The sequence below is a fragment of the Triticum dicoccoides genome, chromosome 1B (genome assembly GCF_002162155.2).
Source record: "Triticum dicoccoides isolate Atlit2015 ecotype Zavitan chromosome 1B, WEW_v2.0, whole genome shotgun sequence".
In the NCBI taxonomy this organism is placed as follows: Eukaryota; Viridiplantae; Streptophyta; class Magnoliopsida; order Poales; family Poaceae; genus Triticum; species Triticum dicoccoides.
The window spans coordinates 290,133,920-290,206,008 of NC_041381.1; positions in this window are offsets into that span (position 1 = coordinate 290,133,920).

The following is a 72,089-nucleotide window of genomic DNA, read 5'->3' on the forward strand; positions in this document are numbered from 1 at the left end:
TAAAAACAGCAAGGTAACTAATGATAAAAGTGAGCGTAAACGGTATTGCAATGATAGGAAACAAGGCCTAGGGTTCATACTTTCACTAGTGCAAGTTCTCTCAACAATAATAACATAGATAGATCATATAACAAGCCCTCAACATGCAACAAAGACTCACTCCAAAGCCACTAATAGCGGAGAACAAACGTATAGATTATGGTAGGGTACAAAACCACCTCAAAGTTATTCTTTCGGATCGATCTATAAAAGAGTTCGTACTAGAATAACACCTTAAGACACAAATCAACCAAAACCCTAATGTCACCTAGATACTCCATTGTCACCTCAAGTATCCGTGGGCATGATTATACGATATGCATCACACAATCTCAGATTCATCCAACCAACACAAAGTACTTCAAAGAGTGCCCCAAACTTTCTACCGGAGAGTCAAGAACGTGTGCCAACCCATATGCATAGGTTCATGGGCGGAACCCGCAAGTTGGTCACCAAAACATACATCAAGAGGCACATGATATCCCATTGTCACCATAGATAAACACGACAAGACATACATCAAGTGGTCTCATAAAAGACACAATCCGATAAGATAACTTCAAAGGGGAAACTCAATTCATCACAAGAGAGTAGAGGGGGAGAAACATCATAAGATCCAACTACAATAGCAAAGCTCGGGATACATCAAGATCGTGCCATAGAGGGAGCAAGAGAGAGAACACGAGAGAGAGAGAGAGATCAAACACATAGCTACTGGTACATACCCTCAGCCCCGAGGGTGAACTACTCCCTCCTCGTCATGGAGGGCGCCGGGATGATGAAGATGGCCACCGGTGATGGATTCCTCCTCCGGCAGGGTGCCGGAACGGGCTCCCAAGAGGGTTTTGGTGGCTACAAAGGCTTGCGGTGGCGGAACTCCCGATCTATCTTGATTTTTGATGTTTTAGGGTACGTAGGTGTATATAGGCGAAAGAAGTCGGTCGGGAGGTGCTCGAGGGGCCCACAAGACAGGGGGGCTTGCCCTACAGGGGGGGCGCGCCCTCCTATCTCGTGGCTGCCTTGAGTGTCTTCTGACGTGAACTCCAAGTCTCTAGGATCATATTCTTCCAAAAAATCTCGCTGCCAAAGGTTTCATTCCGTTTGGACTCTGTTTGATATTCCTTTTCTTCGAAATACTGAAACAGGCAATAAAACAGCAATATGGGCTGGGCCTCCGGTTAATAGGTTAGTCCCAAAAGTGATATAAAAGTGTATAATAAAGCCCGTAATCATTCAAAACACATAGTAATATAGCATGAATGCTTCATAAATTATAGATACATTGGAGACGTATCAATGAGCAAGAGAGAAAGGAAGTGGATGACTTGTGTGTGGTGAGAGTCCATCGACATAGCATCTAATAGCATTTAAGGAGGATGTACTTGAACCTTAACCGAGGCCCTCAAATTCTTTCTATATGTTCCACATACAACCTAAAAGAAGAAGAGATCATATCCAATCAGACCTTCATACTTAGTCCATTTGTGTTGGATGTATGAGACCCCTCAAACTCAGTCCACCTGGAGGAAATACGAGGGTGATTCGACATTAGGCCAACTCCAACACGGCGACCCATTTGGTCCGGCCGCGTCCCTTTGGATCGTAGCGAACAAAAAACACGACCCAATGTGCTGACACAAATGGACGGGTGTCCATTTTTCTGTCTGCCGTGGTCCATTTCCGGCCTAAATTTGGGGTGGTTTGGTGTTGGCGCGGATACGGTGCGGACGTGTGCGACACTCGCCATTGCCTCCCCTGGCCTGGCCGTTGGTGGCATAGTGGCCTTTCTTTCCCCCTCCCCTCCCCTCCACATTCCCTCCCCAACCTCGCCGCTGCCACCCATTCCCAGTCGCGATGACACCACCCAAGAACGGGCTCCACATCCAACAACTTCCCAACCATATCCACCAACTTCCCCATTTCATCCATCGAGGCCGGTGTCTATGGTCATTCAGCGCCTCTACTATAGCAGGAGAAGGGTTGCCTACCAAAGGTTGCTGGCACAGCCCTTGCCTCCCCAGTCACCACCGGAGGGAGTCACTACAAAAAAATACACTTCCGTGATGATATGTGTTTGTCACAGTAGGTCACGTTTTCTATCATGCATGTACATCCATGATGATTTTATGATAGAATCAAGATAGTCACACTTGTGCAGTCGTAGAAGTGTTCCATGACAATACCAAAATTATCATCATGGAAGTGTCCACTTCCATGATGATAAATGGCGCGTTATTGAAGTGCTTTCGTCAAGGGTAACTGACACGTGACATCCAATGTAACGGGTCGCCATTAAGCTATTGGGTTTCGGTTTGGATCCGATAACCCGTTAACAGCCTGGACCAATGGGGATTTTCCATGTGTAAAATCATCATTGGCCGGAGGTAACACGTATCGGCTCCTCGGTGGGCTGGATGTCGTCCCTTCAATGGAGGAGATGTGCCTATGCTACGTCAACACATGGCAGGGCCCAACATAGGCCCATATAGGTTAAAAAGGCCGGCCCAGTCAAAGGCCCATAGAATTTACTCAGGTACTAGTGGGTCAGCCCACTAACGGCCTGCTTAAACCTGGCCCATTAATTGTACGTCGAGTATTTGGGCCCAATTACGGCCCAGTGACATTTTGGCCTATTAGAGGCCCGATGTAGACATGGGCCTATTTCAGCTCGGTGTGCCTTTTGGCCTGGGAATGGCCCGTGCTGCCCATGGGCCATATATGGTACAACGTGACATACGGCCCACTAATGGGCCATGATCAAGGTGGCGACAGTTCAGCCCAACGTGACTTTGGGCCTGTTAAAGGCATGTTGAAAAATTCAGCCCATTGTTGCCTCTACTAAGCTTTCAGCCTGTTAAAGGGACATGATATCTGTGGGCCAACTAAGGCCCGAGATATGGTTCAGCTTGGTAATGGCCCGTCATATAACTGGGCCAATAATGGCCTGGTCTACATTTCATCCTGCTAAAGGCTCGTGAACGACTACTGAAAATTGAGGCCCAACATGCATTTATGATAGAGGCAGGGTGTCCCGATCTTTCAATGAGATGATAACTTTCGATTTGATGGAGTCGACTTTGACGATCCAACTAAAAACATGCACGACGTTGCGCCTTAGCAATTGCTAAACCAATGTCCTGAGGTTACCGACGATGTCGGAAGCACGATAAGCCTGACCACGAAGGTCTATTCCTGCATGCAATTGAAGAACAAGCAAGAATATGATAAAGCAATATGAATATTGAGAATATATATGAAGTGTTGCTAAAAGTGGGGTTTCATAAGCGGTCTTGGTCTGGTCATTGGACACAAATGAAGTACATGAAGTTGCAGCGATGGCTAACTTTTAACTAAATAAAACCCAAGTCTAAACGATGACTTAAGGGCTATATTTATAGGGAAAAGAGAGGGAATTTCGTCCACCCTAGGCAAGGTGGGACTAAAACACCTCCTAAGTCGTTTCCCCTACAATATGGACTCTAAAATAGATTAAATGGGCTGGCCCAAAATAAGGGGGTGCAACACCAATAATAAGCTATGTACGAAATTTATGGAAGGCCATCATGTATATTTCGTCCATCGTCTTGTATGTCATCATGGTGGCTTCAAAGTCCAGAAATCACCACTTGAACCTCGGTTCTTGTTCTCTTCGCATGCACCTTCATCTCTGTGCTTGATGATGCTCCAATGTTTATCCTTCTTGTCCGTGCTAGGCCCTTCAATTGCAAGCAACACAAATGTATCTAAGTTAGGCAGCATCATATTCTCATGAACACTAGAAACATTACCAAGAAACGAAAGTACCTGATAATTTAATTGGCATATGCGAGCTCTAGCAATTGTTCCAAGATGTAAAATAGCAGGGGATATGGGTGTAACTATGGTAGCCATGTCCTCATCAATTTCGGCCTGGTAAAGGCCCATGGTATGTTCTGGGCCGTAATAGGCCCCCAGAATATTCATCTTGTTAATGGCCCGAAGCTACATAGGGCCAACTAAGCACTAGGTACACTAAATGCCCAACTAAACTTTGGGCCAAATGTAGGCCCGTGTAAGTTGTGGGCCTCATGCAAAGTGTGAAAGCCCCAATGGCCTTTCAGGCCCATGATAGTTGCGGGCCAGCCCAACTATGACCCACTAAAATGCAGGCCCGATAGAGGGAATTGTTTCGGCCCGGTCGACTACATCAAATTTCCCCCCTTTTCAGATAGTGAATAATGGTATATACGGTAACTAGTAGGAATTAAGAACAAACCTACACTATACAATAAATAAATTATGACATAGTAACTTAGAATAAACCTACACTATACAATAAAGGATTTATGGTATACTACATTCACTGGGCATGAAAGTTTGCCACCAGTGATCATAAAGCGCAACGAAGAAGTAGATTACAAAAACTGGGTGCCACTATAATGTAAAAAATAATACTGAAACAAGACCACTTCCAAGATAGTTCAAGAATGGTTAGCCTTCCACGGGAGCTACTGCGCAAGCTGCTGAGTAAGGCTGTGAGACCTACCTAGCAAGTCGGAAATAGCTTCCAGGTGTAGCTATTTAGCAATGAGGTTCTCATTGGTGTTCTCCGCGCTTAGAGATAGGACTTCAAGTCAAAGTTGAGTTGCAGAATGCCTTTGGGATTGAAGAAGTCGAACTGATCCAGACAGCGAATTCCGTGAGCTTGTCTGGCTGCTAGTCTCAAGTAACTTGAACACTGCATGAAGACATGACTTAAGGGTTGTCTCGCTATCTTCAAGATGTTTTGCCTTCTTTGCGGCAATATGTGTTGGGTTTGTCTCACAGCCTTCAGCAGACTTGTGCATGCCATCAGACATATCACCCTGAAACAAGCAAAGAGATGACAGGTTTTGCACGTGTAAAAACAAAGATTGTAACTGTGATGTCAATTCCATCCAATTTCATATTAGAAAATAAAGAGTCAGTTCAAAATATTTATAGCATAATTTGGAATTGTTCATAATGCGGGGAGCTTCACCACAATACTGGATTACCATGTCAACAAAACAAGAATAGATGAAGGGCAAAGACAATCATTATATCTATTTTGGTTAATGTGCATGGCATGTTGTTCATATCATCTGCCACATCAGTAAGATAAAACAGGAGAGGGCAAGGTGCAAATGTGGGATGCTTCACCACACACTGGATTATAGATCCACAAAAACAAGCATACATATAGGGAGTATTGAGTAATGTGCATGGTATGAATAAGGAATTTGGTTTTATAACTAAAACTTGGAACTTACAGTTGTTGTGAACATGCATTTTGATAGAAACAACAAACTACATTGGATTATAGATCCACAAAAACCAGCATACATATAGGGAGTATTGAGTAATGTGCATGGTATGAATAAGGAATTTGGTTTTACAACTAAAACTTGGAACTTACAGTTGTTGCAAACATGCATTTTGATAGAAATAGTAAACTAAATAACAGTTGACGATAGGGAGTATGAGAAAATTAAACAGCATTTGAGGATAAATGCTTTAGAAGGACTGACTTACATTAACAGTTAACACCGGCTTTGTAATGCCTTTATCCATGTCAAGGGAAGGATAACTCAAGAATTTCAGCACAGAATCTTCTTCATAAGCATTGTCTGTACTCTACATTTTGTAGAGAGTAATTATAGATATGATAATACTGGAAGGGATAGAGGATAATGAAGATAAGATGTAGATTAATGCTACATAATCAACTACCAATCCCTGTAAATACAATCGTTACAGGACAAAATGTACCGACAAGAGCAATGGGCTACACTTCTGCATTGGCATTGTTTGTGTATTCAAATTTTTTGGTAAGATTAAAATATAGATGTGATATTTTTTAGTAAATAGTGGCCGAGGGAGATAATATGCAGAATGCTACACAATGAACCAGTCCCTCCTTTGCATAATATAAGAGTGTTTTGTACACTGGTGTACTGTACAAAACGCTCTTATATTATGGGACGGAGGGAGTAGCTGTTAATGTAAGTACAGTGATAGATGATGTTCAGCCCTTACAAGAGGACTGCAGAGCTAAACCTCTTAAAAAGCATTGGGTTGATTCGAAAATTATGTAAGAGTTGATACAGATCTTATAATGTCCACCAAATGGAGGATAACGAGGCTAACACGTGCAGTGATGCTACATAATCAACCAGCTATGAAAGTAAGTATGGTCATACAGGGCAAGAGGTACTCACAAGAGCAATGCAGTGTGCAGTATAGTTGCGCTATAGTGTGGTCCGTTTAGAATGAATGTTCTTCTGCAAACAGTTTTCGTACAAGTGAGACGTTAAGGCACATGCATAAATGTAGTTCAAATTGTGATGTGATATCATAGGCAGTACCTTACGCTGCAGACGAGACAAATGTGTAACAAGATTATTCCAGTCACTATCAAATAAATGTAGCACCGGAGACTTTACAGAAATTTTGTTTAGAGGCTTGCCATCGAAGTGCGCTTGCCTCAGGTAGGAATGATACTTCATCAATGAGTGCTTGAAAAGTGCAACCAACCCTTACTCGTCTTGACTATCCAGTTTGGTCCTCACCTATTTAAAAGAACGAAATCTTATGTCTTCTATTAGCAGAAATATATGCAGTAATTACCATGAATAACATTAGTACAATACTTAAGTGTAAGTTGCGGAGGAAGATTGGAAATTGTTCTTTGTTTGTTGTATAATCTTTCCATGAAGGAAAGATGCGCACAAAGTTCCTGATAACAATATAAGCTTCGTCTTCTAGACTGGGAAGAAGTGGAACAGGGGTCCTATTTGCTGCAATTGGGGCTCTCTCTCGTTCAAAAGGGATTTGGCTACTGGATTTGGTGTACTCTTTGCTGGAATGGGGGTTTTGCATCATAGATCTGGTGTTAGGTTAACTGGCATCAACATACTGTTTGCTGCAGTTTGGGTCTGCTGAGTTGGGGCATCAGAGATGGCCAGTGTAGGAGGGCTAACTAGAGTCTGCTAGAGTTGTGGCCGTGTTTTCTGGATCTGGTGATATTGCAACTACACCTAATGGGCTATTTGATTTATTAGGTGCCACTACCTTCTCCAAATACTTTGTCCGTGCTCCTCCACAGTCAGCAATCGCCCTCTTCCTTTTGAACATCTGATACACAAGAACATCATCTGAATGGATAAATATGGTATGATGACATATGGAATATATACTAAAAATGGATAGGCAGGGCATATTCACATACACGCTGTGTAACCAAGCTAATGGCAGTGCAACAAAGTAGAAGCAATGTGAAGCACTAGTTGTAAGATATGAGCGACCAATATAACCTTGGAAAGTTAGAGCAAGCACCTTGATGGGTGAATAAGATAGTGCATCTGCCTCTGACTCCTCCACTAGGGAGCTACATTGACTTAGGTATCCCTCTAGCTCAGAATCATTGTTAGGATCATATTCTGAGCATGAATCTGTAGGTGGAGAGCGTTTGCATTGCATTGCATCCAGACTTGGTTTCAGTCCCTTAATGCCAAGTTTGACAGCCATGGCATTGTTCTGCTTTATTCTTTTCATGCACGCAAGCTCATAATCATTATGATGTTGTTCAGTATCTTAGATTCATGAAAACATAAAAAGTAGTCAGATTATCTATGGAATGCATTGTGGATTCAACTCGAAGAGTGTCTCCCTACAAACCCTTGTACAAAGTTCATCCCCCAATCGTGCTGACCAGACAACAAAGAGAAATACAAAACTCTTATGTCTATAACAGGTGGACACACATTTCAAAACTGAAGTAGGAACATTAGAATCATATCAAATTCGTATTTGAACAAATAAACTAAGGAATTATGAGTGGCATAATGTTTAGCTTCAAGGTTGGAGTGCTGGTAGTGCGATACAAAGCAAGTAGGAAGATTGTATTCCATTTAAAAGATCGTAGTTTATGTAAAAGGTGCATATGACACTTTCTTTCTGTAGAATGCAGTGTTTGTTGCCCATACATGATGGAAGAGATTAGGTAGAGAAATACTATTCACTCATGTCTGCGGTTCCAGTATTTTGAAACAGGGTGGTCCACCCTAAAAGAATATTGACAATAAATATGACAAGGCAAGCATAGAGGTAGTGAATCAATCATTTCTTTGAGCTTACTAGGAAAAGTATGCAGAACTGTAACTGCAGTAAGAGACCGTCCAAAATCTAAATCAAGAATTTGGCTAGCACTTATTGTTTGCAACTAATCAATATGAATAATTGGATATCATGTCGAATGAGTAAGAAAGACAAGTAAAATTGTCAAAAAACCTGGCCTGCAGTAGTAATGTGGGTCAATGTCCTATGACCAACAATCCAACATGATAAGTGTCTCTTCGTCGGGCCGCAATTTTGAAACCCTGTGAACATTACAGGTACTAAATATTATTGAAAATCTGAACCATTAAGTGTAGGTAGCACTCAGTACACTACAAATATTAATGACAGTCCTGCCTAATGAGTAATGAATCAATTAGAAAATGGGTGATGAGGAGTGGCTGCTGAGTGTTCAGGACCTATCTCAGGATAAATCGGGTTGGCTTAGTGGCTGCTACATGCCTATGCCCTGAACGGGCTGGGAAGGTAGTCACGGCGGCATGCCCAGGCAGTGGTGATGCTGTTGGGCGAACGGATCCTGACCTCCTGTTAGTTCGGCGTCTCCTCCTAGAATCATGACGTTCAGGTACGGCAAGTCACGAGTGAGGCAGGTGGCTGGCGGCGAGTAGAGATCGGAAGCGCAGCGGAACAAAGGAGAATCGGGGTCTGGGCCGACCCAAAATCTCAGGGTGGGCCACAACCCACTGTGGGCATCCTGTAGATCCACACCCCAGTGGCGTACATGCATTTTTGAAACTAAATTAGGAACATTTTGCTGACCAATTAAGTGACTCTATTTTAATAATATCATATTCGTATTTGAACAACTAAGCTTGTGTAGCTTGATGGGTGGAGCAATGCTATTATGATACGAAGCACGTATGCTAATCGTATAGTGATCAGAAAAGGGGGGAAACCCTAAGCATGATCAATTACACCCTATTATGACTGTGCCATGGCAAATTTGAAGCTACAAACCACAGAAATGCTATTTAGCAACCATTGTTTGCTTCAAACTAAGAATTAAATTCTAAGAGATGAAAAGAAAGTATAGTAACCAAGTTACGATCTATTTTCTAGTTGAGATCAAAACGTTGAGCAGATATGAAGTAGTACCACCTCTCTTGCGGCGCCATGTAGGCATCGGGGGTGTGATGGTTGTTGGTGGTGTTGAAGCAGATCTGCGACAATAGATGGGTGCATCGGGGGATAAGTCCAGTTGTGGTGGACGAGAAGGTCGTGGGAGCGGCCCCAACAAGAAGGACGATGGTGCCGATGAAGCGAGAGGACGCGATGTGTAACAGCCTGATTTTTGGCCTTTTGTTTTTCTGAAGTTTTTGCTTGAGTTTTCTTTTTCCATGGCTTTGTGGTCTGGAAACTGAAGAAGATGCCCTCTTCTTTGCTTCCAGAGTGGCTTGTCATACCCAAATCCAATCCTAGACCCTGTCATTTTCATCCTATCCCAAATCCCAATATTCTTTTTGTTGTGAATATTCCTTTTCTATTAAAGGAATAACTCAATTTGCCCTAGGTTGTGAAGCAACCTATATTTCCATCACTCCTAAAATTTCCAAATAATTCTCATAAATTATTTGGGTCATATCTTCCCCAAATATGGCAAAATATTTCATCTTCCATGTTTAGGATCATGCTCAAATAATTCATTTCCTATTCTGCCCTAATGGCACATTGTGAAGCAAGTGCTATTTTCCTTTTCCCAATTGACCTCAAACTCCTTGGACATCTTTTCTTGTCCATATCATTGCCACATGCCAAAATGCAACCTCATTTGCCTAGTAATTATTTAATTATGACTTTCCAAAGTTTCTGTCCAGCAAGAAGCTTTGTGAAGGAGGTACCAGCTAAGCATATCCAAATGAGTTGCACTTTCCATGGTCCTTCATATCATCATATCATAGACCTCCACCAAAGTAGATCTCATGTCATTCCTCCATGTGAGCTCATCTTCAATTCTTGTATTCTGTCCAAAATTTCAGTTAGTGAAGCAAGTATATTTTACCTTGCTCCATTGTGGCTGTAAATTTTCCTAGGTTTTCTCATATCCATATAACTTATCTCCACCCAATTTGGGCATATTTCATCGAGCCATTTTCCCTCTAGAAGTTTTGCAAGTTTCTGGTCAGTGGAAATGCTTGTGAAGCAAGTACCATTTTGGTTTATGAAATGGTATGAAACCTTTTTCAGCATCTTCATATGGTCAAATAACTGTGCCTTGCCCAAGTTGAGATCAAGTTGACACTCCTAGTGAGTGCTTCTTCCTCATTTCAAATGTGGCCAATATGGCAATTTCTACAACAAGTGCTATCTAAACTCCTCCTCTTGAGCTGAAACCTTGCCATCCTGATCACCTTAGTGAGTGATCGACCCCAGTCAAAGCTCAGTCTTAATCTCCACACGTGTGAGCCACATCAAACTCCAAACACCTTGTTGTTCCATTGTATCTTTGCTACTTGTGGTCACCTCAGTGAGCACTATGCTTGGCTCTCTCTTCCTTGGCATCTATCTCTGCATCCCTTGTCTCCTAGACATAACTTGGCCGACCATCGTGCACTGTGTGCACCAGTGCACGTGGTGACCACTGTTTTGGCATGTCAACCGCGCGCTCTAGTGCCTCTATCTTCTTCCCCCTTGCTGTGCATTTCTCCCATCGTCGCCTACCCTTGTCTAGCAGCTTCCTCAAGCCGTCGCCGTCCCTCTCTTGCCCCCTCCGTCTTCTTCTCCGGTGAGCCGTCCCCCTTGCCGCAGAGTGCGCGCCCGTGACCGTGTCGCCTTCCTCCTCTGTGTCTTCTTACTCTCTTGTCCCCGAGCTCCGCTCGTCTCCATGACCTCTGCGGCTCAACCGTTCCCTCCTTCGTCGCCAACCTCCAAGCCCATGCGTGCGCACACGCGTCTGCGGTGGCACTCGAGCTCGAACCGCCTTGCCACGGCTATATAAGCTCACCCCGAGCCCCTCCCGGGCATCCAGCAGCCTCCCCTCACTCTCAGCTCCCTCCCCGACCTCTCATTCGAGCCCTAGGAGCTCTTGTGTCCCGCCATGACCACCACGGCCATCACCGGCCACCGCCTAAATTGGCCCAACCTCGAGCCCTTCCCTCTGTTCCACCACCACCAGAGGAGTCCCCTCGACCCCCTGATCCTCCCACCTACTTGCCCCTCGCTGGAGTGCCCCGCAGCCCTGTAGCCCAACCCCACCCGAGCCACCGCCCGCCGGCATCGAAGCCCCCCTCGTATCGGCCCTCCCCAAGCTCCATGACCTAGCGGAATGGACGCATCGTTCCTCCCCGAGCACCCCGGTGGCCGGAGCGCCTCGAACGGCGTCCTGTGCCGACCGGGCTCCTCGCCGGAGCACACAGCCTCCTCTGTTCTGGAGTCGGCGTCGGGAGGAAGACGGGAAGGAGGGAGGAGGAGCGGGAGAAGGAGATGTCAGCCGCGGGCCCCACCCGTCAGCCTCAGGAGCCGGCCCCGCGTTGACCTCGCCCACGCAGACCTGGATAAGTGGAGACATACTCCTGGTGAGTACGCTTTCCCTTATCGAAAGCATATTTTCTCAAAACCGCTTTTGTCTTATCCACTCAGGGACCCGGTTGTGAATATTTTTTACAAAAAAGTCCCTGATCTCTTGCACCTCATAACTCCGCAACCATAGCTCCGATTGATGTGAATCCAAAGCCCACGTCTTCGTCTCTTCGAGACCGAACTTTTGGTACCATTTTCACTATGTTTCAACATTCTGGAAATGACCATTTTGCCCTTGCCCCTAATCAGCCCTTTTGAGAGAGAACCCTGTCCGGCGATTCTTTCCGCGGTCATTCCACACTTCTCCCCGGAGCCTTCTTCATCCCCAGGCAAGCCACAACCACCATTTACATGATAGCCATGCAGAAGCATTGGTTTCCAACTTGAATCTTTAATAACTATTTGATTGTTTTGCTTATGTTGTCGTTATTTCGGTTATGCTTATGGATCGATGTTTACCATCATGTTTTCTTGCACTCTGTTATTATGTTCTGGATGCTAGTATTACGTTAATATTGGCAATGCTTGGTAATAGTACATGTTGGTGATAGTCTTTGGTGCATGACTGTTGTCTGTCCCGAGTACCGTTGTTATGCATGTTCCTTTGCACCCAGTTGGTTAAATGCTTGCATGGTAGTTTATCATTATGTTATTACATGGTATTTATTGTTGATTCTAGTGGTCATGTTATGCTATGAGTAGTGTTCTAGTTGTGATATTCACGCTCGTCAGTATGCCATGCTCATCTGGATAAATGATTAAATGATGTTGTTATGCTCGTTGATCAAGTTGCACCTCCTTATTTTGATATCATGTTCATGCATCATGTTATTTTATCATGGCTCAGCATATTGCATTCAAGTTTAACCGGATTAAATTGAACTTGAACAATTGTTGGCTGAGTCATGGTGCCACCATATCGATCTGACCAGTGCAACCACGCTTACCCTATGGGGGTCCTAACTGGGTCTGTTGTCATGCCTCTCACCGGTGCCTCCCGCGAGGGAAGTTTATGCGCGGGCGCTACCCTGATCAGGTAGGACGGCATAAGCCTTGTGTGCCCGTTGTTAAGTATGGATCCTTGTCCCTGTTTGGGACCGTTTTGCCACGACGGTGGCCGTTGGTGCCTTTGGTAGGCACGGGGACACCCAGGACTTAGCCCAAAGGGGAGTTGGTCGGAGTGGCCGGGAGAGTGTCATGGCAGTAGGATGGTTTTGTCGGAACACTTTGGTCCACCCGAATGGGAGTGAGAGGCCAAGGTTCCATGGTGTGGGTACAGTGTGCTAACCTCTATAGAGTGTGTGTGTTAAATCTAACGATAGCCGCGCCTGCGGATATGGGCCCAGCTCGTAGTTGGTCACACTATGGGTCAACAGTAATAATAATGTGCTTAATAACAACGCCGGTTCGATGATGAAAGAAGTTGGTTGATATTTATGTGATCGTAAGAGGATCACGGTGGTATTGTGAATACCTACTCATTGGATATTTGTGGTGTTATGCGAGAGTCAAGGGTAAAAGTCAAGCTCCTTGTGGTCATAAATGATTACTACGGTATTGTTAATACCAAGCTTGATTGATCCTGAGATGATCGTGTGATGTCCGTGATGGTAAGTTTGTGCAGGTGATGGTTACGAGATAACCCGAGCAGAGTAAGTTGGTGCATGAAAGTTTCATCATGTTGCATGCTAGTCTCATCATGTTAATTTGTTTATGCCATGCTCGTATATTTCTAGCTTTATCATGTTGTTCATGCTATGTTGTTCTAATAGTATCGTGTTCAACATTGCTTAATAATCTGTAATTGCCATGATATTGTTTGTCTTGATTGCTTTGGTTGTTGTGAGCTTGCAAGTACATTCAATGTACTGACCTGGCGTGTCATGCCAGTTTGTAGGTCATGCCGGATTTGATTGCTTGTTTGCCATGAATCCCTTGTTTGCGAGATAGGATAAGCGTTCCAGCCAGAGTCCCTGCGGAGTGGAGTTCATCACCGTCGTCGCTGTTCCGCTGCCAGTAGTTATTCCGCTGCTTCGTGATGTTCTACTGCTTGCATGGAGCAACCGTGGCAGGTGTAGTGTCGCCGTGCCGATGTAATCCCCTTATACCCAATATAGCTTGCAATAAAGAGCTGGTTTGTTCTATGCTAAGCAGTGTCGTATTCCAGAAGACTTCTCCTTGTTCTCTGGGCTGGAATACGGGGCGTTCCGGTTTCTTAAGCCGGGGTGCCACACGATGCAAGGCTCCTGGTTCATTGTTCTCGATGAGAAACGTCCATTTCTAGCAGTGGACGACACGGTCTTGGTAGGCGCTCTGGCATGGTGGAGGATGGCGGCGATGGATGGGGTGGAGGATGACGGCGATGGATGGGGTGGTGATGAGGACATCAATACCATTGTTACACCCACAGCCCCTACTGCTACATATACTGGACCAATTACTAGAGCTCGCACACGCCAATTAAATTATCAGGTACTTTTGTTTCTTGGTAATGATTCTAATGTTCATGAGAATATGATGCTGCCTAAATTGGATAGATTTGTTTTGCTTAAAAATGAAGGGCCTGACATGGATAAGAGGGATGAACACTGGAGCAAGACCAAGCATGGAGACGATGGCATGCCCAAGGGGAACAAGAACGGAGTTACAAGTGATGATTTCAGGACTTTGAAGCCACCATAATGAGTGCATGAAGCCTTGGACAAAATATACAAGATGTCACTTCATAAGTTTCGTCCAAAGGCTATTCTAGGTGCTACGTCACCTTTTTATTGGGCCAGGCCCATGTAATTTCGAAATACATAAGTATAGGCTATTTTTAGAGTCCGTATGTGTGGTGAAACAAGAGATAGGGTTGGTTTTAGACCCCTCCACCAAGGGCCACGAAATTCCTCCCCTCTTCCTCCATATATAAAGCCCTTAGGGCACCGTTTAGACTTTGGTTTTGTTTAGATTAAAAGTTCGCCATAGCTGCAACTTGGCATACTTCGTTTGTGTTCAACGACCAGACCAAGACGTCACAGAACCCCATCTTCATCAATAAAGCTTTCATCTTATATTCGCAATATCCAGATTGCAATCTTACTTTCTTGCTTGTTCTTCGTTTGCTCGCGGGAAATAGACCCTCGTGGTCAGGTTGATCGTGCTCCGGCGTGGTCAATAACCTCTCGGAGTTGCTTTAGCAATTTCTAAGGCACGACGTCCTCGCACGTACGTATTCCGATCGTCAAAGTCTACTCCTCTGAAACGATAATCACCATCTCATCAAAAGACGGGACACCTTTGCCTCTATCAAGTGGTAATAGATTTCTAGGTTGCTCGATGAGATTTTACAGTTTTTCGTAGTTTAGATCGAGTTCGTTCTTCATACCTACAATCCACGAAAAAGCCAAACAAAATTTAGGGTTAGTTCATCATATCCGAACCAATCTAGGCCTTTGCATCATCTTTTTAGTGTTTTGCATTGTTAAATTTGCGGTTGCATCATCGTGTCCTGTTGCTGGTCTTAGTGTCTAGTCCTTTAGAGTTTCGAGTTCTGTTCACAAGTTGTCACGCCGCCGCCACATCACTGTCATCACCACTGCCATATACCACCATCATCGTCACCGCTGTCATATACCACCATCGTCATCACCGCTGCCATATACCACCATCGTCATCACCGCTGCCATATACCACCACCGTCATCACCACTGCCATATACCACATATTCACCGCCATCACAATAATCCAAGTACACCTCCATCAGAGATTCGCCACCAGTCCATGTTCCACCGCCCTACATATATTCGCCACAAGTCCGAGTTTCCACCAGATTCATCTCCGCCACCAGTCCTAGTTCGAGTCCAGTATTTGTTCCTTTATTATCTATTTCCAGACCATGCGATACTATGAGTTGTGACCAAGTTGGACTCCCCAACTTCCGTGCCACCCGCAGTAGAAAAATAGTTCCAAACTCAAAAAAAGAGGAACAAAAAAGTGCAAACAAATTCTGGCTAGGCAGTTCTTAGACCATTTGTAGATTTTTTCAAAAACAAATTGTTGCGGAGCAAAAAAAAGAGGAACAAAAAAGTGCAAAAGAAAAGTGAAAAAAAGATTCAGAATGTGCTCCTCCCTTGATTATATGCCGCGCCGTGATTTTGTTAGTGTTCTAGGCTCACGTCTCTAGCACGGTCTAGCCTAGGACCAGCAAAGTATCATCATTGAGCGTTTATTCAACTTTGCATCTCTGAATTGATTATTGCTGACCCTTTTTGCTACCATATTATAAGCCTTCCCGGCTCCACCTACATCTACGTCGTGCGTTTGACTCTCCCTGGTAATCGCTTTATCCAAACTTTGAGGGTTTTGACTACAACGGTTACCGATCACCACCTGCTGCTGGGTAAGAACTGGTAAGAATTTGAGATTCGCTTGAAGGATTTGTGGCATACCACCACCACCATCGCTTCCTAGTAGTCTGTAGGATCATATTCTTTTGTGTTTCTATTGCTACTAACCATGGCAGGATCACAAGCCGATGAACTGATTGGGAGAACATGACGAACAAACAACTACATGATAAATTTCAGCAAATGATGAGTGGACAGGTGCAATATGTGCTAAACAGATTTGAAGAGGCCATGGAGAAGATAGATGGCATTGAGAAGATGTTCGAAACAAAGATCGATAACAAGTTTAATGAATTGCTCGCGCGTCTTTAACAACCACCACCGGCTGCAACTATTGCACCTCTACAACAACAACACCAACATCAACTACAACGTCGCCTTCCAAATCAAGTGGGACGAGCACAACGCGTTCCCCTTGTGCTTGGTCAAAATTCTAGTGCCGCAGTACCTACTGTTGATGCTTTTGTAGCTCCTGCTACTGCTGTTGCTGGTGCCGAGGAGGATGACGATTATGCGGGCGATTATGAGGATGAGGTTGATCAAAATCAGAACTACGTGCAACCACCAGCACCAGCACTAGGTCGTCCACATGCAAATAATCACAATGGTAGGCCTGCACCACCACCTCAGGTACGAGATCATGACCATGTTCCTAAACTGAAATTGAATATTCCACCATTTGAGGGTAGATATGTTCCTGATATATCTCTTACTTGGCAGTTAGAAACTGATCAACATTTTACATGTTTACAATATACCGAGGAGAGACGGGTTGCTGCTGATGTTTGTGCTTCCACGAGCTTTGCATGTGTACGGTGGTCTGAACATTGATGATTATATCCTATTCCATCTACTTGGGCTGCTTTGAAAACTGCTATGCGTACTCGTTGGGTTCCACCATATTATCAACATGAATTGCTTAAAAAATTGCGGTGTTTAAGACAAGGAAAGAGTTTTGTAGAAGAATATTATCAAGAATTACAAACTGGCATGATTAGATGTGGTATTGTTGAGGAGAATGAAGCTATGCTTGCATGTTTTATGGGTGGATTAAATAGAGAGATTCACACCATTCTAGAGTATAAGGAGTATACTAATATCACTCGTTTATTCCATCTTGCTTGTAAAGCTGATCGTGAAGTGCAGGATCGACAAGCATTGGCGCGAACTAACTTTTCTGCAAGTCGACTTTCATCATGGACACTGCGTGCATATTCTACTTCCACTGCACCAACACCTCCATCAGGTGCCACCTCCAGCCGTGATACAAGAAAGCAGGCACAACCACCACTATCTGCCAAGAGCGCACCTGCTAGGCCTGCACAGAGCTCTTCTTCTTCCATGGCATCAACAGGGCACACAAGTGATATTATTTGTCGTCGTTGTAAGGGAAGAGGTCATTATGTGAGAGAATGCAAATCTCAGCGTGTGATGATTTCTACTAAGGATGTTGGGTATGAGTCCGCTAGTGACTATGATGAGGAGACTTTGGCTCTTATTACACGTGAAGAACATGGTGGAGATGATTCTGATCATGAGACGCAATACATGTTCCTGAAGACGTTGACAGGTATGAATGTTTAGTTGCTCAACATGTTTTGAGTGTGCAGGTCACACAAGCTGAGCAAAATCAGAGGCATAATTTGTTCCATGCAAAGGGATTTGGGAAGGAACATTTTCTGTGCACGTCATCATAGACAGAGGGAGCTGCAACAACTTGGCTAGCACGGAGATGGTGGAGAAGTTATCTCTCACCACAAGACCACATCCACATCCTTACTACATCCAATGGTTCAACAACAACAACAAGGTTAAGGTAACACGTATTGTTTGTGTGCATTTTAGTATCTCTACATATGTTGATTATGTTGATTGTGATGTGGTACCGATGCAAGCATGTTCCTTATTACTTGGTCGACCATGGCAATTTGATAAAAATTCTTTACACCATGGTAGAAACAATCAGTATACTCTTGTTCATAAGGATAAAAATATTACTTTGCTTCCTATGACTCCTGATTCAATTTTGAAAGATGATATTAATAGAGCTTATAAAGCAAAACAGGAGAAGAATAAGAGTGAAAATCAGATTGTGGCAAAAGAATTTGAGCAAAAAATGAAGCCTATAATAAACCATCTAGTGTTCCTTCTGAAATTAAATTGAAAAGTGCATGTCTATTTGCCATCAAATCTGATATTGATGAGCTAGATTTCAGCAAATCTGTTTGCTATGCTTTTGTGTGCAAAGAGGCATTATTTTCATTCGAGGACGTGCCTTCCTCTTTGCCTCCCGTTGTCACTAACATTTTGCAGGAGTTCTCTGACGTCTTTCCACATGACGTGCCACCGGGATTACCGCCTATTCGAAAATAATCAGATCATAAGCACGTTTCTGTGAATTAACAAAACTAATTTACTGGGTGCAAAAGTTTCTGATTTTCAGCAGGATCAACACAACTATCACCGTAAGCCATCCTAAAGGTCTTACTTGGCACTTTATTGAAACAAAAGATATAAAACATGATTACTACAGTAGCAAAATCATGTGGACACGCAAAAACAGTAAGGATAAATATTGGGTTGTCTCCCAATAAGCGCTTTTCTTTAACGCCTTTCTAGCTAGGCATGATGATGACAATGATGCTCACATAAAGGATAAGAATTGAAACAAAAGGGGAGCATCATGAAGCATATGACTAGCACATTTAAGTCTAACCCACTTCCTATGCATAGGGATTTTGTGAGCAAACAACTTATGGGAATAATAATCAACTAGCATAGGGAGGCAAAACAAGCATAAGTTCAAAACTTGAAGCACATAGAGAGGAAACTTGACATTATTGCAATTCCTACAAGCATATGTTCCTCCCTCATAATAATTTTCAGGCGCATCATGAATGAATTCAACAATATAACTAGCACCTAAAGCATTCTTTTCATGATCTACAAGCATAGAAAATTTACTACCCTCCACATAAGCAAAATTCTTCTCATCAATAGTAGTGGGAGCAAACTCAACAAAATAATTATCATGTGAGGCATAATCCAATTGAAATCTAAAATCATGATGACAAGTTTCATGGTTATCATTATTCATAATAGCATACAAGTCATCACAATAATCATCATAGACAGCAACTTTGTTCTCATAATCAATTGGAACCTCTTCCGAAATAGTGGAATCATCACTAAATAAAGTTGACACTCTTCCAAATCCACTTTCATGTTCATCACAATAAGATTCAACATCCTCCAAAATAGTGGGTTCACTACTTCCTAAAGTTGACACTCTTCCAAACCCACTTTCATCAATATAATCATCATAAATAGGAGGCATGCTTTCATCATAATAAATTTGCTCATTAAAACTTGGGGGACAAAAAATATCATCTTCATCAAACATAGCATCCCCAAGCTTGTGGCTTTGCATATCATTAGCATCATGGATATTCAAGGAATTCATACTAACAACATTGCAATCATGCTCATCATACAAAGATCTAGTACCAAACATTTTAATGCATTCTTCTTCTAGTAATTGAGCACAATTTTCCTTACCATCATTCTCACGAAAGATATTAAAAAGATGAAGCGTATGAGATAAACTTAACTCCATTTTTTGTAGTTTTCTTTTATAAACTAAACTAGTGATAAAACAAGAAACAAAAAGATTCGATTGCAAGATCTAAAGATATACCTTCAAGCACTCACCTCCCCGGCAACGGCGCCAGAAAAGAGCTTAGTTGACGAGGTGTGAGTGCCGCTTACCTAGCCTCCCCGGCATCGGCGCCAGAAAAGAGCTTGATGTCTACTACACAACCTTGTTCTTGTAGACGTTGTTGGGCCTGCAAGTGCACAGGTTTGTAGGAAAGTAGCAAATTTCCATCAAGTGGATGACCTAAGGTTTATCAATCCGTGGGAGGCGTAGGATGAAGATGGTCTCTCTCAAACAACCCTGCAACCAAATAACAAAGAGTCTCTTGTGTCCCCAACACACCCAATACAATGGTAAATTGTATAGGTGCACTAGTTCGGCGAAGAGATGGTGATACAAGTGCAATATGGATGGTAGATATAGGTTTTTGTAATCTGAAATAATAAAAACAGCAAGGTAACTAATGATAGAAGTGAGCGTAAACGATATTGCAATGATAGGAAACAAGGCCCAGGGTTCATACTTCCACTAGTGCAAGTTCTCTCAACGATAATAACATAGATAGATCATATAACAATCCCTCAACATGCCACAAAGAGTCACTCCAAAGCCACTAATAGCGGAGAACAAATGAAGAGATTATGGTAGGGTACGAAACCACCTCAAAGTTATCCTTTCTGTTCTATCCATTCAAGAGTTCGTAGTAAAATAACATGAAGCTATTCTTTCCGCTCAATCTATCATAGAGTTCATACTAGAATAACACCTTAAGACACAACTCAACCAAAATCCTAATGTCACCTAGATACTCCATTGTCACCTCAAGTATCCGTGGGCATGATTATACAATATGCATCACACAATCTCAGATTCATCCAACCAACACAAAGTACTTGAAAGAGTGCCCCAAAGTTTCTACCGGAGATTCAAGAAAACGTGTGTCAACCCCTATGCATAGGTTCATGGGCGGAACCCACAAGTTGGTCACCAAAACATACATCAAGTGGCACATGATATCCCATTGTCATCACAGATAAACACGGCAAGACATACATCAAGTGTTCTCAAATCAAAGACTCAATCCGATAAGATAACTTCAAGAGGGAAACTCAATTCATCACAAGAGAGTAGAGGGGGAGAAACATCATAAGATCCAACTATAATAGCAAAGCTCGCGATACATCAAGATCCTGCCATAGAGAGAACACGAGAGAGAGAGAGAGAGAGAGAGAGAGAGATAAAACACATAGCTACTGGTACATACCCTCAGCCCCGAGGGTGAACTACTCCCTCCTCGTCATGGATAGCACCGGGATGATGAACATGGCCACCGGTGATGGGTTCCCCCTCTGGTAGGGTGCCGGAACAGGCTCCCGGGAGGTTTTTGGTGGCTACAGAGGCTTGCGGCGGCGGAACTCCCGATCTATCTTCTCCATGGATGTTTTAGTGTACGTCGGACTACATAGGCGAAAGAAGTCGGTCGGGGGGGTGCTCGAGGGGCCCACGAGACAGGGGGCGCCCCCAGTAGGGGGCGTGCCCCCTATCTCCTGGCCTCCTCGAGGATCTTCTGACGTGAACTCCAAGTCTCCAGGATCATATTCTTCCAAAAATCACACTGCCGAAGGTTTCATTCCGTTTGGACTCCGTTTGATATTCCTTTTCTTCGGAATGCTAAAACAGGCAATAAAATAGCAATATGGGCTGGGCCTCCGGTTAATAGGTTAGTCCCAAAATTAATATAAAAGTGCATAATAAAGCCCGTAATCATTCAAAACAGATAATAAAATAGCATGAATGCTTCATAAATTATAGATACGTTGGAGACGTATCAGTCCCACACTGCTTTCCGCTGAGTGTTCGGCGTCTCATATATTGCACTATATGCATCAAGTTCCGAACTATGTGTTAGGTCAATAGTTGGCTTGCTCGGCACCTGTGCTTGCCCCTTATGTTCTGCATGTTCGGCTAAGAGGGCAAAGGGAGAACCCCTGTGATTGTACTTCTGGGTCACCCGATCAAGTACCTTAGGAGGAGAAAGCCGAAACTGACTGTCATAGTAAGCGCGAACTGATCAGTGATCCGATGACGATATTTGACTCCAAAAATCATTGGTGACTTTGCCGTGTTACACGAAGGGTTCGTCTTAACACAAACTACGTGATCAGAAATGGCAAGCATTTACCCCCAAGTACATTACAAAACATAGGGGGCTAGTCCTTAGCCCCCACCGTAAAGCTCCTAAGGCTAAGTGAAAGCAGTAAAACCGAATAGTCTGATTGCCTAGTTTGGATCATGCGCTACCGCCTTCGGGTTCCAAGGCGTTGGCTAAGGTTACAGCATGGATACAAAAGACCCCTTGAGGGAGTCCTGGATTAGGGGGTGTCCGGATGGCCGGACTATCACCGTTGGCCGGACTCCTACACTATGAAGATACAAGATTGAAGACTCCATCCCGTGTCCGGATGGGACTTTCCTTGGCGTGGAAGGCAAGCTTGGCGATACGAATATGTAGATCTCCTACCATTGTAACTGACTCTGTGTAACCCTAGCCCTCTCCGGTGTCTATATAAATCGGAGGGTTTTAGTCCGTAGGACGAACAACAATCATACCATAGGCTAGCTTCTAGGGTTTAGCCTCTTTGATCTCGTGGTAGATCTACTCTTGTACTACCCATATCATCAATATTAATCAAGCAGGAGTAGGGTTTTACCTCCATCGAGAGGGCCCGAACCTGGGTAAAAACATCGTGTCCCTTGTCTCCTGTTACCATCCGCCTAGACGCACAGTTCGGGACCCCCTAACCGAGATCCGCCGGTTTTGACACCGACATTGGTGCTTTCATTGAGAGTTCCTCTGTGTCGTCACCTTTAGGCCCGATGGCTCCTTCGATCATCAACAACGACGCGGTCCAGGGTGAGACTTTTCTCCCCGGACAGATCTTCGTATTCGGCTGCTTTGCACTGCGGGCCAATTCACTTGGCCATCTGGAGCAGATCGAAAGCTACGCCCCTGGCCATCAGGTAAGATTTGGGAGTTTGAACTACACGGCTGACATCCGCGGAGACTTGATCTTCGACGGATTCGAGCCACAGCCAAGCGCGTCGCACTGTCTCGAAGGGTATGATCTAGCTCTCCCGCCGGACAGTACCCTAGAGGCCGCACCAGATCTAGCTCTAGCTCGGAGCCGACTTCGCCGGTCGAGGACGAGTGGCTGGACACCGCCTCGGGGGCTATGATCTCTATGACGATTGAGCCGAACACCATCCCTGTCCTTCGCAAAGCCCGTAACTCCGTGGTGCCGGACTCCTCTTCGGACTACGAACCTCCCGCGCCCCTGCCAATCAAATCCGATTGGGCGCCGGTTATGGAGTTCACTGCCGCAGACATCTTTCAGCACTCGCCCTTTGACGACATCCTGAATTCACTAAAGTCTCTATCTTTATCAGGAGAGCCCTGGCCGGACTATGGTCAGGAAGGTTGGGATGCGGACGACGAAGAAATTCAATGCCCACCCACCACCCACTTTGTAGCCACTGTCGATGATTTAACCGATATGCTTGACTTTGACTCCGAAGACATCGACGGTATGGACGACGATGCAGGAGACAACCAAGAACCAGTGCCTACAGGGCACTAGAAGGCCACCTCGTCATACGACATATACATGGTGGACATCCCAAAAGATGGGAATGACAATGGAACAGCTGAGGATGACCCCTCCAAGAAACAGCCCAAGCGTCGGCGTCAGCGGCGCCGCTCTAAATCCCGCCACAGCAAAAACGGTGATTCCGGCACGGGAGATAATAACACCCCAGACAGTGCCGAAGACAACCCCCTCTAGCATAATTCAGCACAGGAGGAGGGAGAAGCCAGTCCTCATGATAGAGAGGCAGACAGAGAGGTAGAGTACAATAATTATATGCCTCCCTCCGAAGATGAAGCAAGCCTCGACGACGATGAATTTGCCATGCCCGAGGATCCCTTCTAACAAGAGTGTTTCAAGCGCAGGCTTATAGCCACGGCAAGCAGCCTCAAGAAAAAGCAGCAGCAGCTTAGAGCTGACCAAGACTTGCTAGCTGGCAGATGGACCGAAGTCCTTGCAGCCGAAGAGTACAAACTCGATCGCCCCTCCAAGAGCTACCCAAAACGCAGGCTGCTACCCCAATTAGAGGAGGAAGCACCCAAACCTACATCACCAGCGCATGAAGCGGCCGACCGGCCACCTCGTGGCCGCGACAGAGAGGCCTCTAGGCCCTCTGCTAAAGCTGCACCCCGGCATCGCTTGAAAAGCACGAAGCCACGGGGGAATGCGCTAGACTTGCGAGACATATTGGAGGACAAGGCAAGACAAATAAGATCGATCTATGGATCGCGTGGGCGCCCCACGATACGTGATGACAACCGTCACACCGGATACAGCAATTCCGGCCGGGTCGAACATAGTAGACAAAGCTCATTTGAGTTGCGTCGTGATATAGCCCAATACAGAGGCGCCGCACACCCACTATGCTTCACAGACGAAGTAGACAAAGCTCATTTGAGTTGCGTCGTGATATAGCCCAATACAGAGGCGCCGCACACCCACTATGCTTCACAGACGAAGTAATGGATCATAAAATCCCCGAGGGTTTCAAACCCGTAAACATTGAATCATACGACGGCACAACAGATCCTGCGGTTTGGATCAAGGACTATCTCCTTCACATCCACATGGCCTGCGGTGATGATCTACACGCCATCAAATACCTCCCACTCAAGCTTAAAGGACCAGCTCGGCATTGGCTCAATAGCTTGCCATCAGAATCAATTGGTTGTTGGGAAGACCTGGAAGCCGCATTCCTTGATAACTTCCACGGCACATATGTGCGACCACCAGACGCTGATGACCTAAGCCACATAATTCAGCAGCCAGATGAATCTGCTAGACAATTCCGGACACGGTTCTTAACCAAGAAAAATCAAATCGTCGACTGTCCAGATGCAGAGGCCCTTGCAGCCTTCAAACATAACATCCGCGACGAGTGGCTTGCCCGGCACCTAGGACAGGAAAAGCTGAAATCCATGGCAGCCCTCACATCTCTCATGACCCTCTTCTACGCGGGAGAGGACAGCTGGCTAGCTCGCAGTAACAACCTGCCCAAAAACCATGGTAGTTCGGATACCAAGGACAGCAACGGCAGGTCGCGTCGCAATAAGCACAAGCGCCGTACTAACGGTGATAATACTGAAGATACTGCAGTCAATGCCGGATTCAGAGGCTCTAAACCCGGTCAGCGGAAAAAGCCATTCAAAAGAAATACTCAGGGCCCGTCCAATTTGGACAGAATACACGATCGCTCGTGCCAGATACATGGCACCCCCGAAAAACCAGCCAACCACACCTACAGGGATTGTTGGGTGTTCAAGCAGGCATGCAAGATAAATATCGAAAACAACGACAAGGGGCTGCATAGCGATGACGAGGAGGAGCCCCGGCCGCCGAACAATAGAGGACAGGAGGGCTTTCCCCCACAAGTGCGGACGGTAACATGATATACGCAACCCACATACCCAAAAGGGAGCGGAAGCGTGCACTGAGGGACGTATACGTGATGGAGCCAGTCGCCCCAAAGTTCAACCCATGGTCCTCCTGCCCGATCACTTTTGATCGAAGGGACCACCCCACTAGCATCCGCCACGGCGGATTCGCCGCATTGGTTCTTGACCCAATCATTGACGGATTTCACCTCACTAGAGTCCTGATGGACGGCGGCAGCAGCCTGAACCTGCTTTACCAGGATACAGTGTGCAAAATGGGCATAGACCCCTCAAGGATCAAACCTACAAAAATGACCTTTAAAGCCGTCATACCAGGTGTAGAGGCCAACTGTACAGGCTCAGTTACACTCGAAGTGGTCTTTGGATCCCCGGATAACTTCCGAAGCGAGGAATTAATCTTCGACATAGTCCCGTTCCGCAGCGGCTATCACGCACTGCTCGGACGAACCGCATTTGCAAAGTTCAATGTGGTGCCGCACTATGCATACCTCAAGCTCAAAATGCCAGGCCCCCGAGGAGTAATCACGGTCAATGGAAACATCGAACGCTCTCTCCGAACGGAGGAGCATACGGCGGCCCTCGCGGCGGAAGTACAAAGCAGCCTTTTTAAGGCAATTCTCGAGTCCGACTATTAAACGTCCGGACACCGTCAAGCGCGCCCAAAGTAACCTACAACAAGACCGCCTGGCACGTTCCAAGCACGCGTAGCAATTCGGCCCCAACCCCAGCCCTCGCGAAATCGCGAGACCAGTACCACACGTACATAACTACGCTCTGGAGATACCATGGGCATAGGGGTAGGGGCACAACCACGACATGCCCGGAGAGCGGCTCAACCGCACCAGGGGCTCCCAATTGTGTCATTCTTTTTTTTTCTTATTCTCCGGACTCCGTTTTCCAGAAGCCCTGTCTGGCAGTAGAATTGCCGAACTCACGATGCAACAGCCAGGGAAGCAGAAAAGCTACGTCGAGTGTCCAGGTGGTCTCTATTACGAGTAGTATACCTGTTTTACATACCATCCCGCAGCCTACCCCTGGAGGGGGACATGTTAAATAGTCCCATCCCTTGCTTATCGCACTATTTGTATCGTTCTGCTTTCATTGCAGTATTTTTTGAATAAACAATGCATCGCTTTTTGCCTATTATTGCATTCCTTTTTCTATCTATATATGTTCACTTATGACATGTTGCATCCGTACGCTTTGGTACGGCCAAATACACCAGGGGCTTAAGTACCCCAAAATATGGTGTGATAAGTCCGAACACTTTAACAAGTGCGGCACCCCGAACTTATAGCATTAGATGCATCGGCTCTGAATCATGTCTTGGGTCAATAGTTGAGTTTGCCCGGCTCCCATGTTTAGGTACCTTACGTTCCGTTATATCGGCTAAGGTAGCACTGGGAGAACCACTGCGATTGTGCCCTGGTTGAGCTGGGTTGAGCACCTCAGTGGAGAAAGCTAAAACTGACCGTCATGATAGGGCGAGAGCCGGTCGCTGTTCAAGAGGTTTTTCGAGTCCCTAACGACTTATGCCGCTTAGAGCGAGGAGTCGGCTTTGTCTGGCCCAGGCGTGGATAGCGCCCCGAATTCGGTCTTCCGAACACTAGGGGCTTCGCCGAAATTTAAAATTATAGAATTCTATGGCTAAGTGGGAGTGTTCAAGCATTATAATCCGGTTGCCTTGTTCGTTGTGTTGAGCGCCTCCCTCGAAGGACCCAAGAATGGGAACAAGAGCACTCAAGTTTATCCCAAACACCCCAGCACTCGTGGCATGGGGGCTGAAGCCAACGACTTGCCATCTCTCAAATTTGATAAACGGCTGCACAGAAGGTAATATTTTAAATTAACAAGCGTTGCTTAGCGCATATGAACAAAGTTTTCAGCGTACAGGATAACAAATGCGAGTCTACTCAAACATTACATCTTTGGAGAACTTACCCGCTATAAGGCGGGCAGCCTTCAGGACACCCTTATAGTACATCTCGGGCATGCAATACTCCTTGCCTGGCGGTGGCGCGTCCATCACAAGCTTCTCGGCGTCCATCTTGCCCCAGTGCACTTTAGTGTGGGCAAGGGCCCGACGGGCACCTTCAATGCAGACGGAACGCTTGATGACTTCAATCCATGGACAGGCGTCCACCAGCCACCGCACCAGACCGAAGCAGCTCCCAGGCATGGCTTCTTTAGGCCACAGCCGAACTATGAGGCCCTTCATGGCCTGTTCGGCCACCTTATGGAGCTCGACCAGCTGCTTCAACTGGTCGCTCAGGGGCACCGGATGTCCGGCCTCAACATATTGAGACCAGAACACCTTTTCCGTCGAGCTCCCCTCCTCGTCTCAGTAGAACGCGGCAGCATCGGACACACTACGGGGCAGATCTGTGAACACTCCTGGAGAGCTCCGAATTCGGGTAAGTAACAGATAATTCACTTTTACATGCTTGCTTTGCATGAAGAATGCCTTACCCGCCGCTATCTTTTTTATCGCCTCAATCTCCTGGAGGGCCTTTTGGGCTTCGGCCTTAGCGGCTTTGGCACTCTCAAGAGCCAAGGTGAGCTCGGACTCTCGAGTCTTCGAGTCACGCTCCAAACTCTCGTGTTTTTCCACGAAAGCCTGGAGCTCTTGTCGCACCTCCGCCACCCACGCCTCCTGTTTCTCTCGCTCGGTGCGCTCCGTGGCCGCACTTTTTTCGGCCTTGGACACCGCCTCCTTCAGGGTCGCCACCTCGTTCGTGGCCCCTGCAATACTCACGTTATTTCTTTCATTTTTTGCAACCAAATCCTTTCTATAAGGTATTACTTTAATAAGGTATTACTTACCTTCCTTGTCCTCGAGCTGCTTCTTGGCACGGCCGAGCTCGTTCTCGAACCGCTCGAGGCTCTGCTTCAATACATTGACCTCCACAGTAAGTGCGGCAGAGGTCAGTAGCGCAGCCTGCATTCCCATATTGACATGCTTATGTTAGACTCCTGCGTATATCTTTTTAGATCCTCAGTTCGGCTTTTCTTTCCGAACACCAAACTGAGCATCAGGGGCTACTGTCTATGCGGTACTATTTTTACATATCTTAATTACATACCTCAAAGCCTGTTAGAAGGCTGGTATAGGCTTCAGTCAGCCCGCCCTTGGTGGACTGAACTTTCTGGATCACCGCACTCATAACAGTGCGGTGCTCCTCGTCGATGGAGGCGCCATTGAGCGCCTCCAGCAAATTATCCGGTGCCTCCGGATGGATGAAGGTCACCGGTGTCGCGATCTCGCCCTTCTTACGAAGGGGCCGCCCGCCGGACTCCGGAACCACTAAAGGTTTCGGTGCGGAGTCCGGCCCAGGGCCGAACTCAGAACCCTTTGGGGGTTGATCCCCCTCGTGCCCAAAGTCCGGGAGGTTGCCTTGCGGCACCCCCGGGACCTCCTCCTCCTCCTGGCCGGGCCCCTTTTGGGACCCCACCTCGGCGTCATCAGCAGCGCGAGGAGAGGAGGCGGCCGGAAGTGAAGTACTATTCACGTCCGACGGAGCCAGGGAGCCGCTCGTTGAAATATCGAGCCCATCCTTGGGCGGGCTGCAGGGTTGTATTCGGCGTTAGGAGATTCTATGCGACAAACGAAATGCCATGAATTATTCTGGTATTCGGACACTTACGATGTCGCCAGGGGCTTAGCCCTCGGTGGCCACTCCTCTTCGCCGTCGTCGGCGTTGGTGGAGTGGTCCGAAGGAAGGGTCCTTCCCTTCTTGGACCCTCCAGCCTCCCTAGTTGGGGAGGCCTTCCTTTTCTTCTCTCCCCCCGCTGGGGGAGAAGCCTCTTTTTCCTCCTCCCCGTCTTCGCGGGAGGAGTCTACCTCGGAGTCGTCGGACGATGAGTCCGACAACACCTGGCACCGGGAACTCCTTTGAGTTCCTGTGGCCTTCTTCTTGGCCTTCTTCTCCGGCACCACGTAAGGCGCCGGAGCCAGCAGCCCCGTTAATTGGGCGTCCGCTGGGTCTTCTGGCAAGGGAGCCGGACAGTTAACCTGCCCGGACGTCTTTTGCCAGGCCTGTCAAAGGTAAAGGGAGTTTAGATCCCGCATAGAGTCAAACTATGGAAAATAAGCGTCCTGTAAAGGGTAAAATAGCTTGCCTCGTCGGCTTGATGCTGCGAGCTAAATCCGCGATCTTCGGTAGCGGATGCAGGAGCCTCGGCGCCCTTGAACAGCACCTTCCAGGCATCTTCAGACGTAGTGTCGAAGAGCCTGCTCAAGGTTTGGTGCTGTGCCGGATCAAACTCCCACAAATTAAAGGCCCGTTTTTGGCACGGGAGGATCCGGCGGATGAGCATGACCTGGACTAGGTTGACAAGCTTGACCTTCTTGTTCACCAAGGTTTGGACGCAGGATTGGAGTCCGGTCAGCTCCTCCGAATCACCCCATAATAGGCCCTTCTCTTTCCAAGACGTGAGCCGTGTAGGGAAGCCAGATCGGAATTCGGGGGCCGCTACCCATTTAGGGTCATGTGGCTCGATGATGTAGAACCACCCCGATTGCCACCCCTTTATGGTCTCCACAAAGGAGCCCTCGAGCCATAGGACGTTGGGCATCTTTCCCACCATGGCACCTCCACACTCCGCTTGGCGGCCGCCCACTACCTTCGGCTTGACATTGAAGGTCTTCAGCCATAAGCCGAAGTGGGGCTGGATGCAGAGGAAGGCCTCGCACACGACGATGAACGCCGAGATGTTGAGGATAAAATTCGGGGCCAGATCGTGGAAATCCAGGCCATAGTAGAACATGAGCCCCCGGACAAATGGGTGAAGTGGAAAACCTAGTCCGCGGAGGAAGTGGGTGAGGAACACCAACCTCTCATGGGGCCCGGGGGTGGGGATGAGCTGCCCCTTGTCGGGGAGCCGATGTGCGATGTCGCTGGACAAGTATCCGGCCTTTCGCAGCCTCTTGATGTGCCCCTCCATGACGGAGGAGTCCATCCACTTGCCTCCCGCTCCGGACATGGCTGGGGAAGGTTGAGGTGAGATGTGCGGACTTGGGCGCTGGAGCTCGAGTACGCGGAAATGGATAAGCAAAGGAGGAAGAAGGCGTAGGTAAAAAGGTGGATCCTTATCCCCTTATATGGACGGACGAAACTATGCGTCCCCACCAGCCTGGTAAAAACTCGCTTATCTCCCAAGCGCCGTAATCAATGGCGCGGTTGGGCTACCCACGCCCGTATTGATGAGAATCCCGGAATAAGGGGACATGATCTCTGCTTTGACAAGACGTGCCAAGGAAACCGCTTCGCTAAACGCGCTGAGGTGGAACAGTAAAAACAATTCGAATAAAGGCCTGGCCGTGGTGTGATGTCACGCCATGGAATACGTCAGCAGATTGAACTTGTGTAAATGTTATTCTCTCTACGGTGGTATGTGGAACTTATTTTGCAGAGCCGGACACTATCCTTGTGTTCAAAATCTTCTATGAAGTATCCGGAGGAGGAACCCGTCTTGCAATGCTGAAGACAATATGCACGCCGGACTCGTCGTCATTGAAGCCTGGTTCAGGGGCTACTGAGGGAGTCCTGGATTAGGGGGTGTCCGGATGGCCGGACTATCACCGTTGGCCGGACTCCTAGACTATGAAGATACAAGATTGAAGACTCTGTCCCGTGTCCGGATGGGACTTTCCTTGGCGTGGAAGGCAAGCTTGGCGATATGGATATGTAGATCTCCTACCATTGTAACCGACTCTGTGTAACCCTAGCCCTCTCCGATGTCTATATAAACTGGAGGGTTTTAGTCTGTAGGGCGAACAACAATCATACGATACGCTAGCTTCTAGGGTTTAGCCTCTTTGATCTCGTGGTAGATCTACTCTTGTACTACCCATATCATCAATATTAATCAAGGAGGAGTAGGGTTTTACCTCCATTGAGAGGGCCCGAACCTGGATAAAAACATCGTGTCCCTTGTCTCCTGTTACCATCCGCCTAGATGCACAGTTTGGGACCCCCTACCCGAGATCCGCCGGTTTTGACACCGACACCCCTCGTGACATTCACCTAGGGGATGAAGCCGACAACTGGTAGCTTTCAAAATAAACATACGGCCGAATAGGAGTCAAAATTAAAATCATGACAATATGAAATAAGTCAAGGGGCCGCATTATAAAGCACAAGGTCCAATTGGTACAAACTTAATATAGTCATTCAAGCATTACATCTTTTGAACACTGGCCCTCTATCGCCCGCGCGCCATTCATCACTTGTGCAAAGTATTGCTCAGGGCGGCGATGCTCCTTTCCCTTGGGCGGAGGACCAGTGGTTGTGTCCATTGGATTAATCTTTGGCCAGTGCACCATGGTATTAGCAAAAGCAAGCCTCACCCCCTCAAGGCACGCTGAGTGCTTCATGGCATCAATATGGAGCGGCGCCTCCCGTAGCTTCTGCACAAGGCCGAAGTAGGTGTTCGGAATGGGCTCGGCAGGCCATAAACTGACACAGAGGTCCTTCACAGCCAGGTCGGACATCTGATGCATCTCCATCAGCTACTTCATATGATTGTTGAGAAGGGGAGGACACTCGGAATCCATAAACGGTGACCAAAAGAGCCGCTGCGTGGAGTCCTCCTCATGAGTAGCATAGTAATTCGCTGCGGCCGCCACATTCTTTGGAAGTCCGGTGAAGACGCCTGCGGAGCACCAGACCCGCGTCAGTAGGGCGATCTGGTGCCTACGAACACACTCTATAGTAAGTGTTTCTTACCATTTGCAATTTTCCTGACTTGGTGGAGCTCTTCCTGGACACCTCGCGCTTCAGTCCTCCCCTCCTGGAGCTCCTTCTCTGCCTTGGACAGCTGGGAGGATTGCTCCTCCTGCTCCTTCTATGGAACCTCCAACTTCTTGGCGGCATCCTGGAGCTCCACTTGCACTTCGGTTACTCGAGCCTCGTGCTGCTCACCAATGAGCTTGGCCTTCTCAAGCTCGGCCTCCGCCTTGTCAGCAGCCATTTTCTTTGCGGTCGCCTCTGCCTCGACTTTCTTCAGGGCCTCCCTCAAGCTCTCTATCTCGGCTGCGGCAGCTGCAAGATCATCACGATAAAGGATTAGCATATAGTCCAGATCGTCAATATCCGACATCAAGCAAATACACATCTTATAAAGGGCTTACCTTGCGCCTCGTCAAACCGTTTGTTGAAAAGGTCAAGATCTTTATCGGAATGCTTGAGCTTCCAATCCATCTCCTCTAGCGTTGCGACATTAGCAGCCGCGGCCACATAAGATTCCTGCGTCAACAAAAGAAATGTCGAGATTATTAATCGGCCGACCGAATTTGATCCTCTGCAGGCTTCTCCGAAGTCCTTGCAGAGTCTCAGGGGCTTCTATGTACATGGCCTACCCAAACAAAAGATTACAACCGCTTTATGAGAAAGGAGCATTACTTGACTTACCTCAAAGCCTGTCAGAGGGCCTTGGACAACATCGTTCAGCCTGGATTGGACAGACCGAACACCTTGCATGACCGCACTCATAAGAGTCCGGTGCCCATCAACGATGGTGGAGTTGTTCAGCAACTCCTTCAGCGCGTCCGGCCAGACAGCCGTCGCCCGTTTGGAGGTGTTCGGCGTTGGCTCCTCAACCCCCTCTCCACTATAAGGAGGAACATGTGCCATCGAGGGCCTTGGGGGCTCAGGAGCGGATGGCTGATGGGGTCCGGATGGTCTGGAATCCCTTTCCGCATCAGCCAGGAGGGACACGCCCTCCTAGTCTTTGGTGACTGAGGTGTTAACCTCGGCCTTTACGGTGTCAACCTCCCCCTCTGTGTTCTAAGGAGGAGGAGTCCTTCGGGACCGCACCTCCCCGACCTCTTCAGGGATCAGAGGAGGCGCGGTGTGTGCCATAGACCCACTGTCCGCCAGTTCGGCGGGCGGAGACGTCCCCTCCAAGGTATGCTCGGTGGGGCGTTCGTGTGGGGGACTGCAATTAAGAAGAGTTAGCCTTTGGTTAAGATGAATTATGTAAAGGCAAAGTAGCCAAAAATACCGACTCCATACCTGTTGGCCGAGGGCTTGACCTTGGGTCCCTTCTTCGGGATCTCCTCGGATCCTTCAGACTCCTCGTCCGAGTTGTCAGGAAGGACCAGCTTGGGTCGGCACCACCTCTTCAGGGCTTGTGGAGGTTGAACCTCTTTAAAATCCTCGGATGCCGCCCTCTTCTTGGAATGTCAAGAGGCGATCTCCTCCTCGTCCTCATCCTTGTTCCCATCCTGTACGGATGAGGTCGCACCATCCCCGGACTGGTTGCCCGGACAAGCCTTGTGTTGGAGGCCCTCCCTGGCCTCTGGTACGTCTCCAATATATCTATAATTTTTGATTGTGCCATGCTGTTATATTATCATTCGTGGATGTTTTACAATCATTTTATAGTCATTTTATATCATTTTTTGGTACTAACTATTGACATAGTGCCTAGTGCCAGCTGTTGTTTTCTGCATGTTTTTTACATCCCAGGAAATCAATGTCAAACGGAGTCCAAACGCAACAAAACTCCTGGATGATTTTTTGGGCCAGAAGACATCCAGTGGGCCAAGGAAGCACTTGCGGGTGGCTCGAGGGGAGCAGCACCCGCCAGGGCGCGCCAGGAGACCCAGGCGCGCCCTGGTGGGTTGTGCCCACCTCGGGTGCCCCCTGAACCACCTCTTTGCTCTATAAATACCCCAATATTCCAGAAACCCTAGGGGAGTCGACGAAAATCAATTCCAGCCGCTGCTGAATCCAGAACCACCAGATCCAATCTAGACACCGTCATGCAGGGGTTCACCACTTCCATTGGTGCCTCTCCCATGATACGTGAGTAGTTCTTTGTAGACCTACGGGTCCGAAGTTAGTATCTAGATGGCTTCCTCTCTCTCTCTTGATTATCAAAACAATGGTCTCTTGGAGATCCATATGATGTGTGTCTTTTTGCGGTGTGTTTGTTGGGATCCGATGAACTTTGAGTTTATGATTAGATCTATGTTTTTATCCATGAAAGTTATTTGAGTCTGCTTTGATCTCTTATATGCACAATTGCTTATAGCCTCGTATTTCTTCTCCGATATTTGGGAATTTTTTGGCCAACTTGATCTATTTATCTTGCAATGGGAAGAGGTGGTTTGAAGAGGGTTCGATCTTACGGTGCTTGATCCCAATGATAGAAGGGGAACTGACATGTGATACGTCTCCAACGTATCTATAATTTTTGATTGTTTCATGCTATTATATTATATGTTTTGGATGTTTAGTGGGCTTTATTATACACTTTTCTATTATTTTTGGGACTAAGCTATTAATCGGAGGCCCAGTCCAAATTGTTGTTTGTTGCCTATTTCATTGTTTCGCAGAAAAGTAATATCAAACGGAGTCCAAACGGAATGAAACCTTTGGGAGAGTTATTTTTGGAACAAACGCAATCCAGGAGACTTGGAGTGGGCGTCAAGAAAGAAACAATGAGGCCACGAGGCAAGCAGGCGCGCCCAGGGGGGTAGGCACGCCCCACCCTCGTGGGCCCCTCGTGGCTCCCTGGCCGACTTTTTTCGCCTATATATACTCATATACCCTGAAAACATCAAGGAGCACCACGAAACCCTATTTCCGCCGCCGCAACCTTCTATACCCGTGAGATCCCATCTTGGGGCCTTTTCCGGCGCTCCACCAGAGGGTGAATCGATCACGGAGGGCTTCTACATCAACACCATAGCCACTTCGATGATATGTGAGTAGTTTACCACAGACCTTCGGGTCCATAGTTATTAGCTAGATGGCTTCTTCTCTCTCTTTGTATCTCAATACAAAGTTCTCCTCGATCTTCTTGGAGATCTATTCGATGTAATTCTTTTTTCGGTGTGTTTGTCGAGATCCAATGAATTGTGGGTTTATGATCAATATTATCTATGAACAATATTTGAATTTCCTCTGAATTCTTTTATGTATGATTTGTTATCTTTGCAAGTACCTTCGAATTATCAGTTTGGTTTGGCCTACTAGATTGATCTTTCTTGCAATGGGAGAAGTGCTTAGCTTTGGGTTCAATATTGCGGTGTCCTTTCCCAGTGACAGCAGGGGCAGCAAGGCACGTATTGTATTGTTGCCATCGAGGATAAAAAGATGGGGTTTATATCATATTGCTTGAGTTTATCCCTCTACATCATGTCATCTTGCCTAATGCGTTACTCTGTTCTTATGAACTTAATACTCTAGATGCATGCTGGATAGCGGTCGATGTGTGGAGTAATAGTAGTAGATACAGAATCATTTCGATCTACTTGTCACGGATGTGATGCCTATATACATGATCATGCCTAGGTATTCTCATAACTATTCACTTTTCTATCAATTCCTCGACAGTAATTTGTTCACCCACCGTAATACTTATGCTATCTTGAGAGAAGCCACTAGTGAAACCTATGGCCCCCGGGTCTATTTTCCATCATATAATTTTCCAGTCTATTTTATTTTGCAATCTTTACTTTCCAATCTATATCATAAAAATACGAAAAATATTTATCTTAGTATCTCTATCAGATCTCAGTTTTGCAAGTGGCCGTGAAGGGATTGACAACCCCTCTATCGCGTTGGTTGCAAGGTTCTTATTTGTTTTTGTAGGTACGAGGGATTTGCGTGTAGCCTCCTACTGGATTGATACCTTGGTTCTCAAAAACTGAGGGAAATACTTACACTAATTTGCTGCATCTCCCTTTCCTCTTCAAGGGAAAACCAACGCATGCTCAAGAGGTAGCAAGAAGGATTTCTTGCGTCGTTGCCGGGGAGTCTACACACAAGTCAAGACATACTAAGTACCCATCACAAACTATTATCCCTCGCATTACATTATTTGCCATTTGCCTCTCGTTTTCCATCCCCCACTTCACCCTTGCCATTTTATTCTCCCTCTTTTCCCGTTCGCCTCTTTACCATTTGCCTTTCCTTCACCATGGCCAAATCGAAAAGGGCTAAGGGTTCTCTCCTGAGTTCTAGTACTTTGGATAGCCCCTGTGTTCTCTCTAAGCTCATAAAAATAATGATGTTATGGAAAGACCTACCGGGGTTATCAATGAGAGTTTGAATAATTTCGATGAAGATGATTCCGGAATTTTTCGTTATTTTGAGTCTTTAAAAGATGCTTGGGATAGGCTATTAAGGATCCGAGCTAGCTATGTGCCAGAATATCAAATTGAGATATACCTAAAAAGCTTTATGTTGGCTTACCCTCTTCGTTCAAGCAAGTTTTAGATTCTATTTTTGAAGAAGGTTTTCTTGAGGGGGATGCTATAGATACCTATGAACAGATTAAAACTATATTTGGGCACCCCATGAGTGAGAAGGTTTAATCCACCTCTCTTTTATGCTTTTATCAAAATGAAATTATCAAAGAGTTGAAGTCTAGCTTAGATGCAAATTTCCGTAGCGTGCTTAATCTTTCTTCCACCATTAATGGCAATGTGCTTTCCCAAAATAGAAAGATAAATGCTATAGATAAGAAATCTTCTCTTTTCTTTCCCAATACCAAGGATCACAATACTTAGATCTATTCTCACTTTTTATGCCTAGCTAGGGGCGTTAAACAATAGCGCTTGTTGGGAGGCAACCCAATTTTATTTTTTGTTCTTTACTTTTTGTTACTGTCGAGTAATAAATAATTCATCTAGCCTCTGGTTAGATATGGTTTTATGTTTTAATTAGTGTTTGTGCCAAGTCGAACCTATAAGATCATCTTGGGTGATAGTTAATTTGATCTTGCTGAAAAACTGAAACTTTTGCACGCACGAGAATAATTTTAATAAATGACAGAAACGTGCTTTTTAGTTGATTTTTTTTCAGAAGATTAATATACAAATTGCCTAGGACTTACTATTTTGGTAGAATTTTTAGAGTTCCAGAAGTATTCAAAAGTTACAGATTGCTACGGACTGTTCTGTTTTTGACATATTCTGTTTTTCGTGTGTTGTTTGCTTATTTTGATGAATCTATGGCTAGTATCGGGGGGTACGAATCATAGAGAAGTTGCAATAATGTAGGTTTGACACCAATATAAATAAAGAATGAGTTCATTACAGTACCTTAAAGTGGTGGGTTTTTTCTTGCACTAACGGAGCTCATGAGATTTTCTGATGAGTTTTGTGTTGTGAAGTCTTCTAGTTTTGGGTAAAGATTTGACGGATTATGGAATAAGGACTGGCAGGAGCCTAAGCTTGGGGATGCCCAAGGCACCCCAAGGTAAACTTCAAGTACAACCAAAAGCCTAAGCTTGGGGATGCCCTGGAAGGCATCCCCTCTTTCGTCTTCGTCCATCGGTAACATTACTTGATGCTATATTTTTATTCACCACATGATATATGTTTTCCTTGCAGCGTCTTGTATGATTTGAGTCTTTAATTTTTAGTTTACCACAATCATCCTTGCTGTACACACCTTTTGGAGAGACACACATGAATCGGAATTTATTAGAGTACTCTGTGTGCTTCACTTATATCTTTTGAGCTAGATAATTTTGCTCTAGTACTTCACTTAGATCTTTTTAGAGCACGGCGGTGGTTTTATTTTATAGAAATTATTGATCTCTCATGATTCACTTATATTATTTTGAGAGTCCCTTAGAACAGCATGGTAATTGCTTTGGTTAAAATTTTAGTCCTAAAATGATGAGCATCCAAGATAGGTATAATAAAAACTATCATATAAAGTGCATTGAACACTATGAGAAGTTTGATACTTGATGATTGTTTTGAGATATGAGGATGGTAATATTAGGGTCATGATAGTTTAGTAGTTGTGAATTTGAGGAATGCGTGTGTTCAAAGTTTGTGATTCCCGTAGCATGCACGTATGGTGAACCGTTATGTGATGAAGTTGGAGCATGATTTATTTATTTATTGTCTTCCTTATGTGTGGAGGTCCGGATCGCGCGATGGTTAACTCCTACCAACCCTTCCCCTAGGAGCATGCGTGTAGTACTTTGTTTTGATAACTTTCAATAAGTATGTGAGTTCTTTATGAATAATGTTGAGTCCATGGATTATACACACTCTCACCCTTCCACCTTTGCTAGCCTCTCTTCTGCCGCACAACTTTCGCCGGTACCATACACCCACCTTATACCTTCCTCAAAACAGCCACCATACCTACCTATTATGGCATTTCCATAGCCATTCCGAGATATATTGCCATGCAACTTTCCACCATTACGTTTATTATGACACGCTCCACCATTGTCATATTGCTTTGCATGATCATGTAGTTGACATCGTATTTGTGGCAAAGCCACCATTCATAATTATTTCATACATGTCACTCTTGATTCATTTCATATCCCGATACACCACCGGAGGCATTCACATATAGTCATATTTTGTTCTAAGATTCTAGAGTTGTAAGTAGATAAAAGTGTGATGATCTTCATTATTAGAGCATTGTCCCATGTGATGAAAGGATGATGGAAGCAATGATTCCCTCACAAATTGGGATGAGTCTCCGGACTTTATGAAAAATAAAAGAGGCCAGAGAAGCCCAAATAAAGAAAGAGGCCAAAGAAGCCCACAAAAGAAATGAGAGAAAAAGAGAGAAGGGACAATGTTACTATCCTCTTTCCACACTTGTGCTTCAAAGTAACACCATGATCTTCATGATAGAGAGTCTCCTATGTTGTCACCTTCATATGCTAGTGGGAATTTTTTATTATATAACTTGGCTTGTATATTCCAATGATGGGCTTCCTCAAATTGCCCTAGGTCTTCGTGAGCAAGCAAGTTGGATGCACACCCACTTAGTTTCTTTTGATGAGCTTTCATACACATATAGCTCTAGTGCAGCCGTTGCATGGCAGTCCCTACTCGCTCACATTGAGATCTATTAATGGGCATCTCCATAGCCTGTTGATACGCCTAGTTGATGTGAGACTATCTTCTCCTCTTTTTTGTCTTCTCCACAACCACCATCCTATTCCACCTATAGTGTTATGTCCATGGCTCACGCTCATGTATTGCATGAAGATTGAAAATGTTTGAAAATACTAAAGTATGAAACAATTGCTTGGCTAAAACCTGGGTTGTGCATGATTTAAATATTTTGTGTGATGAAGATAGAGCATAGCCAGACTATATGATTTTGTAGGGATAACTTTCTTTGGCCATGTTATTTTTAGAAGACATGATTACTTTGTTAGTATGCTTGAAGTATTATTACTCTTATGTCAATATTAAACTTTTATCTTGAATCTTTCGGATCTGAACATTCATGCCACAATAAAGAAAATTACATTGAGAATTATGATAGCTAGCATTCCACATCAAAAAATTTGTTTTTATCATTTACCTACTCGAGGACGAGCAGGAATTAAGCTTGGGGATGCTTGATACTTCTCCAACGTATCTATAATTTTTGATTATTTCATGCTATTATATTATCTGTTTTGGATGTTTAATGGGCTTTATTATACACTTTTATATTATTTTTGGGATTAACCTATTAAACGGATGCCCAGTCCAAATTGCTGCTTTTTGCCTACTTTAGTGTTTCACAGAAAAGGAATATCAAACGGAGTCCAAACGGAATGAAACCTTCGGGAGACTTATTTTTGGAACAAACACAATCCAGGAGACTTGGAGTGGACGTCAAGAAAGAAACGAGGAGGCCACGAGGCAGGGAGGCGCGCCCAGGGGGGTAAGCACGCCCCCACTCTCATGGGCCCCTCGTGGCTCCCCTGACCGACTTCTTTCACCTATATATACTCATATACCCTGAAAACATCAAGGAGCACCACGAAACCCTATTTCCACCGCCGCAACCTTCTGTACCCGTGAGATCCCATCTTGGGGCCTTTTCCGGCGCTCCGCCAGAGGGGGAATCGATCACGGAGGGCTTCTACATCAACACCATAGCCTCTCCGATGATGTGTCAGTAGTTTACCACAAACCTTCGGGTCCATAGTTATTAGCTAGATGGCTTCTTCTCTCTCTTTGGATCTCAATACAAAGTTCTCCTCGATCTTCTTGGAGATCTATTCGATGTAATTCTTTTTGCGGTGTGTTTGTCGAGATCTAATGAATTGTGGGTTTATGATCAAGATTATCTATGAACAATATTTGAATCTCCTCTGAATTCTTTTATGTATGATTTGTTATCTTTGCAAGTCTCTTTGAATTATCAGTTTGGTTTGGCCTACTAGATTGATCATTCTTGCAATGGGAGATGTGCTTAGCTTTGGGTTCAATCTTGTGGTTTCCTTTCCCAGTCACAGCAGGGGCAACAAGGCACGTATTGTATTGTTGACATCGGGGATAAAAAGATGGGGTTTATATCATATTGCTTGAGTTTATCCCTCTACATCATGTCATCTTGCCTAATGCGTTACTCTATTCTTATGAACATAATACTCTAGATGCATGTTGGATAGCGGTCGATGTGTGTAGTAATAGTAGTAGATGTAGAATTGTTTCAATCTACTTGCCACGGACGTGATGCCTATATACATGGTCATGACTAGATATTCTCATAACTATGCACTTTTTTATCAATTGTTCGAGTAATTTGTTCACCCACCGTAATACTTATGCTATCTTGAGATAAGCCACTAGTGAAACCTATGGCCCCCGGGTCTATTTTCCATCATATAAGTTTCTAATCTATTTTATTTTGCAATTTTACTTTCCAATCTATATCATAAAAATACCAAAAATATTTATCTTATTATCTCTATCAGATCTCACTTTTGCAAGTGGTTGTGAAGGGATTGACAACCCCTTTATCGCGTTGGTTGCAAGGTTCTTATTTGTTTGTGTAGGTACGAGGGATTTGTGTGTAGCCTCCTACTGGATTGATACCTTGGTTCTCAAAAACTGGGGAAAATACTTACGCTACTTTGTTGCATTACCATTTCCTCTTCAAGGGAAAACCAACGCATGCTCAAGAGGTAGCAACATGTATGTATCGTCGCTACTAAGGATAAGAAGATGAGATCTATATCTCCGCAATAGATAAACGGATCTCATCTACTAAGGATAAGAAGATGAGATCTATATCTCCGCAATAGATCTATACCTACGGCCCCCAGGTCTCTATTCATCATATTTGCCTTTGCGATCTATTTTCCTTTGCATTTATTTTCAGATCTATTAAACCAAAAATACAAAAATACCCGGCTGCAATTTATTTGTTCCGCGATCTATTTATCCTATCTACCACTTTTACCTCACGTTATTTGCCTATCCTGAGGCGTCGTACCCGAAAGGGATTGACAACCCCTTTAACACGTCGGTTGCGAGTATTTGTTATTTGTGTGCAGGTGTTGTTTACGTGGTGTGAGGAGATTCTCCTACTGGTTCGTTAACCTTGATCTCATTACTGAGGGAAATACCTACCATCGCTATGCTGCATCATCCCTTCCTCTTTGGGGAAATACCGACGTAGTTCTAGCAGACATCAAAAGGAATTTCTGGCGCCGTTGTCTGGGAGGATCTTCAACATCAACCAGGTTCCTAATCACAAATCTCATCTCCTCGCAATTTACATTATTTGCCATTTTCCTCTCGTTTTCCTCTCCCCCACTTTACAAAAATTTGCCGTTTCGCCCTGTTTTTCGTTCGTCGTTTTCTCGTCAGATCTGTTTTTGTGTGCAATTTTGTTTATCACTTTTTGTCGTTATGCATTTCTCTTATTCTATTGCGTGCACCCCCGAGAACGAGGTTCTCAACTTCAAACAAAGGAGAGGAGAAAATTAAAAATATGCTTGGTATAGGATTTGCAATGCTCATAATATATCTATCTGTAAGAAATCTATCGTTGTTCTTCTTTGTTGTTTTTATGTGGGTATTACCACTTGGTATAGATTCGTCCTTGATACGATTAATAGTGGGAATTTCTTGATGTGTCCTTCTCTTGATGCTTTTAATGCTTTGAGAAATTTAGAGGGTTCACCACCACTCGTGATCAATGAAACAATATTGACTCCCGAGCATGTTATGGAAAGACTCGATGCCATTGAAAATAAAATGCTTACCATAGAACATATGAAAACTGGGATAGAAAAATGCAAAGTTATGCTACTAAGGTTGGTTCAAAAGCGGGAGACGTTTTTAAGTTGCTAAAATAAATGGGAACTATAATTCATGGCAGAATCAAAGAAAGTCTGTCTAGGATTGATAAACTGGATGAAATATTTTCTAATCTAGGAATGTCTTTTCCTTCCGCTAAAACTCCCATGAAAATTGGCAAGCCTACTCAAGTCACTAAAAACAAAGGCGATAAAGGAGACCTTAAGATGATTAGTATGCATCCCAACTTTATTGAATTCATAAGAGACCCTTTTTGCGAAAATAAGTTTTTTAATCCTATGCGTTATGCGTTATGCCTAGCTAGGGGCGTAAAACGATAGCGCTTGTTGGGAGGCAACCCAATGAACAACATTTATTTTTGCTTTTTGATTTCTATTATTGAGTGTTAGCACAATTATTCTACTGTTATGATTGTGTTTTTGTGTTTAATTTAGTGTTTGTGCCAAGCAAGGCCTTTGGGAAGACTTGGGTGAAACATGATTTGATCTTGCTGAAAAACAGAAACTTTTGTCCTCACGAGATTATTTGTCATTTTTAACAGAAGAGTTCTTTTGAGTTGATTATTTTCGCAGAAGATTAATAGACAAATTTATCACGTCCACCAATTTATTTCAGAATTTTTGGAGTTACAGAAGTATCCGAAATATTCAGAGAGCTACAGACTATTCTGTTTTTGACAGATTCTGTTTTCTTTGCGTTGTGTGCTTGTTTTGATGATTATATGGTTTTTCTTGATGAGTTTTGCCGTGGAAAAGTTGGAATACGGCAGATATAATGCAAAACAAAATATAATAAGTTTTCTACAGTACTGATAGTAGTGGTTTGGTTTCTTATACTAACGGATCTCATGAAGGTTTTGTTTGAGTTTTGTGTGATTGAAGTTTTCAAGTTTTGGGTTATCTTATGATGGATGAAGGAATGAGGATGAGCAAAAGGCTAAGCTTGGGTATGCCCGAGCCACCCCAAGTTAATATTCAAATGAGTAGATAGCAACTAAGCTTGGGGATGCCCCCGAGTGGCATCCCCACTTTCTTCTGACAACCATCGGTATTTTACTTGAAACTATATTTTTATTCGTCACATAATATGAGTTTTGCTTGGAGCGTCTTGTATGATATGAGTATTTGCTTGTTATGACTCACACACCCTTTTGAGAGAGCCAAAAATTATGCTATGCTTGCTCCTATGCTTCACTTAAATTTTTAGAGCCATGGATTTGCTCTAGTACTTCACTTATATCTTTTTGAGCACGGTGTGCTTTGTTATTTTTGAAGAAATGCTCTCATACTTCACTTATATTTGTTTGAGCTTATCAAAAGCCATATATGAAAATAGTCCCAAAGTGATAGATATCCAAGGAGGATATAATAAAACTTTCATGAAGATCATTGGACAAAATAAACTTGATTCTTAGTAATGGTTTTGAGATATGACGATATGATATGTGAGTCATGTTGATGAGTAATTGTGCTTTAGTAAGAATATTGATGTTAAGGTTTGTGATTCCCTATGCAAGCACGAAAGTCAATAGTTATGCAATGAAATTTATATCCTACTTATGGTGCATTATTCGGTGTTACTTATGCTTAATGCTTGGGTACGAGATTTTTCACTTTTTGGTTGGTCGCTTCTCAATCTTTTTGCTAGCCTTCATTTTGCACTAAGTATGATCACTACTTGTGCATCCAAAACCCTTTAAACCAGTTTTTCCATATGAGTCCACTATACCAACCTATATGCAATATTTCCATGACGTTCTAAACAAATTTGCATGTGCCATCTCTAAATTTCAAAATAAATTTCTCTTTTGTTTGCTCTACCGCTCGCGAGGCGGTAAAGGGTAGCCAATATTTTCCATGCTAGATGTGTTATTCTCACGATGAGTGTTTATTCACTTGTCATTGCACGAGAGTATGGCAAAGGTATTAGGGATGCCCAGTCTTGAAATGAAAAATGAATTTACTTTATGTTGTCAAATAATAAATTCCTTGGAAAGTGTTGGTATGGAGGGCACCCATGGATACGGTTAGCCATGGAAAGTGAAAGTAATGATGGAAAAGGAATAAACTTTATTTTATGTTTGGGAACCGCCTATCATGTATCTAGCATGGAAAGTGTTGGGATGCTCCAAGTCGTTTTTGTTGGTGGGAAAAGTATGCCTCTCAAAAATATATTTTATCTCTCAATTTAAGCTTTGAGCTCTAGCACCTCTACAAATCTCTAATTCCCTCTACGAAGGGCCTTTCTTTTACTTATGCAATTTTTTATTTTGAATTTGCGTCTCCATCTTCTCTTATAAAGCACCAACTAAGGGGCATTATGATCGTATTTGAGCATTGGGTGTAGCTAATATTCGAGTGTGTTTCATGAATGGATCAATGATTGAGCATGATGGGCTAGGGATAACTTGCTTTAGTGTTGATATTTTGAAAGACATGGTTGCTTGTTGGTATGCCTGAGTATTAAAGTCTTCATGTAAAAACTATACTATTGCTTTGAATCATATAAAATTCCATATGTCCATGCTATAAAGAAAAGAAATGTGATGAACATGTTAGGCAGCATTCCACATCCAATATTCTGTTTTTATCATTTACCTACTCGAGGACGAGAAGGAATTAATCTTGGGGATGCTGATACTTCTCTAACGTATCTATAACTTCTGATTCTTCCATGTTGTTATATTATCATTCTTTGATGTGTTACAATCATTTTATAGTCATTTTATGTCATTTTTTGGTAGTAACCTATTGACATAGTGCCCAGTGCCAGTTGATGTTTTCTGCATGTTTTTTACATGGCAGGATATCAATATCAAACAGAGTCCAAACACAACAAAACTCCTGCAGGATTTTTTTTTGGGCCAGAAGACATCTAGTGGGCCAAGGAAGCACCTGGGGCTGGCTCGAGGAGAGCAGCACCCACCAGGCGCGCTAGGAGGCCTAGGCGCGCCCTGGTGGGTTGTGCCCACCTCGGGTGCCCCCTGAACCACCTCTTTGCTCTATAAATACCCCAATATTCCAGAAACCCTAGGGGAGTCGACGAAAATCAATTCCAGCCGCTGCTGAATCCAGAACCACCAGATCCAATCTAGACACCGTCATGCAGGGGTTCACCACTTCCATTGGTGCCTCTCCCATGATACGTGAGTAGTTCTTTGTAGACCTACGGATTCGTAGTTACTAGCTAGATGGCTTCCTCTCTCTCTCTCTCTCTTGATTATCAATACACTGGTCTCTTGGAGATCCATATAATGTAAGTCTTTTTCCGGTGTGTTTGTTGGGATCTGATGAACTTTGAGTTTATGATCAGATCTACGTTTTTATCCATGAAAGTTATTCGAGTCTTCTTTGATCTCTTACATGCATGATTGCTTATAGCCTCGTATTTGTTCTCCGGTATTTGGGTTTTGTTTGGCCAACTTGATCTATTTATCTTGCAATGGGAAGAGGTGCTTTGTAGTGGGTTCGATCTTACGGTGCTTGATCCCAGTGACAGAAGGGGAACTGACACGTATGTATCGTTGCTACTAAGGATAACAAGATGAGATCTATATCTCCCCAATAGATAAACAGATCTCGTCTACATCATGTCATTGTTCTTATTGCATTACTCTATTTTTCCATGAACTTAATACACTAGATGCATGCTGGATAGCGGTCGATGTGTGGAGTAATAGTAGTAGATGTAGGCAGTAGTCAGTCTACTAATCTTGGATGTGATGCCTATATAATGATCATTGCCTAGATATCATCATGATTATTTGAAGTTCTATCAATTGCCCAACAATAATTGTTTTCCCACCGTTTGTTATTTTTCTCGAGAGAAGCCACTAGTGAAACCTACGGCCCCCGGGTCTCTGTTCATCATATTTGCCTTTGCGATCCATTTTCCTTTGCATTTATTTTCAGATCTATTAAACCAAAAATACAATAATACCTTGCTGCAATTTATTTGTTCCGTGATCTATTTATCCTATCTACCACTTTTACCTCATGTTATTTGCCTATCTTGAGGCGCCGTACCCGAAAGGGTTGACAACCGCTTTAACACGTCGGGTTGCGAGTATTTGTTATTTGTGTGCAGGTGCTGTTTACGTGGTGTGAGGAGGTTCTCCTACTGGTTCGATAACTTTGGTCTGGTCACTGAGGGAAATACCTACCATCGCTATACTGCATCATCCTTCCTCTTTGGGTAAATACCGACGTAGTTCTAGCAGACATCAGCCTCCGCTACCTCTTTCTTCTTGCCCTTATTGTCAGGCGCCTTGTAAGGCACCACAACCAACAACTTCTCTAGCTATTCGAATCGGGGCCCTTCTGGTAGTAGCCCTGGGCTGCTGATCTTCTCGGCCCTGGCAAGCCAACCCTGCAAAATCCACATAAAGGAGTTCAGACCAAATCGTATGGTGCTAATATTTGTACTCATATTAAGACAAATGTCGGTCACCTTCTTCGGAGGGGTCACAGTGTCGAGGCCGATGTCCTCCCCCTCGGCCAGCCACTCCTTCTGTGGACTGAATAGCCGACCCCCCACTTTCTTGTGGGTCGTGCCGAAGAGATGTTGCACGATGGTCAGATCTTCGGGATCATACTCCCACATTGGCTCGACCCTCTCCTGGCAGGGGAGGAGTAGACGATGGAGCATGATCTGAATCACGTTGACCAGCTTCGTGTCGGTCTCCATTATGCTAACAACGCGCTTCTACAGCGCCTTCAAGTCATCAGCGGCCCCCAGTCCGGGCTCTTGTTGATCCATGAGGCCAGCTTGGTAGGGGGTCCGGATCTGAAAGCGGGAGCCACCATCCAGCCGGCTCCCCTTGGCTCGGTGATATAGAACCATTCCTTTGGCCACATTTTGACGGTGTGAACAAAGTGGCCCTCCGGCCACTGGACCCGCGTTAGTTTGCTGATCATGGCCCCACCGCAATCCACATGTTTGCTGCCAACTACCTTGGGCTTGACGTTGAACACCTTTAGCCAGAAGACGAAGTGTGGCTGGACTCGGAGAAAAGCCTCGCAGAAGATGATAAATGACGAATGTCGAGAAGGGAGTTGGGGGCTATCGTGAAAGACTAGCCCGTAGAAGAACATCAACCCCCTCACAAAGGTCTGCAGAGGAAATCCAAGCCCCCTATGGAAATGAGGGAGGAATACGACCCTTTCGCCTGGTTCGGGCGTAGGGATGATCTGGTCCTCTTCGGGGGGGCGATGGGCAATGTAGGCCGACAAATAGCCAGCCTGTTTCAGCTTCACGATGTCACCCTCGGTGACGGTGGAGGCTTCCCCCTTCCCGTTGGCACCGAATCTGACCATGGTTGAAGGACATGGGGTAGGATTTGCTGGGGAAGCAGAGAAAAGGGGCGCTAGAGCTCTGAGGATCTGTCTGAGCGGAAGGTGGAAAAGGCGTGGAATGCTGACTGTTGTAGCTCCTGATATGTCTCCAGCGTATCTATAATTTATGAAGTATTCATGTTGTTACATTATCTTTCTTGGATGTTTTACAATCATTTTATAGCAACTTTATATCATTTTGTGGAACTAACCTATTGAAATAGTTCCTAGTGCCAGTTGATGTTTCTTGCTTGTTTTTTACATCGCAAAAAATCAATACCAAACGGAGTCCAAACGCAGCAAAACTTTTTGGAGATTTTTTTTGGACCAGAAGACATCCAGTGGGCCAAAGAAGTACCAAAGGGGTGCCCCGAGGGGGGCACAACCAACCTGGGCGCGCCTGGGGGCCCGGGTGCGCCATGGTGGGTTGTGCCCACCTCGGTGGCCTCCCGCACCGCATCTTCGCCCTATAAATTCCCAAATATTTCAAAACTCCCGAGGACAACCCAAGATCAGAAGCTCCGCCACCGCAAGCCTCTGTAGCCACGAGAAACCAATCTAGACCCCGTTCCGGCACTCTGCCGGAGGGTGAAACCATCACCGGTGGCCATCTTGATCATCCTGTCGGCCACCATGATGAGGAGGGAGTAGTCCACCCTCAGGGTTGAGTGTTTGTACCAGTAGCTATGAGTTTAATCTTGCTCTCTCTATCTCTCGTGTTCTTGAGATGTCATGATCTTGAAGTATCGCGGGCTTTGTTAATATAGTTGGATCATATGGTGTTTTCCCCTCTCTATCTTGTTGTGAATTGACCCTTTGGGATTTCGTTTTATCGGATTAAATATTTTTATGGATTTGAGAGCACTTGACATATGTTTTGCATATGAATACCCATGGTGACAATGGGGTATTTTATTAATTCACTTGATATATGTTTTGGCACTCAACTCGCGGGTTCCCGAGGTGACATTGGGGTAATCTATGCATAGGGGATGATGCACGTTTTCGTCATTGTATCTCCGGTAGAAATCTTGGGGCACCGTTTGAGGTTCTTTGTGTTGGATCAAGTATTATGAATCTGAAATTGTTTGATTGTCACATCCTAGCTAGTCCATGCATTAGTGTGTGCATCATGTTTAATTTTCATTTGAAATTGGAAATGGGGAAGACAGAACCCCCAGAACCCCTTTTGAATCCAACTAGGGTTTACTAAAATTATTTTCAATGAATCTGAAATGCCCTTCTAAAATGCTCATCACCTTTGCTTTGGTTCAGAGCCTCTGCCAAAAGTGGTGCACAATTTTCTAGGTCATCCTAAGGTCTTTGAATTAAATCATAAATATTTGAGTTTGGGCATTTAAATTATATAAAATATTTCAAATGCCCAAATATTCCCAAACTAAAATGTTCCATGTTGGAAATATTCCAACTAAGGACCAGGTCCAGTTTGGTGAATTTTGAAGCTGTTTAAGTATTTTTTTTAAACTCCACAAAGTTGCAGAATAATAGAAGAAGAAAAACAGGAAGAAAACCTTACCTGGCGCCTACTAACCGGCCCACCTGCCGGCCCAGCCCAGCTGCCGCGCCAGCGAGCTGCTTGGCTCGGCCAGGCAGGCAGGCAGGTGCTCGGCGGCGAGCACCGCATGGGTGCCACGCACCTGGTCATCACCTCGCCACTCCCCTCACCGATCCGCGACGTGGATCGCTCCCCCTCTCTCCCCCGAACCCCTCGGACATCTCCTCTCCTCCCCAGCTCCTCCCCCCTCACGCTCCCCAGCCATGGCCGACGCCACCGCCGCCGCCCCATCGCCGTAGCCGCGCTCCCCGCCGTCCGTGCTCCGTCTCGCCGTGTCTAGGAGCTCCGCCGCCATCCTCCTCATCGAGCTAGCCGAGCCCCGCGTGCTCGTGTGGCCCGAGTCCACCGAACCGACTTCGCCCGAGTCCGCCCTCGCCGGAGATCCCCTTCAACGCTGTCGCCGCATCAGTCCGTCCCCGACCCCGCCGGTTGCCTCCACGAGTGCCCTGTGAGCCTAGCTACCTCCCCTTCCCTTCCTCTCTCGCCCCCGAGCTGTGTAGCAACCGCACGAAGATCACCCGCACGCACCGCCGCGGAGCTCGTCGCCGACGTGCTCCCGGCCATTCTCCGGCCACCTCTCGGTGTCCATCGCACTCACCACGTCACGTAGGGTCTAACCATATACTCCTCGCACCTCACTGCACACCCTAGCCTCGAGTTCGCCTCCACCCGAACTCCGGCAGCCGCCTAGGTCATCGCCGGCGCCGATTCCGGCCACCCCGACCCAACTAAACACCACCAAGAGCTACGGTTTGTCCCCAGCTCCACTTAGATGCCTTCCGCGACCCATTTGGTGGCCGGAACGGCCAAAATCACTTCCGCCGCCGCCTCGGGCTCGCCGGCGGCTAAACGCTGGTGCAGCCGACTTGACTTTGACCACGGGTGGGCCCTGGTTGACTCTGTTGAGTCAATGATAGGTGGGGCCCAGCCCTGTTAACTAATCCGGTTTAGTTCTAACTAATATTTAGCTAATCTAATTATGCTGACATGCGGGACCCATCAGTCAGGTTTGACCTGGACGTCCCTGTTGACTATGACATCACCCTGACGCATTGCTGACGCAGTAAATCAATTACTGGATTTATTCTATTATAGGAAATTCCAGAAATTAGTATAGACTTCTAAAATTCATAGTAATTCAACCGTAACTCCAAATGAAATAATTTATATATGAAAAATGATCAGAAAAATCCAATCTATCCATCTGTACCATTTTCATGCATGTTAGAACAACTTATGACTACTGATTAGGACAAATGAATGAATGGAATTTAAATAACCACATGTGGAGTTTGAATTTGAATCTTGGATTCAAACCAACTTCATTTAATCTGTTACTAGTTGCATTAGCTCAAACCATAGCATATTACCATGTTATGATCATGCATCATACTGTGCATTGCATTGATTGTGTTCTTCCTTGTTTGCCGGTGTTTGTCCTCTCTCGATAGACGTGGTTCCAACGATGAGTTCGATGACACCGATGAAGAGCTATACCATCTTCAGAAGTGCCAGGCAAGCAAAACCCCCTTGTTCATTCCGATACAATCTCACTCTCTCGATCCTGCTCTCTTTTACTGCATTAGGACAACAACGATTCATCTGTTACTTGCTGCGGTAGTTGAACCCTTTATCCATTGCATGACCTGTCATTGCCACAGTAAATAGATGAAACCCACTAGCATGAGTAGGAGTTGTTTGATCCTTGTTGTGCCTACTCATTCATGCTTGTTTGTCATGCCTGCTACTTCTTAGAGTTGAGTCAGGTCTGGTTCATCGGGGATGATTCAGAGGTGTGTGAACATGTCCTACTGTTGAGAGCTAAGTGTGTGAACACGATTTGGTAAAGGTAGCGGTGAGAGGCCATGTAGGAGTACATGGTGGGTTGTCTCATTGCAGCCGTCCTCAGGAACTGAGTTCTGTGTTTGTGATCCATGAACAGATACTACCACACATTGGGTTCCGGTAACTCGACCCCTCTCGACTTATTAATCAACATGATCTCTATCCAGGAGTTGCAACTAGTTTCTGGTGTTTGTAGGTTGTGTTAGTAGTCTACCAAGTGGCACCCGGTACAGGTGGGCTTGGGACAGACTAGGCACCGTGGCACGGTGTACCAAGCGTAGATCCACCCGTCGAGGTGGGCTTGGGAACCCTGCACACATCGTTTGGGGCCGTGAGCGACACCCCGGCCGGATCTCCTTGCGGATGGAACCCGAATAGGCGATAAACTTGGACGAGAGACTTGTTTGGTTAGTCAGGTCGTGGCCGACACCCTCGCTGGGCTTCCGCTTGAAGGTTGCCGAGTACATGTCGTGTAAACGGCGGTAAGTGGTGAGAGCGTGTGTGAAGAAGTACACCCCTGCAGGGTTAATATGATCTATTCGAATAGCCATGTCCGCGGTAAAGGACTTCTGGGTTGCCTGTACAGTTCATAGACAAGTGAAAGTGGATACTCTAAAATACGCAAGATAAGCGTGAGTGCTATGGATGGTGTTCTCGTAGGGAGACGGGAGCGAATCCGTAGTGGTGTATATATATGGTGAATATGTGGACTCGTGTGCGCCACCTCAAAAGAGTTACTTGCAGTCGTAGTTCAGGTTAGCCACTGAGTCAAAGCTAGCTTGCTGCAGTTAAACCCCACCATCCCCTTGTTGACAATGATGCATATGTAGTTAGTTCTGATGTAAGTCTTGCTGGGTACATTTGTACTCACATTGCTTAATTTATGTTTTTGCAGAGAGACTTCAGTCTCGCTAGTAGTACCGCGTGGACTTCGACGTTTAGCTTGTTACCTCAGCTACGATCTTGTGCCCTCGGCAGGATCTGGTAGATAGTCAGGCTTCTCAGCCTTTTTCTTTTGTAGATGTGTGTACTCAGACATGTTAAGCTTCCGCTTGTGCTTGACTTGTTTGCTCTGAATGTTGGGTCATGTGACCCATGATTGTAATATCTCGCTCCTCGGAGCCTATCGAATAAAATACTTGAGTTATAGAGTCATGTTGTGATGCCATGTTGTATTGCACATATCGAGCATATTGTGTGTATGTTATTGAAATGCTTGGTATGTGTGGGATCTGACTATCTAGTTATTTATCCTTAGTAGCCTCTCTTACCGGGAAATGTCTCCTAGTGCTTCCACTGAGCCATGGTAGCCTTCTACTGCTCCGGAACACTTAGGCTGGCCGGCATGTGTCCTTCTTCGTTCCTGTGTCTGTCCCTTCGGGGAAATGTCACGCGATGAATACCGGAGTCCTGCTAGCCCGCTACATCCCTGTTCACCGGAGTCCTGCTAGCCCAGTGCTACAGCCTGGATTCACTCGCTGATGACCGACACGTTCGATGATGGGTCATGGATGCCTGTCCCTGTAAGTTTGTGCCACTTTGGGTTTACGACTAGCCATGTCAGCCCGGGCTCCTTATCATATGGATGCTAGCGACACTATCATATACGTGTGCCAAAAGGCGCAAACGGTCCCGGGCAAAGGTAAGGGGACACCTGTGGGGATACCGTGCGTGAGGCCGCAAAGTGATATGAGGTGTTACATGCTAGATCGATGTGGCATTGAGTCGGGGTCCTGACAGCTTTGGTATCAGAGCTTGACTGCCTGTAGGATTACCAAGCCAAACTGGTCGAAGTCGAGTCTAGAAATTCTTTAGTTATATAAGGGAATTGATTGTGGGATGGAACGTAAGGCTCTTTTTACTCCTTATACCTTATGCCCTTCTGATCTGAGTCATCTTATCTTTCCTACGGGGTTAAGGAACTAGGCTATCTCTTGTTTCTATTAGGATCACGTGTTACTACTCTGTAGACTTGTAAGATTGTTGGATTTAAGCCTCTGCTCAGTTTCTACTACCTCCATGTGTTCATAGTTGATCTCGGAACCTTGATATTATGATGATCGAGTGGTTATGCCACCATTTTTGTAGCATGTCTTAAATCTTTTTGAGCATTTACAACTGTTATGCTGTCCGAGTCATCCCAGGTTTCTAAATAATCTGATGCAATTGCAAAATCCTTTCCCTCTGTTTTCGATGACCTTATGGCCAGGTTAACCACACTAAATGGTGAGTTGAGGTACTCTATTGCCTTGACATATATGTTGGAGCTATTATTATGACCCTAGGTGTTTTAGGGAGTCACCTAGTAATCCAGCAATGTTTTGTGTTCCCAGTGTGAAGATTCTGGCCATCATTCTCGAAAGCATCCCGTGATGCCACATAGTTAGTAGGTATTCTACTTCCGGGTTTCTGAACCCGAGATTCACACTACTTATTTCATGTTGATAGTGTTTGCTAGTTCCTTTAGGAAATTAGTAACCTTTGCATTAGTCCTCGAGGTCCGTGGTATTTCCTTCTTCCAAATACTATGAACCACTTACAGCAGATGTTTTTTGGATCAAAAGATCACAACCGGAGTGCTCTCGATGGGTTCTCCATTCATAATTGTGATTCTGCCAGTTCTACCTTTCTGCATGGGTTATCTGGAAGAAACCTGTTGAACTTGGTTCGACATATTAATCTATGCATCCACAACTCAGAAAATCATATGTTCCTTTGAGTTGTCCCTCTGTAGTTGTATTCCGATCCTTGTCTATCAGTTGATAGTCAAGAGTATGCGTGCAATCGTTCATCGATGCCTATTATTCTTGTGGTCCGTCAAGCCATTCTATTCAGGATGACTAGGAGGAACAAACTCCAGTACCTCATCCATATCCAGGATTGGGTCAAAGTAGTTGTATTCCACAGATCAAAATGCCAATCCAGCTTTTGTTCTGTTCTACCTTGGAGTGTTACCATCTTTATGTCAAGAATGTCATGAGAATTGCACCACCTCTTATGAATTCTTGACGCAGTAATACTTCTTGCCATCATTGTTCATTCCTCGGCTCCCATGTTATCGTAACCGGAATGCCGACAAGTGTACTGTGATGTGCGAAATCAATACTTCGAGCAACTCGTTGCTTGGTAGCTAATGGACAATACTCTCATTCTTAGCGTGCTGGTTATTGAATCATCATCCTAAGATTGATCGTGCTACCTAGTCCATATTTCCGGGTGCACTCATCAACCAAGGAGTTAGGATTGTGACAATCCCTCGCTCCTTGATCATATCGTCTTGCCCTGAAAAGCAAGATTGTTCTCGAGCTTAATAACATATCGGTGGTTCGTGATTTTCCGAATATCTTCTCAGAAGTATTACCAGTTTTCACCTGACCACTATGTTGAGTTCGTGATCATGTTGTTTTTCTTCCAAACCACCCATTCTCCAAGATTCTGTGTTGGATACCCCTGAGCTAGTTGGTTAAGCTAAACAACAACTTGGAGAGTTGGAAGATGAAAGCTTGTCCGACTTAGTTCATCACTAAGGGATATCCTTGAGTGTGAGTGTGTGTGTATTGAAGAAAGATGATATCTTCATCGACTGATCCTCGTGATCAGTTGTTGAATCTATTGTCTTGTCAAAACCTTGATTTGAGTGTGGGCTATCGTCAAATCAAGTTAGAACCAACAATATTCATAATGTTGTCTTACTCGTGGTTGGTTCCTCGAGCATACACCGTTATACTCGTTGGGTCTGACCAATGCTATCACCTAGTTCACATGATGGTGGAAGTCCAGTGATATGGTAATTTCGATGAGTTGCTGTTGAGCCCATCAGCAGCATTTTGTCTCCCCCATGAGTCATGTTGAACATCGACCTAGTGTTGGAAACTTGTTTAAGCATTTCTTCGTGTTTCGTTCATGAAGCATATGTTTGGATGAAAGTAGTGACTTCCTCTAAATTCATGTGCATTTGGTGCAAGTTGTCGCTGTGGATCCGAGAAAGTTTGTTTTTGCTTCCTCTGGAATCATCCCAAGTCGGTCATGCATGTGCGAAGTATTCTATGATCTGATAGACTGATCATCTTCATTCCATATGAATTCCCTAGCACACCAAGCCACTGATGGATTTGTTCAAGAAAAGGGAGTCTCATGTGCTAATCCTAGGTCATGCACACGACTTCGTTATCTTCGATGATGGTTCCCAACCAGAACTCGGTGGTGTTTTATTATAAGACTACTATGTGGTCATGCTTGTCTTGGATAACGTGTTCACATGTATGTAGCAGAACCAGCTCATGTTTCTGAGCTTGCTATCGTAGTTCATTCCCGAGAATCTCGCAACGTCATCTCGTCGGTTTGTGTTGCAATCTTTCATTGTTCTTCCTAGACTCGATAAGTCTGGATTATTCTGACACCAACCAGATCTGAATCTCAGGCAGATATGATGGTTGGAACATTTCCCAAGAACTATAATATTGGTCCCTCGATAACCGATAAAGTGGATGTCGTGGCGAACACACCCAGCCGAAAGACCTATTATTGTAGTATCTTGTTTGAAGAAGTTGGCCACCTCCCCATAAGGATTTCACAGGATTTACCTCCGTAGTTATTCCTTATGGATTCTTGTGCTCCCGAAGTCCGACCTTTTACTTGATGTTCTAGATATCAAACCATAATTATCTATGGACTACGCTAGCACTTCAAGGAGAACATTAGAAGCGGAGTGCTAAATGTCTCTCGGTCGATCATCTAGATTTTGTTTCCTTGGCCTCGCTAAGGTGAAATCTGAGAAGGTGTTATCTTCCTTTGCATCTGCATCTTCCACCGGTATTCATCATGGTAGTATGTTGTGTTGCCAGGATCCTTGACACGGACATTGGTAAAACCTTGATGAATATGGAAATGCTCAAGTTCTTGAGAGCACGCACAAGCGCTAGGTGTTATCATCGGCACTAACTGGATTGCTCTTAGTTTCCTTGGTTATGCTATAACTTTTCAACAATGGACTCACTCTCTACTGTTGGGCTTCTCCCTAGTTACTAAAATCATCCCTTGTGTTGTTTTCAACAAGGTAATCCACATCATCCATCCTAATCCGGGTATGCCATTCTACCGAACCCCTCCAAATGATCAATTGTGAATTGCCTTAGGCTGGTATAAAGAGTTTCAATGATCTCTGAATCAAAGGTAATTCTTTTTCCACTTAAGGGAATATATCTACGAATCACCCTCCTCCAGGATGTTCCGCTGTGGCATCATGGCAACTCAACTCCTCGCTATGTTGACAATCGTTTACCACCTTCTTAAGTGTGGAATTGTTGTCTACCTAGTGACCCTCATCATTTGTTCCACTCCATCCCTCCAGATGTGTGCTTCATGTCTCAGCTCAAGAGATGTTGCTATGACTCACTCTGTGAGTTGGTCCTAAGTTGATTGATCTTCGAGAAGATTGATTCTTCTGGAATTGTCCCTTTCCTCTTGTTGTCATGTTAGATGGAGATCTCAGAGCAAGACGTCGAGACAAAGATGGTGATAGAATCAACGTTCTCATGAAGTGCACCTTGGATCGTGAAGATTGTGTTAGTTTGCGTCCCCCCATCATCTTACCCTACGCTTGAATCTCAAGACAAGATTCTTGTTTAGTGGGGGTGAGTTGTCACATCCTAGCTAGTCCATGCATTAGTGTGTGCATCATGTTTAATTTTCATTTGAAATTGGAAATGGGGAAGACAGAACCCCCAGAACCCCTTTTGAATCCAACTAGGGTTTACTAAAATCATTTTCAATGAATCTGAAATGCCCTTCTAAAATGCTCATCACCTTTGCTTTGGTTCAGAGCCTCTGCCAAAAGTGGTGCACAATTTTCTAGGTCATCCTAAGGTCTTTGAATTAAATCATAAATATTTGAGTTTGGGCATTTAAATTATATAAAATATTTCAAATGCCCAAATATTCCCAAACTAAAATGTTCCATGTTGGAAATATTCCAAATAAGGACCAGGTCCAGTTTGGTGAATTTTGAAGCTGTTTAAGTATTTTTTTCAAAGTCCACAAAGTTGCAGAATAATAGAAGAAGAAAAACAGGAAGAAAACCTTACCTGGCGCCTACTAACCGGCCCACCTGCCGGCCCAGCCCAGCTGCCGCGCCAGCGAGCTGCTTGGCTCGGCCAGGCAGGCAGGCAGGTGCTCAGCGGCGAGCACCGCATGGGTGTCACGCACCTGGTCGCCGCCTCGCTACTCCTCTCACCGATCCGCGACGTGGATCGCTCCCACTCTCTCCCCCGAACCCCTCGGACATCTCCTCTCCTCCCCAGCTCCTCCCCCCTCGCGCTCCCCAGCCATGGCCGACGCCGCCGCCGCCGCCCCATCGCCGTAGCCGCGCTCCCCGCCGTCCGTGCTCCGTCTCGCCGTGTCTAGGAGCTCCGCCGCCATCCTCCTCGTCGAGCTAGCCGAGCCCCACGTGCTCGTGTGGCCCGAATCCACCGCACCGACTTCGCCCGAGTCCGCCGTCGCCAGAGATCCCCTTCAACGCCGTCGCCGCATCAGTCCGTCCCCGACCCCGCCGGTTGCCTCCACGAGTGCCCTGTGAGCCTAGCTACCTCCCCTTCCCTTCCTCTCTCGCCCCCGAGCTGTGTAGCAACCGCACGAAGATCACCCGCACGCACCGCCGCGGAGCTCGTCGCCGACGTGCTCCCGGCCATTCTCCGGCCACCTGTCGGTGTCCATCGCACTCACCACGTCGCGTAGGGTCTAACCATATACTCCCCGCACCTCACCGCACACCCTAGCCTCGAGTTTGCCTCCACCCGAACTCCGGCGACCGCCTAGGTCGTCGCCGGCGCCGATTCCGGCCACCCCGACCCAACTAAACACCACCAAGAGCTGCGGTTTGTCCCCAGCTCCACTTAGATGCCTTCCGCGACCCATTTGGTGGCCGGAACGGCCAAAATCACTTCCGCCGCCGCCTCGGGCTCGCCGGCGGCTAAACGCCGGTGCAGCCGACTTGACTTTGACCACGGGTGGGCCCTGGTTGACTCTGTTGAGTCAATGATAGGTGGGGCCCAGCCCTATTAACTAATCCGGTTTAGTTCTAACTAATATTTAGCTAATCTAATTATGCTGACATGCGGGACCCATCAGTCAGGTTTGACCTGGACGTCCCTGTTGACTATGACATCACCCTGACGCATTGCTGACGCAGTAAATCAATTACTGGATTTATTCTATTATAGGAAATTCCAGAAATTAGTATAAACTTCTAAAATTCATAGTAATTCAACCGTAACTCCAAATGAAATGATTTATATATGAAAAATGATCAGAAAAATCCAATCTATCCATCTGAACCATTTTCATGCATGTTAGAACAACTTATGACTACTGATTAGGACAAATGAATGAACGCCATTCAAATAACCACATGTGGAATTTGAATTTGAATCTTGGATTCAAACCAACTTCATTTAATCTATTACTAGTTGCATTAGCTCAAACCATAGCATATTACCATGTTATGATCATGCATCATACTGTGCATTGCATTGATTGTGTTCTTCCTTGTTTGCCGGTGTTTGTCCTCTCTCGATAGACGTGGTTCCGACGATGAGTTCGATGACACCGATGAAGAGCTATACCATCTTCAGAAGTGCTAGGCAAGCAAAACCCCCTTGTTCATTCCGATACAATCCCACTCTCTCGCTCCTGCTCTCTTTTACTGCATTAGGACAACAACGATTCATCTGTTACTTGCTGCGGTAGTTGAACCTCTTTATCCTTTGCATGACCTGTCATTGCCACAGTAAATAGATGAAACCCACTAGCATGAGTAAGAGTTGTTTGAGCCCTGTTGTGCCTACTCATTCATGCTTGTTTGTCATGCCTGCTACTGCTTAGAGTTGAGTCAGGTCTGGTTCATCGGGGATGATTCAGAGGTGTGTGAACATGTCCTACTGTTGAGAGCTAAGTGTGTGAACACGATTTGGTAAAGGTAGCGGTGAGAGGCCATGTAGGAGTACATGGTGGGTTGTCTCATTGCAGCCGTCCTCAGGAACTGAGTTCTGTGTTTGTGATCCATGAACAGATACTACCACACATTGGGTTCCGGTAACTCGACCCCTCTCGACTTATTAATCAACATGATCTCTATCCAGGAGTTGCAACTAGTTTCTGGTGTTTGTAGGTTGTGTTAGTAGTCTACCAAGTGGCACCCGGTACAGGTGGGCTTGGGACAGACTAGGCACCATGGCACGGTGTACCAAGCGTAGATCCACCCGTCGAGGTGGGCTTGGGAACCCTGCACACATCGTTTGGGGCCGTGAGCGACACCCCGGCCGGATCTCCTTGCGGATGGAACCCGAATAGGCGATAAACCTGGACGAGAGACTTGTTTGGTTAGTCAGGTCGTGGCCGACACCCTCGCTGGGCTTCCGCTTGAAGGTTGCCGAGTACATGTCGTGTAAACGGCGGTAAGTGGTGAGAGCGTGTGTGAAGAAGTACACCCCTGCAGGGTTAATATGATCTATTCGAATAGCCGTGTCCGCGGTAAAGGACTTCTGGCTTGCCTGTACAGTTCATAGACAAGTGAAAGTGGATACTCTAAAATACGCAAGATAAGCGTGAGTGCTATGGATGGTGTTCTCGTAGGGAGACGGGAGCGGATCCATAGTGGTGTATTGATATGGTGAATATGTGGACTCGTGTGCGCCACCTCAAAAGAGTTACTTGCAGTCGTAGTTCAGGTTAGCCACTGAGTCAAAGCTGGCTTGCTGCAGTTAAACCCCACCATCCCCTTGTTGACAATGATGCATATGTAGTTAGTTCTGATGTAAGTCTTGCTGGGTACATTTGTACTCACGTTGCTTAATTTATGTTTTTGCAGAGAGACTTCAGTCTCGCTAGTAGTACCGCGTGGACTTCGACGTTTAGCTTGTTACCTCAGCTACGATCTTGTGCCCTCGGCAGGATCTGGTAGATAGTCAGGCTTCTCAGCCTTTTTCTTTTGTAGATGTCTGTACTCAGACATGTTAAGCTTCCGCTTGTGCTTGACTTGTTTGCTCTGAATGTTGGGTCATGAGACCCATGATTGTAATATCTCGCTCCTCGGAGCCTATTGAATAAAATACTTGAGTTATAGATTCATGTTGTGATGCCATGTTGTATTGCACATATGGAGCATATTGTGTGTATGTTATTGAAATGCTTGGTATGTGTGGGATCTGACTATCTAGTTATTTATCCTTAGTAGCCTCTCTTACCGGGAAATGTCTCCTAGTGCTTCCACTGAGCCATGGTAGCCTGCTACTGCTCCGGAACACTTAGGCTGGCCGGCATGTGTCCTTCTTCGTTCCTGTGTCTGTCCCTTCGGGGAAATGTCACGCGATGAATACCGGAGTCCTGCTAGCCCGCTACAGCCCGGTTCACCGGAGTCCTGTTAGCCCAGTGCTACAGCCTGGATTCACTCGCTGATGACCGACACGTTCGATGATGGGTCATGGATGCCTGTCCCTATAAGTTTGTGCCACTTTGGGTTTACGACTAGCCATGTCAGCCCGGGCTCCTTATCATATGGATGCTAGCGACACTATCATATACGTGTGCCAAAAGGCGCAAACGGTCCCGGGCAAAGGTAAGGCGACACCCGTGGGGATACCGTGCGTGAGGCCGCAAAGTGATATGAGGTGTTACATGCTAGATCGATGTGGCATTGAGTCGGGGTCCTGACATTGATGCATATCGTATAATTAACTTATGGATACTTGTAGTGACATTGGAGTATGTATGTGACATTAGAGTTGGTTGATGTGTATCATATGGTGTTATTTTAGTACGAACTCTTGGATAGATCGAACAGAAAGAATAACTTTGTGTTATTTTAGTACGAAATGTTGAAAAGATCAAATGGAAAGAATAGCTTTGAGGTGGTTCCATACCCTACAAACAATTTCTCCTTATGTTCTCCACTAGATAAGGACTTTGGAGTGATTCTTCATCGCATGTTGAGGGAAGGTTATATGCTCCAATTAGATCAGCATTGTTGAGAGATTGCACTAGCAAAAGTACCCTAGGCCTCATTTTCAAGCATTGCAATACCGTTTGTGCTCCGTTTAATCAATTGCTACCTTGTTGTTTTCTATTGTTCCTATTACAAAAATCAATATCTACTATCATTACTATGCTTTTATTACCATCTCTTCGCTGAACTAGTGCACCTATACAAATTACTATTGTATTTGGTGTGTTGGGGACACAAGAGACTTTTTATTATTTGGTTGCAGGGTTGTTTGAGAGAGACCATCTTCATCCTATGCCTCCCATGGATTGATAAACCTTAGGTTATCCACTTGAGGGAAAATTGCTACTGTCCTACAGAACTCTGTGCTTGGAGGTCCAACAAGAGTCTACAAGAACAAGTTGTGTAGTACACATCAAGCTCTTTTCTGGCGCCATTGCTGGGGAGGTGAGTGCTTGAAGGTATATCTTTAGATCTTGCAACTGAATCTCTTAGTTTCTTGTTTTCTCACTAATTTGGTTTATAAAAAGAAAAGTAAAAAAAGGAAGTGAGGTGGCATCATATTGTTCATCTTTATAATGTCTTTCATGAAAATGAAAATTGTGCTCAATTGATAGAAGAAGAATTCAATAGAATGTTTGGCATAAATGATGAGCATGATTGCAATGTTGTTAGTATGAATTCTTTGAATATCCATGATGCTAATGATTTGCAAAGCCATAAGCTTGGGGATGCTATGTTTGATGAAGATGATATTTTTAGTCCCCCAAGTTTTGATGAGAAAATTTATTATGATGATGGCATGCCTCCTTTTTATGATGATTATATTGATGAAAGTGCATTTGGAGAGGTCATGCCTTTATTTAATGATGAATCCACTATTTTGAAAGAGGTTGCGATTGACTATGACAACAAAGTTCCTATATCTGATGATTATGGTAATGACATGTATGCTATGAAGAATACTGATAACCATGAAACTTGTCATCATAATTTTAATTTTCAATCACATGATAGTTATTTTGTTGAGTTCGCACCCACTACTATTCATGACAATAAATTTGCTTATGTGGAGAGTAATAAAAAAAATTATGCATGTGGATCGTGAAAATAATTCTTTTTGTGATAGCTATATTATTGCATTCATTCATGATGCTACTAAACATTATTATAGGAGAGGAACATGTGCTTCTACATATCTCAATAATATCAAGTTTCCTCTCTATGTGTTGAAACTCTTGAGGTTTTGCTTGTTTTGCCTTCCTATGCTAGTTGATTCTTGTTCCCATAAATTGTTTGCTCACAATACCCCTATGCATAGGGACTGGGTTAGACTTAAATGTGCTTGTCATGTGCATGATGCTCTCTTTATGTTTCAATTCTAATTTTTTTATATGAGTATCATTTTCTCATATAAAAAATTAGAATTGAAACATAAAGAGAGCATCATGCACATGACAAGCACATTTAAGTCTAACCCACTCCCTATGCATAGGGGTATTGTGAGCAAATAATTTATGGGAACAAGAATCAACTAGCATAGGAAGGCAAAACAAGCAAAACCTCAAGAGTTTCAACACATAGAGAGGAAACTTGATATTATTGAGATATGTAGAAGCACATGTTCCTCTCCTATAATAATGTTTAGTAGCATCATGAATGAATGCAATAATATAGCTATCACAAAAAGAATTATGTGATAGCTATATTATTGCATTCATTCATGATGCTACTAAACATTATTATAGGAGAGGAACATGTGCTTCCATAAGATCTCGCAACCAACTCATGGCTCTGGCACATGGATAGCAAGCTTCCACGCACCCCTGTCCATAGCTAGCTCTTTGTCGATACTCCAATCCTTCAGGTCTCTGTTAACCTACCCCAACTTGTTTGGGACTAAAGGCTTTGTTGTTGTTGTTGTTGTTGAGTATCATTGAAATCATCATGACTAGCTAAAAGGCATTAAAGAAAAGCACTTGTTGGGAGACAACCCAACACTTTTACCTATTGTTTTTGTGTGTTCACATGATTATGCTACTGTAGTAATCATGTTTTATTCCTTTTTTCAATAAAGTACCAAGTAAAGCCTTTGGGATAGTGTGGATGATAGTTGACTTGATTTTGTGCAAAAACAGAAACTTTTGCGCTCAGTCCAGGAATTTTAAAAAATTCACCGGATCGTGCTTTTGATCTAAATTTTTTATAGGTCATATATATATAAATTACCTACATTTTTCTAATTGTTCAGAATTTTTGGAATAGCAGAAGTATGGTTGTTTTCCATATCATTACAGACTGTTCTGTTTTTGACAGATTCTGTTTTCAATGCATAGTTTGCTTGTTTCCTAGTTTCTATGGCTTATATTGCTCAACATAAATTGTGGAAATGATAAGGTATAGTAGGAATTGTGGGAGAACAATAATTAATCTTGTCTTTGACAGTACCAAAGTGAATGATTTGCTTTATCATACTAACCTATCTCACGTGGTTCCGTTAAGTTTTGTGTGATTGAAGTTTTCAAGTTTTGGGTGAGATATAGATATGAGGAGAATAAGGAGTGACAAGACCCTAAGATTGGGGATTCCCAAGGCACATCAAGTTAATATTCAAGGAAGATCCAAACAACTAAGCTTGGGATGCTCCGGAAGGCATCCCCTCTTTTGTCTCCAACATTATCGGTAATCTTACTTGGGGCTATATTTTCATTTGTCACATGATATAAGTTTTTCTTGGAGCGTCATCTTATTTTGTTTTTATTTGCTTCCTGCTATCTATAGTAATGTTTTGCATCTTTTAATTCAATAAAAATGTTAAGTACAGCCTTTCACATGCTTACTTTGCAAGTCTACATGTTGCTGTTAGAAAACAGAAAGTTAATCACTGTTGCAAAAATTCTCTAGAAAAGTCAGAATGTGATAGATGGTTGAATTTTTTTGCATAGTAATCTATAATATTTTTTCTTGAATGTGGTAATTTTTCAGAATTTTTGGAGTTAGGGAATTATGATTAATATTGCACTCTTACAGACGGTTCTGTTTAGAAAGATTGATGTTATGTTTGCATTGTTTGCATATGTTTGCTTGTTCAATGATTCTATTTGAGGATAGGAATATAAAATATGCAAAGGCATTTAGTATGCCATGTTAATTTATAATTTTAGTGATTTTCTACAGTATAGAATGATAAGGTTTTGCATTGATTTATACTAACTTATCTCACATGTTCTTGTTGAGTTTTGTGTGGATGAAGTTTTTAAGATTTAGGGAAACCATGATATAAAAGGAATTAAGGAGACACAAAAGCTCAAGCTTGGGGATGCCCAACGCATCCTAAGATAATATTTCAAGAATCTCAATCATCTAAGCTTGGGGATGCCCCGCATCCCACCTTTCTTCATCAACAATTATCGGTTAGTATCGGTTGAGCCTAAGTTTTTGCTTCTTCACATGATGTGTGCTATTATGGGAATGTCATTTTATTTTGTTTTGCTTTCTATTTTAGTAAGATACTTAGATCCAAATTTTTTTTAAATAAAAGAGAGTCCTCATATAGCTACCTATTTACTTAACTACTTGTTTGATCTTCACTTATATCTTTTTGGAGTAGTTTGTCATTTACTCTCGTGCTTCACTTATATCCTATGAGTACATTGATAAATGAATTGGATATCATGAAGTTGAAATTATATGTTCATATCATGCCTAGTAGTGGCTTCACATTGGGTTTAGAAAGTGAAATCTTTTGAAGCTTGACAATCACAATATTGGCCATACAAACAATTCATGAATGATTAGTATAAGGAAGAGAACTTTCACATACAAATATATTATCTTGGAAATCTTCTATGATTGTGAATACCCATTAATTATTCCCGAACTTGAGAAAATTTGTTGAAGTTGGACAAGGAAGACAACGTAATGAGTTATGTTGTGTATATTTGCATAGAAGTTATATTGTCATGGATCCTCCAACATGTGGTGTTTGCCTAGGATCTTTTGCTAGCCAAAAATTTGTACTAAGTAGAGATAATACTTGTGCATCCAAAAACCCTTAAACCCAGTTTCTTGCCATGAGTGTCCACCATACCCACCTATGGATGAATAAGATCCTTCAAGTAAGTTGTCATCAGTGCATAAAGCAATAAAAATTGCTCCTAAATATGTTTGATCTTTTATTGTAAGGGAAAATTGAGCGTTGTACGAACTTGTGATGGCAAAGTAATAAAAGCGATGTTCTGCATAATAAAGGTTGCTATCATAAGGGGCAATATAATGTCATGTTCCTTTGCATTAAGAGCTTGGGCATCCAAAAATAAAAGCGCATGACAACCTCTGCTTCCCTCTGTGAAGGGCCTATCTTTTACTTTTCAGTATTTACTTTAATGGAAAGAGTCAATAGTATGAGTTCTCATTTCAACATCAATTATTCTCTAGTTTGCAAGCATTATGTGGTGGGGAAAGGTCTAGGAAAAATTGACTAGTCAAATATATTTGATCATAATTTATTATTGTTGACAATTATCTTTATGATAAATGAGTTGGGAGGTGAAACATTAAGCCCCTACCTTTCTCTGTGTTTGATGGATGCCATTTGTTCTAAGAATATGCTGTGAGTAGTAGCAATCATGGAAGACTATATGATGATTGAGTATGTGGAGCTCTTACTTAGACACTGTTGAATAAGTTGAATTGCAATTGTTTGGTGACTAAGAATATAGGTTGTTGTGTTTCAAGGGAATTCACTGTTTGAACCTTAACATGTGAATTGGTTGCTACTTTATCATTATGAGTTTATGAGAAAGAGTTGCTGTTATGATGCTAGGAAAAGTGATTGAAATTATCATTGATAAAACTTATGCACTTTGCTAGCATTCACACTTCATAAATTATTCCTTTTATCATTTACCTACTCGAGGACGAGTAGGAATTAGGCTTGTGGATGTTGATACGTCTCCAACGTATCTATAATTTATGAAGTATTCATGTTGTTATATTATATTTCTTGGATGTTTTACAATCATTTTATATCAACTTTATATCATTTTTGGGACTAACCTATTGACATAGTGCCCAATGTCAGTTGAAGTTTTTTGCTTGTTTTTTACATCAAAGAAAATCAATACCAAACGGAGTCCAAACGCAGCGAAACTTTTTGGAGATTTTTTTGGACCAGAAGACATCCAATGGGACAAATAAATACCATAGGGGTGCCTCGAGGGGGGCACAACCCACCTGGGCGCGCCTGGCAGCCCAGGCATGCCCTAGTGGGTTGTGCCCACCTCGGTGGCCTCCCACACCGCCTCTTCGCCCTATAAATTTCCAAATATTCCAAAACCCCCGAGGATAACCCTAGATCAGAAGTTCCGCTGCCGCAAGCCTTTGTAGCCATGAGAAACCAATCTAGACCCCATTCTGGCACTCCGTCGGAGGTGGAAATCATCACCGGTGGCCATCTTCATCATCCTTGTCAGCGTTCTGGGAACCAGGGTACCCAAACCTGCCTGCCTATGGCCCACGACATGGCTCCATCGACGACCTGGTACGGCCCAGCTTCGACTATAGCAAGACAAGACCCTCGCGAGGGGGGCAACTTCAAGACCTCCCGAGAGAGCGGCCTCCTCAGGCGGCCTCCTGAGTAGAGCAGAGATTTCTATGCAAGACCCGGCCTCAGGAGGCTGAAATGACATCAGCCATGACGACCAAGGCCAGGCATGCGCCAACGGGCATAGAGCAGAAGGTTTACTCTTTGGTGCAAAGGAGGCAAGCGCAGGTGTGGAGTCCCAAGGAATCAGCCAAAGGTTGCCATTTGCGTGCAACGAGACCAAGACCGCTAGAACGGCAGGATGGATGTCATCACCGATCCCACCACGACGTCATGCTAAGAGGCTTTGCAGGCGAAGACCACCTTTCATCAGAATTACATGTACTTCTTCTCCCCTTTCAAATTTGTCCGTTGTGCGATCCCTTCCCGCCTAAGTTTTGGAGGAAGAGGACCAAGGCCACTATAAATACATCCTAGCCACCACCATAGAGAGGGATCTACTCATCAGGTGATCAGCTCATCGAACGGCCGAGAGCTCATCACAAGAACAAGCCTCCTGAGGTTGTTCTTCCACTTGTACTAGTTCATCCTCAGCCCCTCGCGAGGCTAATCCACCACAAAGCAGGAGTAGGGTATTACACCGCAAGGTGCCCCGAACCTGGGTAAACTGTCATGTCTTTTTCTTTCGTGTTCATCAAGCTAGGTCGTGAGAGCAGCGGATCGATCAGCTTGAGAGGTTGAGTTCTTCGCACACGCCCCTGAGTTTGAACATTTCTTGGGTCTGTGGAGCCTAGAATCCGACATTTGGCGCGCCAGGTAGGGGCGTGTCGAAGCCTCTCTTCTGCTAGTTGTTTCACCCCCCGCTCCACTGTTCTCATGGATGAGGCTCGTCGGGTTCGTGCCGAGCGCTGGGCAGCCCTCGCTGCGTGCATCGCCCAGACGGCGCCCATGGGCAATGGTGCCCCTCGCCGCTTCCCGTCGCCCGTGGCCAACGCTGCCACTGGCCCTGCAGCCCACATGCAGCAGGGTTTGTCACTGTCGCCCTCTGTATAATGCGAGTCTGCACCGCCACTCCGTCGCTGACCCCGGCCGCTGCTCCGTCCTCCCACGCCCAACGCGGGCCGGTGACCGTGCAGTCCCGTTCTCGATCGGCCGACCGGTCTTGATGTATCGCGGGCTTTGTTAATATAGTTGGATCATATGGTGTTTTCCCCTCTTTTATCTTGTTGTGAATTGAGTTTTCCCTTTGAGATTTTGTTTTATCAGATTGAATACTTTTATGGATTTGGGAGCACTAGACATATGTTTTGCAGATGAATACCCGCGGTGACAATGGGATATTATATTGATTCACTTGATATATGTTTTGCACTCAACTCGCGGATTCTCAAGGTGACATTGGGGTAATCTATGCATAGGGGTTGATGCAGTTTTCATCATTGTATCTCCGGTAAAAATCCTGGGGCACTCTTTGAGGTTCTTTGTTTTGGATAGAGTATTATGAATCTGAAATTGTTTGATGCATATCATATAATTAACTCATGGATACTTGTGGTGACATTGGAGTATGTATGTGACATTAGAGTTGGTTGATGCGTATCATATGGTGTTATTTTAGTACAAACTCTTGGATAGATCGAACAGAAAGAATAACTTTGCATTATTTTAGTATGAACTCTTGAATAGATCAAACGGAAAGAATAGCTTTGAGTTGGTTTTGTACCCTACAAACAATTTCTTCTTATGTTCTCCATTAGATAAGAACTTTGAAGTGATTCTTCATCGCACGTTGAGGGAAGGTTATATGATCCAATTAGATTAGCCTTGTTGGGAGATTGCACTAGTGAAAGTACGGACCCTAGGTCTCAGTTTCAAGCATTGAAATACCGTTTGTGCTCCGTTTTTCAATTGCTACCTTGCTGTTTTTATTATACCTATTACAAAAATCAATATCTACTATCATTACTACGCTTTATTACCATATCTTGGCCAAACTAGTGCACCTATACAAATTACCATTGTATTTGGTGTGTTGGGGACACAAGATACCTTTTATTATTTGGTTGCAGGGTTGTTTGAGAGAGACCACCTTCATCCTACGCCTCCCACGGATTGATAAACCTTAGATCATCGACTTGAGGGAAAATTACTACTGTCCTACAAAACTCTACGCTTGGAGGCCCAACACGAGTCTACCAGAACAAGTTGTGTAGTAGACATCAGCTCCCCCTTTATAGGTTATTGACAGGCCATGAGTTCATTTTTCCACGCCAATGGCTTCTCCACTTGCCGATACGGTCACAACATTATGTGCGGGGAAGTGAGTCAAAATCATTCATCATATCCCCTGAAAGGCGAGGCATGATCTCCACCTTGATGAGGCGTGACGGACGTGGCGACGGCCTCGAGTCGCGCTTCGAGAAACACTAACCGATTGGCGCTATGGCTGGACGCGACTCTTTGTTGAAAGAGAAAAAGCTTTCAGATGAAGGCACTCTTTACACCTGAATAGTTTTTTTGTTATTGCCTTTGTTGTTCAGTAAAATTGTCGTTTCAAATTTCGGACATCACTTGGCTCCGAACATGAACAAAGCACACTGAAGAACTCGCCTCGCAAGATGAATACTGTTGGCTGAGTGGATGTCGGATACAAGCCTTGGCGTTGGAGGAAAGTTCGGGGGCTACTAAGGGAGTTATGGACTAAGGGGTCCTCGGGGCGCCGGCCCATTGATCATGGGCTGGAGCGGTGAAGCCACATACCGATGGGAGACCTATGAAGTCGTGGTGTGCCCTCCAAGTTAAGGATAGACATGATCTCTTCCTCCCATATTGTAATGTATCTCCGGTAGCCCTAACCCTATTGGTGTCTATATAAACCGAGGGTTGTAGTCTTTAGGCAGAGAGCAATATTCATCACCTCATCACCTTAGGGTTTCGCTCATGCTAATCTTGAGGTAGATCTACTCTGTAAACCATACTATACATCCAATATAATCAAGCAGGACGTGGGGTATTACCTCTTTGAGAAGGCCTGAACCTGGGCAAACACTATGTTCGTCGTCCCTTGTTCCCCATCGATCCCAGATCCACAACTCGGGACCACCTACCCCGAGGTCTACCAGTTTTGACACCGACATTCGCTTTCTCTCACACACAAATGATATATCTCCTTGTTCGGGCCTCGATCGACACACTCCATACTCTCTCATGCATATTGTCTATCTAGGTCATTCCATCCAAGCCGCCCCCACTCTTTTGACCTCATGGCGACCCATGCTCACTCAATCTCTTTCTCTCTCTCTCTTTCTCTCTCTCTCTCTCTCTCTCTCTCTCTCGCTCGCTCGCTCTCGCTCTCTCTCTCTCTATCTCTATCTATCTATCTATCTATCAATCTGTCTATCTATCTCTCTCTCTCTCTTTATGTATGTCTTGATTGACCTCACTCTTTATTAGACACAAACGATATATCTCCATGTTTGAGCCCAATTCGACATATTCATAATGTATACTCTATCACGCATATTGTCTATCTAGGTCACTCTCTCCAACTCGTCTCACTCTTTCGATCGCATGGCGACCCACACTAGCTCAATCTCTCTCCCTTTATCTATGTATCGATTGACCTTGCTTCCTCCCACGTACAAAATATAACTACATGTCTGTGACTAGATCATCTCTCAAGCTCTATCTTATAGCCCTCACCCTTCCCAAAAGCTCAATCGGACAATATCTCTCCAGAGCATATATATCTTTTCAACGAGTGCCGGACCACACTCACTTTGTCTCTCTATCTATTTGTGTCTCGATTATCCTTGCTTTCTCACGTTGTATCTTCCACACATTGAAGCTACCTCTCCATCCCTCGCAGAGCTGGAGCTATTTACATTGCGAGGGGGACTCCAACCTTGGATTAATTTGTGAAGGCATTTATTCCGGTGGGCTTAGATTATATTTTCATAGCATTCGGCCCACAACTACTCCAAACACCGTTGCAACCCCTGCACATCCCCCAATTGATTTCCCTCTGGCTCAGTCACCACTCTCTCGCATGTCCTTTCTCACATTCCACGTCTCACCATGGTATTTTTGCAAAAAACTTTGTTGGTCTTTTTAATTATTACAAATAAGCTACGAACTACACACCGAGAGTCCACCTGTAATGGAACAGATTTCGACCCAGAAATTAAAGTGCTACAAACTACACACCGAGGGTCCACCTGTCATGGAACAAATTTGGACTCATATATAAATTAAAAATGAAAAAGGACAAGGATCGAACATGCGACCAGGGCCTTCAAGCCGCACATCAATATGCAACATAGTAGTAACGTTTGTTGTACCCCCCTTTGTTGATATAATGTTCTTATATTACCACTAGCAATTTAATAGATAACATGTTTTAATATTAATTTTAGTACATTAGTGGGACCGACTCATTAGCACATACTATTCACTTTCACTTACTAGTGGATTCCATGTTTGCTCTCTCTCTCTCTCTCTCTCTCTCTCTCTCTCTCTCTCTCTCTCTCTCTCTCTTCTCCGCTTCTATGTTTAGGCGCATGGGCAAACACGAAGGACGCGCGGGCGATGTTGCCATTGACCATATCTGGACGCGTTCAGAAGTTACGGCACCAGTTTCACGTATAACTAGTATTATACATGTAACAAGTTTAGGAACAAAAGCGACCGTGACACACAAGTTAGGCTAGTTGTAGTATTATTTATCTACTACTCCGTAATAATTAAATGCATGGATAAATAGATGTATCGCCTAGTGCTCAAACGAGGGGACTGGTGGCACCCTACAAGTATTTGGAATTGACTTCCCTAAAAAATATTTGGAATTGAAGTGGTATTTAATATGAAATGTTTGCGATGAGAAGGAATACATGTGGCTTGATGATGTTTTATATTTAATTTGATACGGCTCTAGCAGAACATTCAGTCGATGAAACCATAGATTTCATTCAGTCTGACTCCGACTTTACATTCATACGACGATCGAACTAAAATAAACGGAAATGATAAATCCCAAACATTCAGATTTTAAGCATGGCAATTCTAACGTTTTTCATGGCAAATTTAGATTACGCGGCGGCAGCAATGGCGTCTTGCGGTGGGAAGCGGCTCCTCTGTCGTGCTCTTTGTGTCGTCGAGCCACTGACCGACGGCGACAGTGACGGCGGTGTCTTGCGCCATTGTGGGCGTACTCCTGGACATTGGCCCGACCTTCAAGGAAGGCCAGAATGTTCTGGACTTCAGTCTCTAGGAGTAAGTCATCTGGCGGGAGGAGGCAACTTGTGTTGGTGCAAGGAAGCGGTCGATGGCAGCGATCCATGCTGCTGAGGGGGGCACTGGCACCTGCGCGGGGACAGGTGCTGGAAACAGCGTGGTGGAGACATTCGTGTGAACGGGCACCAGGACGAGCGACGCGTTAGTTCACGCGCAGGCGCATGCGCTGGTAGGTGCATGG